General features: G+C 38.4%; 5 protein-coding genes across 5 annotated transcripts; 3 read left to right on the top strand and 2 right to left on the bottom strand.

The window, feature by feature from the left end:
- The first annotated feature begins 7,367 nt into the window (after positions 1-7,367).
- LOC121985030 (transcription factor RAX2-like) lies at positions 7,368-8,465 on the top strand. The gene is made up of 3 exons (XM_042538270.1): positions 7,368-7,579; positions 7,653-7,782; positions 7,849-8,465. Exons 1-3 carry the CDS (start codon positions 7,444-7,446, stop codon positions 8,288-8,290), a joined length of 708 nt encoding a protein of 235 aa, XP_042394204.1. The 5' UTR covers positions 7,368-7,443; the 3' UTR covers positions 8,291-8,465.
- Positions 8,466-14,651: 6,186 nt separating this feature from the next.
- Positions 14,652-28,526, top strand: LOC121985028 (clathrin interactor EPSIN 1-like). Its single transcript, XM_042538267.1, has 12 exons — positions 14,652-14,810; positions 14,898-14,976; positions 15,087-15,138; positions 15,500-15,579; positions 15,672-15,750; positions 15,825-15,908; positions 15,986-16,131; positions 16,213-16,458; positions 17,092-17,234; positions 17,953-18,146; positions 26,994-27,453; positions 28,055-28,526. Exons 2-12 carry the CDS (start codon positions 14,936-14,938, stop codon positions 28,276-28,278), a joined length of 1,749 nt encoding a protein of 582 aa, XP_042394201.1. The 5' UTR covers positions 14,652-14,810; positions 14,898-14,935; the 3' UTR covers positions 28,279-28,526.
- A 61-nt stretch (positions 28,527-28,587) lies between these two features.
- LOC121985029 lies at positions 28,588-29,288 on the bottom strand. The gene is made up of 2 exons (XM_042538268.1): positions 29,001-29,288; positions 28,588-28,925 (listed from the first exon to the last, which is right to left on the bottom strand). The coding sequence occupies exons 1-2, from the start codon at positions 29,114-29,116 to the stop codon at positions 28,733-28,735; spliced, it is 309 nt and encodes a 102-aa protein (XP_042394202.1). The 5' UTR covers positions 29,117-29,288; the 3' UTR covers positions 28,588-28,732.
- Positions 29,289-59,681: 30,393 nt separating this feature from the next.
- On the top strand, positions 59,682-60,530 carry LOC121987642 (profilin-like). The gene is made up of 3 exons (XM_042541382.1): positions 59,682-59,804; positions 59,949-60,086; positions 60,177-60,530. The coding sequence occupies exons 1-3, from the start codon at positions 59,682-59,684 to the stop codon at positions 60,309-60,311; spliced, it is 396 nt and encodes a 131-aa protein (XP_042397316.1). The 3' UTR covers positions 60,312-60,530.
- Positions 60,531-61,211: 681 nt separating this feature from the next.
- On the bottom strand, positions 61,212-63,165 carry LOC121985027 (mannan endo-1,4-beta-mannosidase 2-like). The gene is made up of 5 exons (XM_042538266.1): positions 62,620-63,165; positions 62,352-62,549; positions 62,135-62,257; positions 61,849-62,063; positions 61,212-61,762 (listed from the first exon to the last, which is right to left on the bottom strand). Exons 1-5 carry the CDS (start codon positions 62,995-62,997, stop codon positions 61,363-61,365), a joined length of 1,314 nt encoding a protein of 437 aa, XP_042394200.1. The 5' UTR covers positions 62,998-63,165; the 3' UTR covers positions 61,212-61,362.
- Between the last annotated feature and the right edge of the window lie 4,484 nt (positions 63,166-67,649).

Raw genomic sequence — 67,649 nt, 5'->3', positions numbered from 1 at the left:
ACTATCACTCTTCATTTAGCACACATTGTCGGCGTCACAGTTAATGAGAAGATACGGCCATTACTGCGCGAGCGCCAAGAAGAGATATATATGGATCAACCCGAGGGACATGTAGTTTCGGAAATGAGAACAAAGTTTAGAGGTTAGTCAAATCTCTTTATGGTTCAAGCAAGCCCTAAAGCAAAGTACGAAAATTTGATAGAGCTATGCTATCATTTGGCTTTGAAGTGAATGACTCTGATAAATGTGTGTATGCTAAAATGAAAGGTGATAATTGTATTATCTTATGTTTGTATGTAGATGATATTCTACTGTTTGATTCTAACATTTCTATTATTAATGAGACTAAGACTCTCTTAAGTGGTAAGTTTGATATGAAGGATATGGGTTGTGCTGATATGATTTTAGGGCTAAAGTTGACTCGTTCAACTGATGGAATAGCAATTTCTCAATCACTCTATATTGAGAGAGTATTAGAGAAATATGGCTATAGCCAAGTTAAATCTGTAGTCACACCCTATGATCCTTCAAAAACTCTCCACAAGAATAAGAGTGGTGTGACAGTGTCTCAATTAAGATACTCACAAATAATAGGTAGTCTAATGTATTTAGCAAATTGTTCTAGACCTGATATTTCTTTTGCTATATCGAAATTGAGCAGGTTTACCAGCTGTCCGGACAGAACGCATTGGGATGCATTAGACAGAGTACTCAGATACCTAAAAGGTACTATATCCTTGGGCTTGTGGTATGGGAGATTCCCTGCAGTCCTGGAGGGATATAGTGATGCTAGTTGGATAGCTGACACTGCTAAGTGTGCATCACATGTCTTTACACTTGAGGCTGTGCGTTGCTTGGAGGTCTAAATGCACAATTATAACTCGCTCTACATCTCGAGGTAATGTGCTTTGGATACCACAAAGAATCGCCGATTGGCTTAAGGGTCTCTTCTGAAATTCCCTTAATGATGAAGCCAATACCTTCTATTTCAGTGCACTGTGATAATCAAACAACAATAGCTCAGATTAGAAGCTCCAAGTATAACCAGAAATAGAAGAGACATGTACGAATAAGATTGAAATCTATTCGTGAGCTAGTATCTCTTGGAGTGGTGTCATTGGACTTTGTAAGTTCAAAAGACAATATTGTTGATCCACTCACTAAAGGACTTGATTCTGAGAAAATCAAGAGATCCAGTAAGGGAATGGGACTGAGGCCTGTCCTGGTTTCATCTATAGTGGCAACCTAACCTATCTGATTGGAGATCCCAAAAAGTAGGTTCAATGTGGTACAAACAAGCTATAAGGGTGAAACGTAAGTATCAAATTGATTGAGATGTAATCTCATAGTCTCTTCCCTGGATAGATGCTTGACTGCTAGTAAGGATGAGCTTAGGAGCTCTTAATGAGTTCAAGGTCTTAATGACAGGATGCTTGCAGTACATCCTTGGAGAACTCACCTATGTAAGTGTAACTGCGAGGCCGCAGTGTGGGGGGGGTCTAGGCAACTCTCCTTAGCACTTATGAAACAAGATTCGGTGGCATGGCCGTAATGCACCAATCCAGAAGGATTCAACCGTCGCCAGTGATGAGTTGTTAGCAATTAATCTTCACATATAAAAGGTTTAAGATCAAGACTCTGTTCTCTTCAAACCTATGTGAATAAGATTGGTATACTTAGGTGAAAATTCAAACCGGAAGGTATTTTCACTAAAAGCTCATTGCAACCAAGCCTCAGAACATATCTTTGTTTTTGACTAAAATGATTTGAATTTGTGGGGGATTGTTGAATTTTGTTTTAAAAATTCAAAGCATTTTTTTTGGAGTGTTTTTAGTCCCACATTGCTAAGTGGAGAAGCTTGGAAGGGCTTATATAGGAAGCCCTTCCATCCTTGCTTAGCAATGATAAGAGGACCTACACGCGCAAGCCAAGCCCAAATCGAGTGGATTTGGGGGTTCGAGCTGAAATCCATAAATGGCCACGCAAGGCGATTAACGCTGCAGGTGGGTAAATCCTGCACTGGGCCTTGCGTTCACGGGCGGCCGGTTTTGCCGATTGGTTCGATCTCAACCAAACCATTTGGTTTCGCCTGATTCAACTTCGTTTTGGTCCACGGAGGAAGCGGGCGGCGCCTTGGTTCTGTCTCGCTGCGCGTGAGCGAAACAACGCATCCGCGCGGGAGAAGAGGAGCAAAGTGTGCGTCCCTCCTCTGCACGCTTCAAGTGTATAAATACACTTCCTCACTTCCTTCTCAATTCACTCCAAAAAGAAAACTCCTTTGCTTTCTACTTCTTCTTCCTTCTTTCTGAGTTCTGAGGCTTGGTTAGCGATCTGAGGTTGAGTCCGAGTGCGGCGCTCGTTTTGGAGTGCACCTACGAGCGACGCGAGCGGTTGTCGGATCTTGGGAGGATTTTGCCGGAGAGCCTCTGCACCGTGGGCGACAATCAATTCTCTAAAGACAGTCGGCACGTCCGACGCTTCGACCGGAGATACACAATTTCTTAACCCTTACTGTTATTAACGTTTATTGCATGCTCGTCATTTATTGGTGCAATTATAGATTACTGCATTAGTGTAATTAGTTCTATTACAGTTATTACAAAGTTATCCTTTATTCATAATAAAAAAATTTATTATAGTAAAACTCATAGAATAGTGTAATCGCTATCTTGTCAGTACTAAATCTAAATCTAAATTATCTTGAATCTAAACCTAAGTCAAGTCTAGTCTCATGCCGCCCACCTAGACTCAAAACAGTTTTACATTCAAAGTTGCCCCATCATGAAATTTGGCTCATGTTCCTAGAGTATCAAGGAGATGGATCGAGTCATCGTAAAGTTTCAAAAAATCTCCTATTTCATTGTTTTATTCATTGTGAAATGTGGACCAAAGTTTTGATGTTGCCCTTTAAAGGTCTTCAGCGTACTGTCAAATGAGTCAAGAGGCTTGCCATGTAACGATACTGATTTTGATCTCAAATTCATTCTATCCATCACTTAATCATTTTACATTATTTTCGATACATTCGAGGGCAAATAATTATTCCAAGAAGTCAAAATTAAAGGCGTCGGACCTCCTCCAACAAGCGCACCTTCGTACGCAGGATATTGGCATTCAAAGTTACAACCTCCGCCTAGTTCTTCTCGCTGGTCGCCGCTTCCACTTGCTGCGCCAAACGATCACCAAATCAACTGCTTGGAATCAAACCGTAGCCAAAAGACAACGGAGGAGAACAATAAGCAGGTCTAGGGAGACACCTGAAGGGAGGCTTCTACGACGGACTCGACAGAGGCGTCCTTGCCGAAACCATTGCAGGCGTACGTTGAGCTTGTCGACGTCCTACTTCTCCTACTTCTTGCAGATGCCATCGCCCCGCGTAAATGTTGTTGAATATAATTTTAGTGATATATGTTTACTCCGTAGTGGAAAAGGAAAGGAGAAGTTTGATAGGCTTGTATTTGATTGGTGGCTTGGTGGAGGGAAAATTCCAATTTTGAACAAGTACAATGGTTAAATGTGAATGTTTATGAATAGGTGTACTTTTTGAAAATACACAACCTTTCCCAAAGGTTGTTTCCTTCATTATGGATACATCTTTAAAGCCCAATCTCTCACATCTTCTCATGTGCAATAAGTTGTGTTCTCTAAGTTGTCTTGGTGTAATTTATAAATTTGTTGTTTATAAATTATGTTTTGTTTTGAGTATTTTGGGAGGAATTTGTCATTAAACCTAACAGTATTATAGTGGGGACAACATTTTTTTAAGAAAAGTGATTCACACTCAAAAATCTTAAGGAAAATTTCCGATCCAATGGAAGCCACTGGTTTAAAGTCTATTTTCGATTCATTCAAGTGGGACTGTTTCGATGGGACAAACTTCACTCGCTGGAAGGACAAATTATTCTTTCTCCTCGTTGAATTGGGTGTCGCATATCTACTACTGCACGATTTGCTCACAATTCCTCCACCAACTGAGAAGGATATTGATGAGATCAAAGCAACTCGAAAGAAACAAGAGGAGGATAAAGTTTACTGTAGATGATACATCCTAAATGCCTTAGTAGATAGGTTGTATGATCTCTTCTGTTTGATCAAATCTCCATAAGAAATTTGGAATGCCTTGGAGAACAAATGCACATACGAAAAACAAGGTACGGACAGATTTCCAAGCATGAAGTTTTTCGAGCTTCATATGATTGATAATAAGTCTATCTTGGATCAAGTCAATGAATGAGTTGCTTGTTCTAGTTTCTAGACTAAAGAATTTAAAAATAAAAGCGTCTGATTCATTGCAAGTGGTTACCGTAATTACAAAATTATTAACCACTTAGAATGACTACAAAAAGAAATTATTATACACTTCTAAAGATTTCCCTATAAATCAACTCATAAAGCATATTCAAATTGAAAAAGAAACTCGCATTTGTGAGAATAAATCTACGTTAGAGTCTGGTTGCAAGGTTAATGATATTGAGTTAAATACTAAGAAAGTATGTTATTTAAAAAAAAAAATTTATGAAACTTCATCCGAAAATTTTGCTAATAAAAAGAAAATCAAGATACATTACTTTTATAGAAAGAAAGGTCATTTCAAGAAAAAATACATGTTTTACAAGAAACTAAAGGGGAGGAAAATGCTAGACAAAAACTGCGGATGTTTTTGAATGTCCACCAAGTTCTCCTAATATTGTTGATATAATTGTTGATTTTAAAATAAGCATGATAACTTAATGCAACATGACAACAAATGAAAATTTTGTTGATTGATGGTATGATTCCGACGTATCAATTCATGTTTGCAATGAGCAAAGTTTATTCAAAAATTATGAACTTGTTACAAAGAAAGAAAATGTCTTGATAGGAAATCATGATACTATCATAGTGCTTGGAAAAGGAACCATTAAGATACAATTTACTTCTAGAAAGAAGATGATCATGATTAATATATTGCATGTTCCTAACGTGAGGAAGAATCTAATTTCTATAAATTTGTTATACAATTGTGCAAAAAGGCGGGTCCCGCCGCCCAGCGGCCCCCTAGGCCTGGCCCCACAGGAATCCTAGGAGGAGGTAAATCAGCGGTGAATGCTGGCCCGGGTAAAGCGTGGTGTCTCCGGAATTTAACACAGCCGACCCAGATTATTCATCCAGTGCGCGTCCGTGGACCTTCGACCCTACAACTCATTGTGCAAGGATGCCACGCCTTAACCGGTTGATCCAGCCCGCGGGGGCTATAAATTTGTTATACAAGAAGGGATTGAAGGTTGTTATAGAGGCAAAGAAACTTATACTTTTTAAGTAGGGGTAAAATTTTCTTAAGGAAAGTGGTTCACGCTCGAAACGAAGTTTGATCAATAATTTACTTCTAACAAATGTATCGATCACACTCATCTTCAACAAAGGTGTTCTAGGGGTGCAACCGAATCGAGTTGATTCATATTTGATTCCAAGTACTCGCAAAATATTTGATACGTGGAATTAGAGTCATACTCAAAGAGTTAAATTTGAACTCATAATATTATTCACGAGTCTCTTATGAGCTAAATTTGAATAAACTCTAATTTTTTAATATAATTTTAATTTACATATATTCAAATTAATATTTGAATAATTCGAATCAAACGTGAATTTAAGTCATTTTGAACTATAATTTGATTATATTGAATAGGTTTAAAAAATTAAAATCAAACTCAAGCTTAAATTTTATTTGAAACCAAATTAGAACATAAATTATTTATATTTTAAATCTCGAATTGAATTCAAATATCACCAGGCGGTTAAGATTTAGGGATCCATTAACTGGTTGACGATTTAAATCACTGGTTCAACAATTTTATTTAAATTTTTTATATATATTATGTTAAAATGAAATTTGTTGGCGCTAAGATCACCTAAGTTAGTAAGCTTCAAGTTTCCTAACCAACTAGACTATAGCTATTAAAAAAGAATATTGAACTAGGTAACACCGAACTTGGACTGACTGGTCCGGCCTCAAAGAAATTTTTTAATGGTTGCTAAGGTAAATCAGAAAGTACTCGCGATGGACAATCCAAAAGCTTAGCATCCCTTGGTTGCGCACCATATTTAAAGGAAAAATACCTACAAATAATATTTATATGTGTTAGTTAATTATTTAATAATTTTATTTTGTTATATTATTGTTTTTAATAATTAAAAGAAGAATAAGAGATATGTTTATTCATTTGTTAATTAATTTATAATGCTGGTCCATAAATAATCTCATTGTTAATTAATTAGTTAATAATTAATTAATATTTTTTACTATATAATTATTCTTAATAACGGTGATCTAACCATTTACGGATAATTTTAAAATTTTTAATATAATAATTTTTAATCATAACGAATTATGACCAACCGTGAATTGACGATTTTGAATCATGAATCATAATCATTTTGAACGATTAAAATTAAGGATCGATCAATTAGGAATCTTAAACCAATAGTTTTGAATTGTCGAATTGACAAATTCAAATTGTTAAACTAACAATTCTGAATCGTCAAATAATTGATTTTGAATCGGGATCAGATCTACTTCCCGTGTTTGAGGAAGCTTTATAATGGGAAAATATATATTTTTAAATATCATTAAACTTATTTTTTTAAAAAAATATATAAACTAATTATTTCTTCCACTTTTCATCCCAAATACATTTTCTTTTTGCAAATTTGGATGGTGGAATTTATTTTGTTTTTCTTTTGTCGTCTAATTAGACGACTAATTCTTTGTCCACAAAGTCAGCATAGTCATTTTTCTCATGAACAATGACATCCCTTCATCTTATTTAAAAGTTATTTTAATAAATTTTTGAAAGCATATATTATTTAGGTAAACATCAAAGGAGTCCCTTATATTTTAACTATTTTACATTATAATATTTTTAATCAAAAATATTATACATTATAATAATTTTAATAAAAACCACTTTAATTATAACATTTTAAATTAAATTCGAATAATTTTAATTAATATTTAAATAATGTTGATAATTATCAAAATAGTTTTAGTTATAATTACAAAGTAATTTTAGCAAATTTTGGCCATAGTGAAATAAGAATATTTTAAAATATAAAATATTTTTTAAATATGATGTCTTTTAATGATAATAAAGACGATAAATATGCATGCAACTTGTGGGGCCCGTTGAGATTAAAATGCTGAAAACAAATGGTCCTTACCTTCGCCGCCTGGCCTGGTCCCAATCATCTCTCTAATCGAACGGTTTAAGATTCCTTGGAAGAAAACCGAACATTGGCACTTTGCAGCGAATCTCCAATCTCCAGGAAAAAAACACCCATTTTAAAACAAAACCCCTCTCGGCCTTCTTATTCGTCTCTTCTCTATATAACCGACGCGGAGAGAAGCTTCCTTCTTCATCTGCTCTACTTTTCCTCTTCGTCAATCTCTTTCTCCCTCGTTCGATGGGAAGATCTCCGTGCTGTGACAAGGCTAACGTCAAGCGGGGTCCGTGGTCTCCGGAGGAGGACGCCGCCCTTAAGAGTTACATCGAGAAGAACGGCGCCGGAGGCAACTGGATCACTTTGCCCCCAAAAGCAGGTCATTTGACACGAAACAGATAAAGCTCTCCGTGAATCCTTCGATCAATTCAGCTGATCAATGAGGAATGCAGGTCTCAAGCGATGCGGCAAGAGCTGCCGGCTGAGATGGCTCAACTACCTCCGCCCCGACATCAAGCACGGCGGATTCACGGAGGAGGAGGACAACGTCATTTTCGCTCTCTACGATCGAATCGGAAGCAGGTTTGTATTAATTTACTAAAATTAGGGATCCAGGTTGGTCTTGCCTAATCCGCGATCGTTGATTAGGTGGTCTGCGATTGCTTCCCACTTGGTGGGGCGAACGGACAACGATGTGAAGAACCACTGGAACACCAAGCTCAAGAAGAAGCTGCTCATGGCGAAGAACAACTCTAGCACTCTCTGTGCTCGATCACCTGCCTCATCCACTCCCATCCTCGCTTCGCCCATCAAAAACGAAGCTTTCGGCGCGGCGGACTTCAGCTTCGCCAACACTATGCCTCTTCCACCCAGCCGCCCGTTTCCATTCCCTGAGTTGAGCTTCGTCGAGCAGGTGCTGTCCCCGTCGGAGGAAGCCTCGGCGGCTTCGTCGTCCGATGAGCTTCTCCTCTCGGCGCTCGGGTTAGGAGACGCCGGCGACTTTTTCCTCGGCGGCTATGCCTATGGTTACCAGGAAAGCGTTCCGATTCCAGGGCCAGGAGCACTGCACCAGGGCCTCACTTACTCGTAATTAACAAAGCCATGAGAGCGAACACGACAGAACCCACTGACAATAGAGTAGAAAACTAGCAGTTGCTGTGATTACTAGTGCTGTGATTACTAGTGTCTTTAATTGCTGTTCTAATCCCCCTGTTCTCCATCACCAGTTACTCCAAACTTGAATCAAAAATCTGTGTTTTGTGCAATAATGTCGAGACTTGATCTTGGTCAGCAAGGCACACCTCTTTGGTTGCCTGCTGCTGACACAGTGGCCGCAGACCATGAGAATTGCATGGGTGGTGGCATGACAGCTCCTAAGCTGATGCACCAAGATTCTCTCGCCATGCTTTCTGTTTCCTTTTGTTTCTCAATGAGCCATGTTTATGCAGCCATCCATTTGCTGACTGCAGATAAGCCCACCTAAAGCTGCTGCTGTCAATTGTTATAATAAAGTACCAGCTAAAGTTTTCTGCCTTTGGAGCTTCGAGTGGGACAGACTATCAGCTCAGAGGAAGGGCTCATCTTTCTTCCATGATGGTGGACTTTGGTGGTCTGTAATTGCATTAAAGTGCCACAGCCATTTCATTTTCAAACATGACTTTAATTACAAGGAAAAGGGTGACGCTGTTGATTGTTGAATTGTCACCTTTTTTCTGATCATTGTTCAATAGTGTTCTTAGGCCAAGCTTCCTTGCTAGGAGGAAAGGGAGAAGAGTGAACAGATCGGAGGCTAAGATGAGGTATTACTTGAACCTCTTAACAGGACTTAGTATCACAACACGTTTTTGCCATGTTAATTTTGAGGTCCTTTGTATCTAAAGTCAGAATTGACTGCTTATGATCTGTATCCACATAATTCCAAGATAGACAGCAACTCGCACGAGATCAAATAATACTCTCTTTTGTACAAAATTTGTGTTGTTTAAGGCAAATCAATAGATAACTTATCAAGAGCTTGTGGCTGTCTTCTTGCATTTGTCCTTTCTCATATCCTTAGACAGATTAAGCTCTTCAACTGCTGCATTATTCTCATTGTCCAGTTCACCATAACCAATAGTAGCAGCCAATATTCTTCTGGTCTGTGCATTTTATCTAGCAACGCATCATAATAGAAACTGGACTAAGTCAACTTGGGAAGGCACCAACTACTGAAAGTAAAAGAAAAATTATCATGTGCCTTAAGGAGAAGATGTTCATCATATTAATTATAGCCCCATTCTTATCCATATCAGAGAGAAGTCTGAAGTCAATGGAGTTTATCAACTGGAGGAGTAGATCAATTGGGCACAATGTCCTATAACTATTTAATACTGACTATTTCTATTTATTGTTTTATACAGGAAAGGTTTATTTTAATGGATTGTGATCCAATAAATTATTACATGGTTTTCTTCTTTAGAGAGAAATTAATACTAATTAGATTCAATTATAAGGGCTGTTGGTGTCCTTTTTCACATTTTCTCTATAAAAAATTGAAATGCATTCTTGTCTTTTGGAGTAAAAAGTGTTGACTTGCTTCACATATTGAATAAGAAACATGAGGGTTTAATCAATTGTTTTAATTCTTCCATTTGTAGCTTTTCATGTATTTCTTTATTTTTCTGATTTGACATTTTTTGACATTTGAAATTTTCTCACATCCCTAAAGTATTAAGTCATAAGTCAACATCAATTATTGTCCAATGGAGCTTATTTCTAGTCATTTTCATTTATTTGTAATGGCCAAATGATCCACGCAATACACAAACTAAACAAATAGCTAAATGACCCTATCATGCAAGACTAATCAATGAATGAAGTTTGTGATTGTCGCTATGCTATCACTGAATACTACAATGAAAGGAGAGAATGAAGAAGCACACATATTCATCAAATGATTTGTAAAGAAATTTATGGTTCCAACTTTTCCATCAGATATTTAATTCAATGCTCCCCTTCCTTAGAAAAGGGCAAAAATCGAAGGTTGCCCTTTCTTTTTCAAATCAGCAACCTATTTTAATTTTTTATCAAAAAGACATCTTAGCTCATTATATAATTACTCAATATTCTCATTATTATTATCGGTCTAAATTATAAACTGGTCCGATATGTTATAATAGCTATAAAATTATAGTTGTTGATCCTGTCCGAAAGTCGAAGAGACGGATGTTGGAGACGCGGCGCTCTCGTTGACCTCCAGTAAACTTCGCTCCCGCTTGCAACACAAGCAACGTCAGTGTCGAGCTAGGGAAGGGGTCCCCGGCGATAGTCCTCCGATGCTCAAGTCAGTCTCTGCCAAAGCAAGAAGCAAAGGGAACTGTAGCGCAACAGTTGAAATCGCGAGAAAACATACCTCCGCCGATGCTTGGACCCCCCTTTATATAGGGTTCTTGTAGCGTGTGTGCACGTTTCTTAAAGTGGGCACACTATTCCAAGCTTTCTCTGAAGAGACATGTCAGTAAAGTGTCTCTGACACAGTATTTTAACGGACCGAGCATATCTCTGAAGTGACAGTGGAGGCTTTCACCGTACGATCCTCTGTCTAACTATGCCGCCTGTCAGCGATACTAGCTCCCAAAATGATGTCGAAGGATACCTTGTTATGCATGTTGCTTGGCCGAACGAAATAGTCGTTCGGCTAGAATTTTGATATCCTTGCGTCTGTTGCCACACCAAGTGGAATAGCCGCTCGGCTGATAGTCTGTTGTCCAGACATCGTCCGTTGCTGGGCCGAGCGGGATTGCCGCTCGATCGGAAACTCACTGTCGCGCCGAGCGGGGGAGCCGCTTGATCCGTGTCGCCCGTTGTTGGGCCGAGTGGGATGACCGCTTGGCTTCTACACGCCCCTTGATCGTCGGATATGATGGGTCGATGCTCAACCCATGGTCGGAATATGCCTCGCCCGACCGGCCAAGACCATCCGCCCATTAACCATCTATATACGAATACTAGGTTAGCAAATTGAATCCGCATTGTAACAACTTTCGCTTCATATATGCTGCAACATGAATATTAGGTGAGCAGGTCAAATTTACATTATAATAATTACAGTTTCATAACTACTACAATGTGAATGATAGGTGAATCAATTTAAATTTATATTATAGCAACTATGAATCGTAATTACTACAACATGAATATTTTTTAATATATTAAGTATCTATTGTAGTAATTATGAAATCATAACTACTATAATATATGTAGCAGTTACAAATCATATCTATTACCTAGTGTCCGACTGACATAGAATTTAGATGAAAAAATATTAATGTGATTAGTATTGAACAATACTAAAGGACAATTGAATAATTGTATATGATTGACTAGTTGAGTGAGATGTTGTTTGATAAAAAAAAATTTAAGTCGAGGGAGATGAATGATTTTGAAAGAAAAAACGCCCTTTGATTTTTGCCCCTCCTACCAGACAAGTAGGATCCAAAGGTAAAGAGATTAATGACTGAAAGTAGGTAAAGGAAGAGTTGTTTCTACCAACAACTCATTTCTTATATCACCATTTTTTTTAATTTCTTAGAAAATATATTTTTTGATGGGTAAAATTCAAAGGCATCCTAATTTAAGAGAAACACTAAATTAACATTTTTTTTCTAAAAAAATTAAATGGACGCCCTTCAATAATTTTATCTCAAAAATATCCTAGATTCAATAATGTTGTAGAAGCTACCGAGTATTTTCTATAACGTGTAAAAGCTACCGATTAATTTTTACACATTGTAAAAACTACAATATTAGTTTTTTATATGCTCATGTCATAATTAGATTATGTTTATTGGAAATATAATGAGTTTTATTCATTAAAATATTATTTTAACTAGGTTACTACTCAGAGAAGTAAAAACAAATGATATAAAGTCACTTTTGTAGAAACTATCAACTAGCTTTTATACATTATAAAAACTACATGTTAGTTTTTACATGCTTGATCATGATCAAATAATAATCATTTGAAATGTAGTGAATAACAATGAAATATTCATCATTTGTTTTGCTAGTTGAAATATTATTTTAACCAGGATATTACTTGGAGAAGCAAAATCAAAAGAAGTTAGCAACTAACTTCTACAACTTTTATAGATCATTATTAGCTTCTATAGGGCAAATGATCAAATAATGTAAAAATATTTTGGACCGTTCATGTTTAATGGAATGTTCATTTGATTTTAATTGGAAATGAGATGCTCATCTAAAGATCTTGCAAATGATAAACATCCTTTTTTTTATTATTATTTATTATTTATATTTTTTATAATTGGCATCCAATATCTAACTTACACCAATTAATCTTGAGAATTACCAACCCAACCACATGAAAACTTTCCACCTACTATTAGGTAAATAGGGAAGCACTCGCAACAAATAATCTATCAATCTAACGTTCTTAAGTCAACCATCAATTAAGAAAATTTTATTTATTAATTTATTAAAATTGAAATTTGATTTTTAGATGTTTAGGATATATATATAGAATTGTTATGCTACATACTATTTCCTACAGATTGCTACGGACCTTGCCATGCCATTTCCTTTTTAGAGGGTGTTTGGCTGAGCTTATAAGCTCTCTAAAATATCTTATAAGTTGTTTTGGAGCTTATAAGCTCTTCAAATTTGTTTGGTAAAATTTTTTTTGAACAGCTTATGAGCTGTCAAAATAAGCTGTTTTGGAGCTTATAAGCTGTTTTTAAAAAAGTATGGAAGACCCTACTTTTTTAAAAAAGATCTTATTTTAATAATTTTTTTCTCTAAAATATCCTTATATAATTTCATAAATCCTCATCTTATCCTCCATAAATTTTTATAAGCCTAATATCTTTTTATCTCCGCCGACTTTTCTTCCAACGCTGTGTCATCTTCTCGGCCAATGCCTCTTTCCAATTTTCTCCCCCCCGTTGCAAAAGTTCACCCAAAACCCTCTATTAATAAAAATCTCAAAATCCTCTATTAATAGTATTATACCCTTTTTGGTAATTTTATTAATAAAAAGATCTTATAATACCAAACACATCAATACCTTTAAGTTGATTGTAATAAGTTCACCCAAACATTTTAACAACTTATTTTTAAAATAAGATCTAACAACTTATAAGTTGTACGAGCTTATAAGCTATTTTTAATAAGCTTAGCCAAACACCCTCTTAATTTTTTAAATGCAACTTTTTCTCTTTTCCTTCATTCTCCCTGAAACCATCGTTTGTGTGCTAATCGTGCCAGGCGGCCATTGTGCCAGGCGGCCATTGTGCCAGCCTCGCTGCCGGCCACCCACCCATCGCCCACCGCCGTCCACCCGCCCACTGTCGGCCGGATCACATCCAAAATCCCAGCGACAATCCGGTTGAAATCCGATAGCGATCGCTAGCGTGGTGGCCTGATCGCGTCGGATTTCGACTGGATTTCGGTTGCAATCCATCCGTGAACCGGCGGGGGTCTGACAGTGATCGGATTCCGGCCGAGATCAAGCTAGATCACGGCTGGAATCCGACGCGATCGAGCTGGATTGCGACCGGAATCCATGCCGCGATCCCCCACCATGACAGCCCCACCGCACGCCACCTGTCGGCCGCCCCCCCACCGTGCCGCCCGCCCATCGTGCCAGCCTCGTTGCCCGCCCACCGTGCTTAACTCGCTGGAATCCATATCGCGATCCCCCTTAGGGTTCACCTTCCCCCCATGATATAGCATTGGGGTGGGTCCCGGCTGCCGGAGGCTGTCGACGGTGGGCAGACGATGGGCGACCGGGCGAGTGGTAGGTGGGCGAAGCTATGCGATGAGTTTAGGTGAGAACGAATTGTTTCAACGAGAACAAAGGAAAAGAGAAAAAGTTGTATTTAAAAAATTAAAAAGAAAGTGACATGGCAAGGTCAGTAGGAAATAGTTCGTAGCATAACAATTCTCTCTCTCTATATATAATCCCATGGCTTACGTCGCGAGGCTGAGTTGGTCGGGACATGAGTGGGGTGATATCATGGCTACTACTTGTAAGGGTAGTGTGCATGACTGTCCGCTGCGCATTGTAATTTTAAAATTTTTTTTTTTATTAGAACTATATACATAGCAATGTTAAACTGATTTTTTTTATATTTAATAATATAATTCAATCCCTAAAAGTTTACAAATAAAATTATCGGGAGACAAACAAAATAAAAATAAATAAAATTAAAAATAAAAACTACTACTGTACATGATTGTGCGCAATCACGGTGGCAAAAAAACATGAATATACTTAGTCCTAACGTCCCCGTCGATCCATCCGGGCCGATTGTGCACAACCACGCACAATACGCTGCGGCACTGCCATTCACGTGACGACCGACGCTGATTCATCCATGCTCCACGTCACCCCAGATTTTTTTCCAATTCGATCGAAGTCTGTCCCAGTGGCTCCAACTCCGCCAGCAAAATGACCGCACGATGGGAAACGCCAAAGACGACCGTCTGATCTGCACACCTCGCCTTCTCCTTCGCCACCAATAGATAAGAATTAATATTCTCTCTCTTCCCGCTGCGTCTCCGACGAACCTTCACCGCGATCGCCGGCCCTTGTTCCTTCCCTTCAGACGGTAATGCCGAAGGATTGCCTCCTTTCTCTATTAGTCTTGGAGTTTACGTTAATCCATAACTGGAACTTAGCTCTTTTCTAATCGTAGACTCCAGATCGAGATCTCTTTCTTCGACTGCTCCGGCCATGGATTTCATGAAGGTCCTTGATCAGACGGTTCGAGAGATGTGAGCATCGTTGGGATCTCCTTTGATAATCTCTTATCGTTTGAGATCTGTAGCTTGAGATCTCTTTTGTCGTTTTCCGTCTCCTAATGCTCTTGTTGATTTTGTTGCAGAAAAAGAGAGGTGAATCTAAAAGTGCTCAAGGTTCCCGAGATTGAACAGAAGGTTGTTTTCTTCTTCCAGATCTGAATTGTTTGGATCCTGCCCTGTGTCTCTTTCAGGTTCTTTTTAGGGAAGGAGAACATTTAATTCACCTGATTAAAAACGGATTTTTTTTTTTGACAAATTCGATTGGAATAAAATTAAGTTGGTTCCTATGTTCCTTCTGAACTTTGATATTCTGAAATTGTTATCGATCTTATATTACACCTTGCGTTGGAAAGATAGAGAGTGTGGCTCGACTGCCAGTCAACTAAGTTATAGTAACTTAAAAATGTTCCATTATATCATAATCTTCATACTTGTTATCCTAGTAGTCGATGTTTTATGCTAACTTGTCTTGGTTTAACAAACGGGCAATGTGTAGGTTCTTGATGCCACCAATGATGAACCTTGGGGTCCTCATGGAACTGCTTTATCAGAGATTTCTCATGCAACAAAAAAATTGTAATTTTCAATCAACTCAGTTCTTTTATTCTGAATTAGTATAATATTTTATAAGATCAACTCCACTGAACGTTCTTTTAACTTTTCTCCAGCACTGAATGTCAGATGATTATGGGTGTGCTCTGGTCAAGGTTATCTGATACAGGACCAAACTGGCGCCATGTATATAAGGTGGTTCTTCAAAATGTTTATTTAATTGAAACTCCAATTTCAAACTTATTCTAGTATTTGAAACTTGCTCATAGGCACTTACTGTGATTGAGTACTTGATAGCCAATGGATCAGAACGTGCAGTTGATGATATTCTCGAGCATACTTTTCAAATATCTGTATGTCAATTTTTAAAGTGAAAGTCAGTATTATTTTCTGCTTATACTTCTTCACAATCCATGTCATATTTATGAAGGCACTTTCAAGTTTTGAGTATGTTGAGCCTAATGGGAAGGATGTTGGAATCAATGTGAGAAAGAAAGTTGAGACTATATTAGCTCTATTAAATGACAGGGAAAAAATACAGGCAATAAGAGACAAAGCTGCATCAAATCGAGATAAGTAAGGCTTTGTTTAACTGATTACTTAATTCGATGGTGTTAAAGCTGATGTCCTTATATTTGACATAAATGCAACATTTAGGTATGTTGGCTTGTCGTCAAAAGGAATATCCTATAAATCAAGTTCAGCCTCATATAGCAGTAGCAGCTATGGAAGTGGTTATGGAAGTAATTCTAGGGATGTTGACTCCTTTAGTGATAGCTATAAAGAGGGAGAACATGGAAAAGAAAGTAAATGGAAGAATGATAAAAAATATGGCCAAAATTCAGAAAATGTTGCTGAAAATGAAGGCATCAAATCGAAGAAGCCGGTGCCACTTCATTCTAGGTACAGAAAAGATAATTTTGTGGTCTTTGCTTCTTCAATTCTCAATTTCAAGTAGCAATTTTTTTCTTTGTTTCAGATAAATTTGTCTAATTGTAGCGATGGTGTGCAAGTATCTTGGTATTTTTGGATTAACTTTTTTTTTTTTCTATTAATGAGACAATGATTTGTTGTACCTGTATTTTATCCTCTCTTGTAAATCCATTCCAGACATCTAAATTAGGATTATTGTGAATGTTAATTTAACCTTTTATAGGTGTTGCATCCTAATATCTTAATATTCCTATCCATAAGCTATGAATATGATGGTCATACCACAATATTCTCGACTTAGCTAATTAACTTAGTCTAACTTTATTATAAATAATACATATTACATCTATAAAGTTTAAATCTTGAAAGCATTTACCTCATTCTCCCCACTGAAAAACTCAATTAAAGAGGTCAGCATCTGCATTCTGTTGTTGCCATTGCTTGAGTTGATGATATTGAATTGGAAGTCGGTCATTATTTTTTCTAGTTTGGCAAAAAATGTAATTGGTTGTTTCATGAGGTTGTTTATACTATGTTTACCATAAATTTTCATTATTGTATTACTTTCTTTGATTCTTAATTATTTTCTCCCATTTTTCACAGGAACCAAGATTCTTCGCCAACGAGTTCCTTAAAGATATCAAACAAATCAGGTTCCATTCCATCTTCTAAAAGCACCACTGTCAAATCCAAAAATGAGGTTGATGATTTTGACGACTTTGATCCACGTGGATCTTCTTCAGCTGGTAAGTTCTCATGCCAGTATGTAATGCCTATAATATTTCATTGACATGCTGAAATAGCAAGCTGTATGCTGTTTGTATTACATTTTAATGAAAGTTATTAATCATTTTTTCTGGTGCTTCTCACAATGGTGGCATTCTAAAAATACATGTTCCTTTCTGCTGCAACTGATTTTATTTTTATCATAATCTTGCTCCTTAAATCTGTTGACATTTTTAAGATCCTGACAAATTTGTAGGAGTATGTGTGCAAGGTCTGCTTATGCGCTGACAGATGCAAATTCATAGTTTGTATAGACCAGAATGTCAATTAAAAGCAAAATTCAGAGACAATAGACAGAGTATTTGACATTTTGATTGTCTAATGTTTTTCTAATGTAAAGGTAGTTTTTGGTATTCTATCTTTGTAATGACTAGTGATGGCTCATTTGCTATAAAAGTACTTCTAGCCTGATGTTAATCTTTTGTCACAAAGAAATTTGAATAATAAGTTACACTTTCAATTCTATGCATACACATGTTCTGATGATTATACTTTGTCCTTTATTAAAATGTATTTTTTGGACTAGTGCAACTTAATATGTGTAAAGGTGTTGATCAAGTAAATATTACTTTTCTACCTTTGAGATAAGTTATGAGAATAATTTTAGGAGCTCTTCTTCTATGAGCATGCATTAAAACTTTTCTGAAGTGTGCTTTTCACAATGGATTTGCATTATAGGATTGGCTGCTGCACGGTCTAACCAAGTGGATTTATTTGGAGAAAACTTATTGGATGACCTCATGGATATATCAGCATCTGTCCCGCCAACAACTTCAATCAATGATACTGCAAATCATGAGGTTGACCTCTTTGCTGATGCAACTTTTCAATCAGCCCCACATGCAGAAGCAAAACCATTTTCTCATGTTCAGGTTGGCTACTTGAATCTAGTAGATTTACCTATAAGTTTCATTTGATAATACATGATTCAAGCTAAAAAATTTATTGATAGTGTGAAAGAGAAAGAGATAATATATTTCTAATAACCTAATCTGCTTACATGTGATATTTATATACATAAGGAGGGAAAGAAGATTCTATAATTATGGTATGCCTATCAATCATTAAATACAATCAATCTTAATCCCTATAATCAAGCTAATTTAAATCAATCATAATCCCTACAATTAAGGGAATCTTTGGAAGTATTCAACACTCTCCCTCAAGCTGGAGCATATATGTTAATCTTATCCAGCTTGCCACAAAGTTCTGAGAATTGTTTTCCTCCTAATGCGTTAGTGAAGACATCAACAACTTGGTTGGATAATGATGATGTGAATGGAGTGACAATTTTATGACTCATTACACATTCACGAATAAAGCGATAGTCAATCTCAATATGCTTAGCCCTCTCATGAAAAACTGAGTTACTTGCAATGTGAATAGCTGCTTAATTATCATAGTACATTGGCAATGGTTCATTGTAGGTGAATCTTAATTCTTCAAGCAAATTTTTCAGCCATAACATCTCGGTTATAGTGTGAGCCATGACTCTGTACTCGGCTTTAGTAGTCAATCTAGCAACGACAATTTGTTTCTTACTACGTCATGTTACTAGATTTTCCCCTACATAAATGCAATACCCATAAGTAGACCGACCGTCTGTCAATTTTAGATCCAACATAGTCGGCATTAGAATAAGATTCGATCTTTAGGTGTCAATTTCTCTTAAATGACAACCTTTTTCATGGAGATTTCTTAATGTACTTAAGAATCCTGATAGTAGCATCCTAGTGAACTTTCTTTGATTTATCCATAAAACGACTGACTATTCCAATTGCAAAGGAGATGATAGGTCTCATTACTGTTAAATAGATGAGTTTCCAACAAGTCGTCTATATTTTGCCTTATCCTCAAAGAACTCTCCAATATCATCCCAAACACTTGAATTGATATCCATAGGTGTATCAATCTGTTTTGTTCCAAGCAATCCAGTTTCTTTGAGTACATCTATAGCATACTTTCGTTGGCATAATGAAACTCCAGATTTGTTGTGAGCAATTTCAATTACCAAGAAATACTTAGGACGTCCCATATCTCTCATTACAAAGTGTTGCTATAAATACTTTTTAACTTCGCCTATCCCACATATATCACTGCAGGAAATTAGGATATCATTAACATAAACAATAAGAATGATAATCTCATTTGTGCTTTGTCGTATAAACGCAGAATGATCAGATTTGCACTGTTTAAAGCCAACAACACTAATTCTATTACTAAATTTATCAAACCAGGCTCTGGGGCTTTGTTTAAAATCATAAATAGCCTTTTTAAGTCTGCAAACCATAGTAGCATTCTCCCCCCCTAAGCAACATATCCTTGAGGTTGCTCCATAAACATAGTCTCGTGCAAATCGACATTATGAAAAGCATTCTTCACATCTAGCTGATACATTGGCCAAGATTGATTGACAACTAAGGAGAATATAACTCTAATAGAATTCATGTGAGCAATTGGAGAGAACGTCTCAAAGTAATCAATACCATAAGTCTAAGTAAATCAGACGAGTTTTGTATCGATCAATAGTACCATCAACTCTAAATTTCAGAGTAAATTCCCAACGACAGACAACAATATCAATAGAGGGTGGTGCAACCACCGGCTCGTAAATACCACGAGAGATAAGGCCAGACATTTCCTCATCCATTGCTGTTCGCCAAGCTGAGTGTTGATAAGCCTTAGAGTAGGAAGTTGGAACTTCTGTAGATGATAGAGAAACAACACAAGCCAGAATGCAAGACTAAGGTAATCAAACGAGATATGATTAGACAAAGGATGAGTAGTGTAAGACCGAATATCTTTATGAAGAGCAATAGACAAATTAATATCGGAGGGGCGAGGAGCATTAGGAGCTACAAGAAGAGGAGGAGAAGGACATGAATCATAGATGCTATGGCTGAAGAAATACTTAGGACGTCATTTAAGAGAAGGCTACTTGGGAGGAGGCGAAGGCCATAACATCTCGGCTCTACAAGTTCACTGGGATGCCTCTATCAGGATTCTTAAGTACATTAAGAAATCGCCAGGAAAAGAGTTATTATTTAAGAGAAATGGGCACCTAAAGATTGCAGCTTATTCTGATGCCTACTATGTTGGATCTAAGACTGACAAACAGTCTACTTCTCTAGTATTAGTTCCACGACCACGACCGTGACTACTATTACGATCGTGAACGAACCCATAACCGTGAGCCGTCATAGCCGAAGTGTCGGAAGATGAGGAAAAATTTGTGACAGGACGCCCCGTGGTCACAAGAAGAACTTGAGACAGAGTATTCGATAACGTGGGAATGCTATCACTTGCAAGCACATTATCCCGAATCGGTCATAGAGTGGAATCCAAACTGGATAGGAACTTCGCAACTAAGAATTCCTCCTACTGATTCTTGTTGGTGCAGTGAGCGCACCAGATGATCGAACCTGAGTTTTGATTATGGCAAAGGGTTCAAAGTTAAGCTGTGGTGTTATCTAACAAGGTTCATGGAGCTTGCAGGAAAGTCCTAAGTGATGCTTAGGCAAAAGTCCTAGCTGTGGTTAGGCAAGGTGAAAACATAAGGGGGGGGGGGGGGGGGAACCTTAGGTCCTAGGGGGTGGTAACCCTAGGTGAAGGAAAAATCCTAAGGGGGGGTAACCTTAGGTCCTAGGGGGTGGTAACCCTAGGTGCCGGAAAACCCTAAGGGGCGGCAACCTTAGATCCTAGGGAGTGGTAATCCTAGGTGGAGGAAAATCCTAAGGGGGGGTAACCTTAGGTCCTAGGGGGTGGTAACCCTAGGTGGAGAAAAACCCTAGGGGGTGGTAACCCTAGGTCCTAGGGGTAACCCTAGGCAGAAAGTCCAGTCGGTTTGGAGGACAGGACTATCATCAGGTAATCTCTCCTGAGGGGAGTATGTGAGGACGCGCTCCCCGCAGAGGGAACAGTAGGCGTCGGGTCGACCTAGGGTTTCCGGTCGGAAACCCGAAGTCAGACTCGGACAGTCCGATGATTGTCGTTCACTTATATTATTATGTTTTATGTGCTAATTTTGTGCTGCAGGGTATATTTGGGATTAATGTATCTTGCAGGGACCAAAGTGCAAAGAATAGCCTCGGATGAACAGTACCGAGGCGCCTCCATGGAGCTTGGAGGCGCCTCGGGTGCGAGCCGAAGCCAGCTGTCCAGAAGGGTTGAAGGCGCCTTGAACAGGTGGTTTAAGGCGCCTTGGACAGTGATGAAGGCGCCTTAAGATGGATAAAAGGCAGCGGTCAAAGCTTCATCGTAGAGTTATTTCCGGGATAAAACTTACGGATTCAAGGCGCCTTGGAGCCTGATGGAGGCGCCTTGAACACCCTTTATAAGAGGGTCTCGACCAGCAGCTCTTAAGAACTGATTCTAAGCGATCCTTCTGCTACAAGTTGCTTACGTAACGACCTCGACGTGCGGTTTCAAGATCCCGACGACCCGGAGCGCCATTACTCTAGATTCTGTCGTTCGGTATAATTTTAATTACTGTACTCATTTGTAATTCATATTCTGTATATTTCATCGAGCTTATAGTTATTGCCCACGGAAAGCGATTAAGGATCGCGGGCCTTCGAGTAGGAGTCGTCACAGGCTCCGAACGAAGTAATTCCTCGTGTCTCTGTGTTTGATTGTTCTCTTTATTCCGCTGCGTTTCTACTCGTAGTTTTAAATCGCTGAAATAGCCACGAGCGCTATTCACCCCCCTCTAGCGCTTCTCGATCCAACAATTCTTTCGAGTTTGAGCGTCACAAGAGAGCGGATGGTATAGCAGAATTTCATCGACAACCTCTTTAAGAGTAGCAAAATAGTTACTAACAGATTGACCATCCTAACGAAGAGAGAAGTGCTTTTCATATAATTCGAAAGCCTGAGAAACGTTCTTGTCATTTGAATACATGCCCCATAAGACATCCCACATCTCCTTGGCAGTTTCCACAAACATAACATTAGTGCTCACAGAGTCCTCCATATTGTTGAGAAGCCAAGCCATAACAAAACAATCGTCTGAAACCCAGTCTGAATATTTTGGATCTTTAGGGTTAGGAGGGTTGGACATAATATGTTCCTTCTTATTGTGACATCCCAAGAATAATTCAAACGAATGTGACCACGAGATAGTTGGTCACATTCAATTTAGGAGTGGTAACCAAGTTTGGTTTAGAATATGAAGACTTCATCGTAGGAGGAAATCAGAGGCAGAACTTGAGTAGTAGCAGATTAGGGCAGCGCTGGTTGATCTAGCAGCAGGCAACGATAGTTGCAGTAGAAGGCGGTAGCAAGGGACGTCGACACCGAAATAGGCAGCAAAGGACGTTGGCACCGAATGTCACACCCCGGAGGAGTCTCTGTCCGAAGAAATTTCGGCAGCATCTCCCCTGTACGGCGGACAATCTGAAACTTTTCTACAAGCACTATATACCTCAGCCACATGCGGCTGGAATAATAACAATAAAAGAAAACAAACACCACGCAGTTAATATCAAATTCAGCCTCTGGCTGACACAACCACGCAGTTAAAAATAAAGCAGCCCACTCGGCTGTACCAAAACCAAAACACAAAACTGCTAGCCGGCTAGGCTTACACAACCAATAACAAATACAAAATACCACATAACAACATCAACACTCCAAAAATAAAACCAGAGTACAGAGCTAAACAAACTGATACATAAAACAAACAAAACATACGTGAGACCGATAAGTCTTCTGATGTGACGTGGGGACCAGCAGACAGGATGCTCCAAGCGACACCATAAATAACCGTACCTGAAAAAGATAGTGTCAACGGGGTGAGTTCAACAACTCAATAATACCAATGGACGTGAGTAGTAAGATATATCTAACAAGAATAAAACATGGAATCAGCTTCCTAATCATATATAGGAATATGCAACCGAAAGGTAACTGAGGAAGTCAGACTCACCGGAACTCCTATCCGACAAAGGGTCGTCAAACCGAAAGTGTCAATAATCATGTATGCAGGTCAAAGTATGCATCCAAAGCAACCAAATGCAACAAACACAATCGTAAGAATATAAATACATCAATGCATATGATGCTAATGATGCGTCCCGATCACCCCTGCCATCGGTCATCTCACACAAATGGCGAGACCGAGTGGGTAGGGCTATGACAACTGCACTCTGTCGTCACTGCTCCCGATGAGTGGCCGGGTGGACGGGATCTTTGTCAAGTACTCGTCCCCGTGACCCCAAATCATAAATGGGGAGCTCAATGCTCTCATCTCCCTAAGACGGGGAGGACATCTCTGCCGGCTACCACGCTGAGTCACCGACCAACGGAGCTAAACAGAGTCCACCGTCTGCGGCTACCACGCTACACTAAATGCCAGAGCTAAACAGAAGGAATCGATCACGGCCACTACTGGGTCATATGACCAACGGAGCCAAACAGCAGAACCGCCACACACCTGCCTGATATACCACTAAACCATGAGTGGGGGTGTGTGCAGTACATGTAACTGGCGATAGGCTCAACCATAGTGGAGCCGACAATCGCACAGCATGCAATCATGATGCATGTCACTATGCATAACAAAAACTGATCAACATAACCATATCCATATATACAAAATGGGTACTGTAAAAGCGATGGTCACATACCAAAATCTATAGTACACAGGTCAGATAGAATATCAAAAACCTATGTCCTTAACATAATAAGTATGGAATATCCTGATCAGCATAGAAAAATCCATATATACATAATATGGGTACCACAATATCAGTAGGTTAAATCCATGGATCTAGGGTATACAAGTCCTCTAAGGTATAACAACCTAGATCCTAAACAAATCCCTCTTCCATAGCATGTGTACCAACAATATACACAGATCAAAGAATCAAGGTCTAGGCACACGAATCATATATGATATACAAATAGAGGTACACACGTCAGGTATGGTATAAAAACCTAGGTATCAGATAATCTAGATACACATGCCAGAAAAATAAAATCCAGAACCTAGTCCGAACCTCAGTAGGTATGGTATGCCACTTACTCTAGAAACCAAGGTACTCATGGCAATAATCCTGAAACATAAACATGGATACATAACAAACGGCCAACAGATCATGGTATGGGTATCAAACCGTGACATACCAAGGCAAACATGATCATTGCTTGCAGCTATAAAATACTATGCATATCCAATAGACAATATCATAAAGATAAGTCAAGAGGTACCCGCCTCAAATGTAGATCGTGTGTCCTCTAATCAGAGCTCTTGTCTCAAATCAGAACCCTGAAATAAATATACAATCAATCACTTAGGGTCATCACAGATCGGATAATGCAAGCCAAAACCTCAATAAATCCAATCTAACGATCTCATCCTTTTCTTCCAAAAATCCATCCAACACTTGATAATCATTTTCTGTTAATATAATCCACCTTAACTCTACCTCAGACCTAATTCAATATTTAGATCAATAACAACTCAACACGAAACTTACCCAAATTCTGATGCCTCAGTGCTGCTCGCAAGGACCACCGGTCCAGATGGAGACGTCAGGCAGAGATGCCCAGAGAAAGCTCCACCCTAGGGCATGCGTGGCTGCAGTGGAGTCGGAAATGCATCTGCGCAGAGAGGCAGCAGAGGAAGAAGTCGGCATCGGTAAAAGGCCCAGCGTGGAGAAGGTCGGCGCTAGGGTTCCTGTGGGATGCAGCGACGCCACCTCGGCTTGGCAGTGAAAGCTAGGGCACAACAGCAATCGAGGCGATGAGCAGAGGAAAAACCGAGAGCACCGGCAAGGGAGGAGAAGCACATCCCTCGGTCACGGCTCCGGTACCGGAGGAAGAAGCAACCGGCGCCGAGAGAGAAAGACCTAGGGCTCGGTGTGTGGCCGGTGACAAGGCTTTATCCTCGGCTCTCGTCGGCCGGCGAGGATAGATTGGCCGAGAGGAGGAGCCGGCGGTGCCCTCGCGGCGGTTAGGGCAGAAGATCGAGAGAGGAATTTCGGCGTCGGCGCATGGTTTCTGCAGGGGAGAAGAGTTCGGCTCGTGTGGGATGGGGAAAAGGAAAATGAAGAAAAGAAATAAAAACAGAAAAAGAAAAAGGAATAAGGAAAAAGAAATTAAAACTTTTCCTCATTAAAAACAGGATAGCCTAAACAGACTTTCCCGGGCCCCATTTTATCCCCGTAAACTTAGTCATATGAGCTCCGAAAAATCCCCGAAAAATTTCCAAAAATTCCGGAAAAATCCCTTATCATTATTCGCTAATTTTCAATATTTTACACCGAAATCGACAACAAAGGACGTCGGCGCCAAAATTGGTAGCAAAGGACGTCGGCACCGAAATTGGCAGCAAGAGACGTCGGCGTCGAAATTGACACCAAGGAGCGTCAGTAGTACTAGTAGCGGCAGGAAAAAAAAAGGTCTGAGAAGGAGAATTTGCTGAAATACCATGAAAAAGTGAAAGAGATAATATATTTCCAATAGCCTAATCTGCTTACATGTAGGTATTTATATACATAAGGAGGGAAAGAGGATCCTATACTTATGGTATGTTTATCAATCATTAATTACAATCAATTTTAATCCCTATAATCAAGCTAATCTAAATCAATCATAATCCCTACTGTAATTAAGGAAATCTTTGGAAGTATTCAATAGACAGATCGTATTCACCGATTGAGGTGACACTTCAATCACATTTATTACTACTTCCATGAGTGTGAATTGTATGTAAATAACATGCAACATTCCACTAAAGTTTTATGACTTGGTAGTAGCACCAGAACTGAAAGTAATTACATTTTCGTTGTCTTTGCCTGAATTTAGGTTGTGATACCATGAGCCCATCATCCGACCAGGAACACACTAAGGAGGAGGACCTCTGGCACCATTACCTTCTAGCAAAAGGTCCTGGTTCAGATAGTTGCCTTCAAACCATCTTTTCTAAATGTTCAGAATGGATGTTTAGTAACTGCACCAGACTAGTGCCATATCAGAAGCCCTACAGTAACCTATGTTTTAAACATTTATACTACTTGGCATGGTGAGTCCTGAGAACATCACATGAGGATGAGTACTCATCTTCAACAAATTGTCTTCCATATCTTGTGGCGTTGAGTGACTAGCAGGCCCCCCATTTAGGTGTTTTCAAAATCCTGATTGACTTGTATACTGGAGTCTAGCTGTTAACGAATGCAAAAATAGATAGACATTACCCATGAATCCTGATTGACTTGTATACCGGAGTCTAGCTGTTAACGAATGCAAAAATAGATACACATTACCTATGAATCCTCATGGTTCATCAATTAGTTTTACTCTAACTTATGTTCTGCTGTAGAAATATTATTCTGTTGGGTGGACAAGCATGCAAGTCTCATAGCCAATAGACTATAGAATATCATGGGCATAGATTGTGAACCTGGTTTGTTGATCTGCGGTCTTGAACATTACCTTTTGACCCATACCTTGTGATACCTCCTCAGGTATCACAAGGTCTTGGCACCTTGAAGAACCTAGAATCCCCATTAACACTGAAAAATAATTGATAATATTGTGATTAAAGAAAATGCCCCATGATAGTAGTTGTTATCTTCATTAGTTGTGTGCACTAGAGATATATATCTTCTTTTCTAAGATTAGCGACATATCCTTTGTTTCTTTCCATAGTAAGAGTTTACTTACTAAAGTAAGTTTCTGATTCACAATTTTAATTTCCAAATCCATTGGAAATGCAGGGAAGTGATCTTTTTGACAGCCAGCAAGAAGCCCCTGTTGCATTTGATCCTACTGCAGACCCTTTTGCCGCACCTGGCCCAGCTATACCTTCAGAAACCAAGTCTCCTGAGCAACCCGATACTAAAAGCTTTGATCCCTTTGCTGCAATTCCAATTAATAATTTCAATGATTCTGATCCCTTTGGGACTTTTGCTTCTCATGGTGAACCCGTAACTATGCAAAGTTCACAGAGCTCTCCAAACAGTGGGAAGAGCAATCTAGATGAGGACTCTATCTTTGGTGAATTTACTTCACACAACGAACAAACAACTAGAGAATCTTCAAGAAGCAACATAAGCAACCTAAAAACTCCTCTAACATCATTGGCATCCACTGCTATGAAGGACAATTTTCAGGTTAAATCTGGTGTGTGGTCTGACTGCTTAAGCCGTGGACTGATTGATCTGAACATATCTGCTCGTAAGTGCCTCTTCCTTGTTTAGTTGCTACTCTTGTTGGGAGAAGCATGGTAACGATCTTTGATTCTGATTTCTTTATTACTCTTCTTGTGAGGATTTCATAATTTATTCTCAAGGCTCCACCTGCTTTACTTCTCTGAACACACGCATGTCACAGGAGTTCATTTCTGCCAAAAGATCTTTCATTAGGATACCAGAACATGCTTAAAATCTTTATTAAAAAAAATTCTGGAATTGCTAGATAATATAACTTTACTATTCATCAATAATTTTGTCTCTCTGGCTAGATGCACATAGAAGAACCACCATACATGAGGCTTTTTTAATCCTTGCTTTGGCCAATGCTTTGTTAGCTATTGATCTCAATGATAAAAAATAGCCAGCCTATACAGATTAATTTATTCACCTTCATATGATTTTCATGTTGTGCGATTTCTATGCCCCCATTCCTCGCATCGTGCACGCGAGGTTCATCAACAACAGAGAGTGACCAACCATGTTTTGAAGAAGTGAACAAATTGAATACATAATAATCGACTATCATTTTGGTAGCGTCATTGCCCCAGTTTTTAACTCTTGATCTGGCTTTTCAATATCTACAGCCAAGAAAGTAAACTTAGCAGACATTGGCATTGTGGGAGGGCTCGATGATGCATCCATGGAAAAAGAAAAGACTCTACCAACAGCAGCATTTATGGGAAGGGCTATGAATTCAAGTTCAGGTTCAGGGCTCGACCGGTCAGTCTGGTCCGGATTTTCTACGGCAACAGGCGTAGGTGGTAGCATGTCAACGTTTGGGCAACACGAATTTGGAGGTTTCAAATGATTTTTTTTCTTCTTTCTTTCTCGAGTAAATGTTGTTTGTGCTTGGATTGTTGCCACGTTAGAATCAGGATTGTTGCACTGAACTTCCATCTAATACCCATTGAGCCTCACTCTACTATTGGGTCGCAAGCTTGACGATCAGGTATGTTCTTACCCCAAACTCACAATGTCACAGTTGTAGCGCTGTGGATGTGGAACATACATCATGTCAATGCAAGTTTGATCATCAGATAGTGATACTTTTTTTCACGTTTATTTCTTTTATTAATTTATCAAGATAATTGAAAGAGAATATCAGGAAGATCATAAATTTGAGGATGAAGGGGAAGACATTGTCTTAAAAGCTATGAAGAATACATTTCTGAACGCTCGTTACAATCTTCCTAGATCTCAAGGCACATTCACGATTAACATCTACACAAACACTGATCTCTTCCTCTCTTTTCAGATTCAGATCAAAGAATAGGTGGCCCGGCGTTAGTAGCACTAGCCAAGAACGACGCACAGGAAGGAGCCCTTGAGGGAGACCTCCTCTGGCAGTGACCTCTGACCTCCTTCTTGGGCAGGTCCTCTACGCTCCTCACGTCTGAGAGACAGGTGTACGACTGTGATTTCCCAGGGTAGTACTTGGACAGCCCTGATGATCTCCTGCATCCATAAAATTATGAATGGTCGAGGCGTTAGGAGAACGGAGGTGGTGTTGTGCTCGATCGGTAGTCTCACCTGGTGAGTTTCTGCTGCTGCTGAAGAAGAAGATGGGCGCAGTCTTCGTCGCAGTCAGATTCGAAGAGGTCTTCTTCCTCACGGCGCTGTCTCCGCTCGATGCCTTCTCCGCCCATGGCCCTTAATTCTGCGCGCTGCGCTCGATCAGCTTAATTGTCTGCCATGGCGTTGGGATGGAACTGGATTTATAGGGAGAGCTGTGATTTTAATGGAGATGGAGATGGAGATGGAGATGGAGATGGAGATGGAGACGGGCCATGTTAGCGTGGATGGGATCGATGGTCAACTTAGAGATGATAATTATCGGCATTTTATTTTATTTTTTTTTTAAAATATTATTAACAATAATAATAATAATATTAATATTAAGAAATCTAGTATGGATCACGCCGACACAATGAGAATCTTTTGCCGACGGTTTCGTTCGGATCGATCCGCGCATGGTTTCAGGCTGCCGCGTTACGGCGTTAGATTATCATCACCTGAAGAAATCAACTGACTGAGAAAAGATAAAGATTTAATCTTTTTCGAAAGTCAAACCGAAGATTTTTTTTTTTAACTTTTTTTCTTTGCGATTGCTTGATGAGCAAATAAATATTCTTTTTGACTAGATATTTCTTCAACAGAATCCTACCGAACAACGCAAGCAAGTTTTGGTATTACTCAAATATTCATTAGATCATGTACTTCATTTTCATAATATTTTTTGAAGTACTTCCCTTTCTCTCTAAGCTATTCTTGAAAATCCTATTGATGTATCTATATTCTGAAAATTTGATACCATAAATTAAAAATAGTAAACTTTTAAATTTATAAAAGCTTGATAAAATTTATTGTAAGCTCGTTATAAGACTTAAAATAATAATACTCACAACCAACACTATTAAAATGGATTTTTAAGACTCCGGTCTCCTCTTATTCAAATAAAAATACCAAACTTTTTAATTTTCAAATAATATAGGTCAGTCAAGAAATTGTGGAAGAAAAATTTAAAAATTTCTGAACCACTTCAAATCAAAATGTACTTTTAAAAATCTCTTGAATATATCTATGCTCTCAGATTCAATAACGTAAATCGAGAAAAATAAAATTTGAATTGATAGAGTAAAAATATGGAGATACACTTGCAATTTAATTTATTGTTATCAATTTACACTATCAAATTTAAATACGAGGGCATAAATATATTAAGATGTTCCTAGAAGTATATTGATTTTAGTTCGAACTAATTTAGAGTTGTTTAGAGCATATATTTTCAACGAAATTGACTGATGAACCTATACAGAAAGAGGAGAGATATTTCGAAAAATAACTAATGGATCTAAAGAGAAAAAAGAGGGGTAATTTAAAATATGATATGTTAGAATTGGGATACATTAATAATGAACTAAATGATACATTTATACTAGGATCTAGCTATCATCAATCTCTAAAGCAATATTGAAATTGAAATAATAGCTGACGAAGAGCTGACCTGAATCCATAGCAAGACTATTGATTCTTACTTGTCATCGGAGATCCTGCAAGCACAACGGGAGTCTTCTACAAGATTAAGCTGGTAAGCCAAAGGTCCTTCTCAATGGGGAAGAAGAAGCAAGAGGAAGAGAGCAAGACTCAACATGCCATAATTGAACTAATCTCTTCCTTTATATACCTGACACAACCTATGAGGGCTATTTACCATAAAGTCCATCCCTCATTAACAGCCCATCAATGTTAATGAACCGGGTTATTAAATCTACATATTGAATCCACATTCATTTAATCCAAACTCCCTTTATATGTAATTAAAGTATTAGATCATTTAATTGGGATTTAGTTTCCTTAATGATAATCAATTATGTGTGTGTTAATCAAATGTAAACACATCTTATGGAGATTAAGCCTATCCATGTGGACTTAATTAGATTTAGTCCTCCCATATAAACTTAATTTTACGATCTCTCACTTGGGCTATACTTGATTCCTTATACACCACACAACTTCTTAGTTGAGTTCAACATGCCAAATTTTATGGGTTAAATACTCCTTTAAACAATCTGGTCCATTAAATCAATTAGTACAGGACTAAATAAGTCATAGCTACTATATCTATAATAAGACCTAATAGTAATTACAGTACTAATATCATTAATGACATAGATCAACTGTGGATGTGTAGTACAAGAATGATATGAAATATGATTTATAAGTATTCATTCTCAATAAGTCCTCTTTATGACCTAAACCGAGTCCAAATCATATTTACCAAAATCTTATGCTAAATCGTAATGGTAAATCATGATTCAACTTTATGACTTCAAATGGAGTCCACATCATATTTACAACAACTAAATACAAAATCGCAACAGTAAATATGATATCCATATATCATAAAAAGTCAGTCATGCACACATATAAAAAATATGCAGTATATACAATGAGCCAAAATATGTGTTCATGAATATAGAGCATCATACAAAATATAGATTCCCATATAATGGGTACTTCATCAAAAGGAAGAACCCCCATGTTTAGCACATGCTGATGAAACATCTTAGGTGACAAGCCCTTGGTGAGTGGATTCGTTAACATGGAATCTGTCCTTATATGCTCTATCATTATTTGACTATTCTAAACTCTTTCTTTAACCGTCATAAACTTTATGTTGATGTGTTTAGACTTCGACGAACTACTGTTATTCTTAGAATACAATTCTGTAACTTTATTATCACAGTTGATCCTCAATGGTCTGTCAATGTCCCCAATGATCTGTAAACATGTGATAAGGTTCTGCATTCATATCCCGTGGTTGGAAGCTTCATAGCAGACTATAAACTATGCCTCCTAGTGGAAGCGACGATAAACATTTGTTTGACGCTTTTCCATGATACATCCCCTCTTGCCATTATGAAGACATAACCTAAGGTGGACCTCCTGCTATCTAAGCATCCAATAAAATCAGAGTCTGAATATCCAATAATCTCCAACTGACTTGATCTCTAATATGTGAGCATGTAATCCTTCGTTCTTTGCAAATATCACACAACCCTCTGTATAGCTTTTCAATTCTCCGATCAAGGATTACTCAAATATCTGTCCAACATCCCCACAATGTAAGCAAGATTTGGATGTGTACATACTTGAGCATTCATCAAGCTTCCTACTGTAGATGCATGAGGGAATTGTTGTGTTTCCTTAATCTCAAGTTCATGATGTGAACATTGTTGCAAGTTAAGTCTAGCACCCTTTGCCACCAAAGTGTCGCCAGAAGCATAATTCTGTATGTCATACCCAATAAACACCTTTTCTATATAGATCTTTTGTGATAGTCCAAGTGTGTATCTTGAACAATCACGTATAATCTGTATACCTAAAATAAAATATACCTCACCAAGATCATTTATTTCAAATTCATCGGATAGAAATTATTTGGTTTCTAGCAGTAGACTCATATCATTACTTGCAAAGAATATATCATCCACATAGAGAACAAGTAGGATAAACTTTGTCCCACTGAACTTGATATATAAATATTGATCAACTGGATTCTCCTTGAAACCGTATGAAGAAACCACTTAATCAAACTTCAGTACGATTGACGAGATACCTATTTTAAACCATATATAAACTCCCTTAGTTTACATACTAGGTGCTTTGAATCTCTTGACTCAAAGTTCTCCAGTTACACTATGTATATAGTTTCCTCAATGTTTTCATTGAGAAAAGTGATTTTAACGTCCATTTAGTGTAGCTCTAGGTCATAATTGTTGGTGCAACCTTAGGTCAAGGTTGACCTGGTTGACCCGACTCGAGTTGACTTAACTCGAGTTGTATTTTGATGTTTGACTTGGGAAGATTGTTGATGCAACCTTAGGTCAAGATTGACCTAGTTGAGTTGTATGTTGATGTTTGTCGAGAAGAGAGTTCTATTCTTGATGTTTGACAAGAATAGATGTTTGGGAAATTGTTGGTACAACCGTAGGTCAAGGTTGACCTGGTTGACCTGATTCGGGAAAAGTCCAAGCAGGGAGCTTGGCAAGAGAGCACGGAGAAGTTCAAGCAGGAAGCTTGGCATGAGAAAGTCCTAACTGGGATGTTAGGCAGTTGGAAAGTCCTGGTGAGTGAAGCCAGGCAGTGGGAAAGTCCTAACTGGGATGTTAGGCAGTTGGAAAGTCCTGGTGAGTGAAGCCAGGCAGTGAGAAAGTCCTAACTGGGATGTTAGGCAGTGTGAAAACCCTAGTGAGTGAAGCTAGGTGAAAGTCCTGGTGAGTGAACCCAGGCAAGGGAAAATCCAGATGGATCAGGGATGATCGGACTTCTGGTGTTGGAAAGTCCAAGTAGGTCAAGGGAGTGATCGGATACTTGGCACGAAGAGGAAAATCCAGATGGATCAGGGATGATCGGACATCTGGTGTGGAAAAGTCTAAGTGGGTCAAAGGGATTGACCGGACACTTAGCGGGGAGTGCTAGCAGGTCAAGGGAGTGACCGGATGCTAGGCATGATGTACCAACAGGTCAAGGTTGACCCATAGTTGGTGTGTAAACTTTTCCCATGGTTTATGAAGGTATGATTCCTATGAATCAATGATACATAGCTCATCCGAATGCATCCCATCAAACATTTTAAACTTAGATCATCATTCTAAAATCTACTTGTTTTATATATGCAAACTAGTAAACCTTAGGTTGTGTTGGTAAAATTAAGCCCAATTTAGTCTCGAAAGACCAAAGTTTGTATTTTCAATTTAAAAAATATGTTTATTTTTTAGATCGATCATCAAGTAGGTTAATATTAACCAGATAATTAATAGTCGATGAAGTCCAAATAGATTGTGACTGACTAGATATTTGACATATTGAAGTTTCTTCAGTGTTGGCAATAGAGAAGAACACTCTTTTTCCAGATGAAACTTTACTAGCTTTGACATTGGAAAGCTTTGTTGAGCTCACTTCCGAAGCCCCGCGTGAGCTTCTTTCGACTGAGTTGCTTGTTGGCATTCGTCCGTGAAGTTGTTGCTTCCAGGACTTCAGTCGACGACAAGAAGGCAAGCTTGTATTGTTACATTCATTGTATTTACTTCTTGTATTCCTTGTATTCTATCTTGCTGTTGCGAGTTATTGTGGCGAGGTTTCTCCACCCACAAGGAGTATCTATTAGCCGGGTTTCCGGGGACTCATCCACCGACGGATTGGTAGGCTTCATCCACCTTACGGACACGCCGAGGAGTAGGAGTTCATCTCCGAACCTCGTTATATGGTTTGTCTTTCTTCTCCTGTTTTCTTTCTACGTTGTATTTCCGCTGCACTAACCTAATCGTAGGAAGAAAAGCGAAAGATTGGGGTCGGCTATTCACACCCCCCTCTCTAGCCGCGTACGAAGAGATCCTAACAAGTGGTATCAGAGCGAGGCCGCTCTTCGACGGATCAACACCCGGGGGAGCACGGGCTAGAGATGGATCTCTATGGAGAAGATGTCACGATTCAACCCTTCTACGAGTCTCACGACAACTTCACATATTGGAAGGTAAGGATGATGTATTTTCTTAGGACTAATATGTTAAATTGGTTTTGTGTACAAGAAGGGTTTTCCCCTCCGATGGATGAGGAAGGAAAACCTATCAAGAAGAAGGAGTGGACGAAAGAGCAAATCCGACAATCCGAAATCAATGACGAGGTAACAAAAATTATTGAATTCTCTTTACCTAATGATGTGTTGTGTAGGATAGGTGGATACAATAATGCCAAGGAGTTGTGGAACAACTTGGCCAAACTCCATGAGGAGAGCCCCACTTCAAGCCATGAAGAGGAGCCTAGTGAGCCAAGTAGCTCACATCGTGGAGGTGAGGAATTAGAAGTTGAGGGCTACTCAACATCTAAAGAAGAAGAGGAGGTGAGTTCTTCTTCAAGATCGGATCACGAAGAAGAAGCTTCTACCTCCGGGAGGGATGAAGAAGAGAGCATCCATCCATCCTCGACCCTAGGTAACTCAAACACTTTAAGTTCAAGTAAATTGCATATAATGTGTTTTGAGTGTAGGGAATTTGGACATTACAAGAGTAAATGTCCAAAGAAGACTAAGAAGACTCCACCGGCGCCAAAGATCAAGGAAGTCGGAGTCCCAAAACGCAAGGGCAAGGAGCACGTGGTGTGCTTCCAATGCAAGCAACGGGGACACTATAGGAGTAAATGTCCAAGGGGGAGGCAATCTCACAAGGACAAAAGACCAAGCACGTGTAAAGGGGGAGCGAAGGCAAACCCTAAGGTATCCTCTAAGGTTCATTCTTGCACTTCTAATAAGATACATGCTAGTAGTCTTATTGCAATTGTCAAGAATGATAAGCATGTTAACCTTAGAAATCAATACATGTGTTTAGGTGCTAAACATGTTAACTTAGATAAGGATAATACTAGGAAGGCCAACTCAAGGATTAACTCATCTAAGGCTAAGGAGAACCTAGGTAGAAACCCCAAGACAACTAGACATATGCCTAGGAACACCTCAAGAAAGAATGATAAATTAAAACTTGAGTTTTTAGAGAAAGAAAATCAAGTCTTGAGGTCAAGACTTGACACTCTAGAAAAGGTCCTAAAGAATTTAGAGAAGTCAACTCTAGGGTCTAAGGGTCAAAAACCCAAGTCCAAGGACAAGAAAGGTTTGGGTCACAAACCTAAGTCCCAATTGGTCAAGCCCACTTATCATAATGTTTCATTCGATTATGGAACAAAACCTAGGGCTAAGAAGACCATTACCAAGGTCACAAGGGGAGTCACTCCTATAGTTGACCTTGATGAGACCCAAATGACCAAGGCTTTAAAGCCTAAGAGGGTCATTAGGAGGGTTGCTAGGGAAGTTATCCCTAGTGAATATTTAGTGAACCCAATGAGCTCTAATAGGTATTGGGTTCCTAGGAGCATCTTCTCTACCCCATAGATGGGTTAGAGAGTGTCAACTCCGATTAGAAGGGTAGTTAACCCAACTTTGAGGAAATTGACACTCAAGGAGCATTTTCAAGGTTTTGAGAACTTTTGAAAATGAAATGGAATTATCTAGAGAACTCTCGAGGAAAAATGAAACATGCCAAGTTTTGAGGATAAATTTGATCTTTAAGTGGCATGAATTAATCTAGAGTTCAAGAAGTGTCAAAATTAGGATTTTGGTATTTTGGGGCAATCTAGGATTAAATTTGAAGTTAGCCAAGTGGTTAAGGATACTTAGATAGGTAATCTAGGTATATTTACTTATGCTAAATCTTGCCATGATTGTTTGCCCTCACATGTCATGACATCATGTTTAGTTTTATTATCATTTGAAATGTCATGATAATGCTTAGGCTAGTTTTTATGTCATGATTATTTAAGTTTCAAACTTTATGCCATGACATCATGACATTGGCACATGTTTTCATTTATGTTACCATTTTATGCCATGTCATCATCTCTTGCATTAATAATCAATTGAATTGACTTAAGGATGAAAAACACATTTTGATATTGAGATCAAATTTGTGTTTAGAAAATGCATGAGACCTTAGTCTAAGATACCTAAACCCATATCTCACATCAAAATTGCCATGGATGTGTTTGATACACTTTAGATGTGTGTGAGATATTAGGATCATGAATTAGGATCAAGGTGCATAGTTCTTGTACCTAGATGAGCCTAATTCAAGAAATGGAGGATCATAGGGAAAGCTTGTGTACAAGTCATGTACATTTAGCCCTAAGATTATGGTCCTAAATTAAAAGGTTTAAAATAATTTTGAAATTGATTTGGAAAACCTTGATGAAGCCATCTTAGTGATTGCATTCATCATTGTACATTGTGATACAAAGTTGAGTTAAACTTGAACTATTTCAAAGTTTTTGAACTTTGTATCAAGATTGAAAAATGGAAGTTATTTTCATAGAAAACTATTTTTCCATGATAGTATATGTTATGAGGAATGTATCCTCAAAATTTCACAATTTTTCGAATTTTCTGAAATTTTCTAGGAGTTTCTGAATTTCGGAAGAAATTTCGATCATGAAGCTGGATCGGTCGGGGACCGATCCGAGAAGTCCTGATCGGTGCGGACCGATCGATGGCATGGATCGCGCCGACCGATCCAAGAAGATCGAGAGCTTAGTGCGATGCGGTGAAGGCTGATCGGCGGTGACCGATCGGTGACGATCGGCGATCAGCGAAGCATGGATCGGTCGGGACCGATCTAGGGGCTTTGATCGGTCCGAGGACCGATCGGTGCGTGCGATTTCGATTTTCAGCGGTGTCTGAAATTTCAGTTTTGGGAGTGAGTTTGGGTTTCTAAAGGTTTGAAACTCTCCAAGACATTGTTGGTGCAATGGTCAAGGGGGAGTTGACCTTTAGGGGGAGTTTTACCTAATTGTCAAGGGGGAGTTGACTTTTAGGGGGAGTTTTTACTCCTTAAGACTTTTTGAGGATTAGTGATATGGGATTATCACTAAGTTGATTGTTGAGTTTAGTATCAAGGGGGAAATTAAGAGTTTCATTGAAAGATATGGGACTTTCATTAGGAGGAAACTCTTGACCTTGATTCACTCTTTTTGATGTGTGTCAAAAAGGGGGAGAACTATTGAAGACCCAAGTTAGGTTATCGGATTAACCTAAGTTAGGGGGAGAGATGTCCCAAGGGGGAGAGTGTTGGAAAATGGGAAAATGTTCTAGGGAGAACATTGGAAAACCTAAGTTAGGTTATCGGGTTAACCTAACTTGATTATGGTTTTGTCAAACATCAAAAAGGGGGAGATTGTTGGTGCAACCTTAGGTCAAGGTTGACCTGGTTGACCCGACTCGAGTTGACTTAACTCGAGTTGTATTTTGATGTTTGACTTGGGAAGATTGTTGATGCAACCTTAGGTCAAGATTGACCTAGTTGAGTTGTATGTTGATGTTTGTCGAGAAGAGAGTTCTATTCTTGATGTTTGACAAGAATAGATGTTTGGGAAATTGTTGGTACAACCGTAGGTCAAGGTTGACCTGGTTGACCTGATTCGGGAAAAGTCCAAGCAGGGAGCTTGGCAAGAGAGCACGGAGAAGTTCAAGCAGGAAGCTTGGCATGAGAAAGTCCTAACTGGGATGTTAGGCAGTTGGAAAGTCCTGGTGAGTGAAGCCAGGCAGTGGGAAAGTCCTAACTGGGATGTTAGGCAGTTGGAAAGTCCTAGTGAGTGAAGCCAGGCAGTGAGAAAGTCCTAACTGGGATGTTAGGCAGTGTGAAAACCCTAGTGAGTGAAGCTAGGTGAAAGTCCTGGTGAGTGAACCCAGGCAAGGGAAAATCCAGATGGATCAGGGATGATCGGACTTCTGGTGTTGGAAAGTCCAAGTAGGTCAAGGGAGTGATCGGATACTTGGCACGAAGAGGAAAATCCAGATAGATCAGGGATGATCGGACATCTGGTGTGGAAAAGTCTAAGTGGGTCAAAGGGATTGACCGGACACTTAGCGGGGAGTACTAGCAAGTCAAGGGAGTGACCGGACGCTAGGCATGATGTACCAACAGGTCAAGGTTGACCGGATGTTGGTGTGGAAGCCTTAGGTTTAGGGCTGAGAAGTTTGGATCGGGCTGCAGACCGATCCAATGATACATGGGTCATCTGATCGGTCTGGTGACCCATCAGTGACCGATCAGTAGCATATGGTGATGTGATCTGGAGACCGATCAGGAGGCGCAAACAAGCGGGAGAAGAAGCCTGATCGGTCTACGGACCGATCGGAAGGTTCCCCGATCGGTGCGTGGACCGATCGGGGACCAATGCGAAGCTTCTTCCTCGATCGCGGACCGATCGAGATGTTGATCGGTCCACGACCGATCAGGTTCTAGCCGTTAGACGCAACGGCTAGTTTCTTCGTTGTTTCTTCTTCGCGGTATAAGGAGGCGAGGCATCTTCTGTGAAAAACTCTTTTCTTTTCCTCCTTAGAACTTACGTTCTGCTGCTGAATTCGACTGAGCTTTGTTGAGCTCACTTCCGAAGCCCCGTGAGCTTCTTTGAGTTGCTTGTTGGCATTCGTCCGTGAAGTTGTTGCTTCCAGGACTTAGTCGACAAGAAGGCAAGCTTGTATTGTTACATTCATTGTATTTACTTCTTGTATTCCTTGTATTCTATCTTGCTGTTGCGAGTTATTGTGGCGAGGTTTCTCCACCCACAAGGAGTATCTATTAGCCGGGTTTCCGGGGACTCATCCACCGACGGATTGGTAGGCTTCGTCCACCTTACGGACACGCCGAGGAGTAGGAGTTCATCTCCGAACCTCGTTATATGGTTTGTCTTTCTTCTCCTGTTTTCTTTCTACGTTGTATTTCCGCTGCACTAACCTAATCGTAGGAAGAAACGCGAAAGATTGGGGTCGGCTATTCACACCCCCCTCTCTAGCCTCGTTACGAAGGATCCTAACAATAATGAGTTACAAATGCCATGATTATTCTAAGGGAGTCTTGCATCGAAACCAGTGAAAACGTTTCTTTATAATCAATGTCCTCCTTTTGAGTGAATCCTTTGGTGACTAAGCATGCCTTATACTTTTTGACATTGCCATGTGAATCCTGTTTGATTTTAAATATATATTTACAACCAACAGGTTTCACATCTTCAAGTAATTCGACAAGTTTCCAAACATCGTTGTCCATCATAGACTTCATCTCTTCCTTCATCGCTACAATCCTTCTTTCTAGATAAGACCATTATTTGACTTCTTAGAAGGATATGAGATGACCTTCCAACCCAATGTCAAACTCATATTCTTGGAGATATACATAATCACGAGACATTATGAATCTCATTATGAATCTCCTTTCTCTAATGGATCTCCTTAGTGACATTTGATCTTGAGGTGATTGAGAGTCATTTCAATCATAGGAGGGAATGCCTTAATTTGAGATGACGTACATTCCAATTAAATTATAAGTGACATAGAAATATCGTGGTCAACTACCTTTTTTAGTTGAACAACTTCAACTATATGTGGAATGATAATCATTTCACTATTAGCTGCATCAATAGTTACCATATTAGGATAATCATTGTTATCCTTAAATTATATTTTTCTAACTTTATCACTCCTACCATCCTCAATAAATTTGATATTTTTTGTCTCAAAAAAGATTTGCTCAAGGAGTTGAAAAACTTGAAACCTCTTGAGTTTTCAGAGTATCCTAAAAATTGACAGCTAATAGTTCTTGCGTCCAATTTCCTTTTATTAGGCTTATGAGACCTAGCTTCAACTGGATAACCCTAGACATGTAGATGCCTAAGACTAGGCGCTTTACTTGTCCACAACTCATATGAGGTTTTGTTATCTCTTTACTAGGAACTCTATTGAGTAGGTAAATCATAGTCTTGAGTGCCTCACCCCACATGGACTCCGGTAGAGAAGAAAATATAATCATACTTCTCACCATGTCCTCAAGGTTTTGGTTTTGTCGCTTTACTACACCATTCATGTGAGGTGGTCCAGACATGGTGTATTGCACCACGATACCGTACTCAACAAGGTAATCCGCAAATAGCCTAGGATATTGTTCACCTAATCCATCAGATTTACCATAATATATTCATCATCACGGTCTGATCTTACGGTCTTAATCTTCTTACCAAGTTGATTTTCAACTTTGGTTTTGAAGGTTTTGAACATGTCCAAGGATTACGACTTCTTATGAATAAGGTACAAGTATTTGTATCGGGAATAGTCATCTATAAAGCTTATAAAGTATATTTAACTGTTCCAAGAAGCATTAGAGAACGATCTTCATATATTTGTATGTATATGCTTTAATATATCATTACTCCGTCTTGAACTCTTATTACTTTTGTTAGTCATTTTTTCCTTTGATACACTCAATGCAAATTCCAAAATCTGACATATTAAGGGAATTGAGAATTCCTAGTGACATTAACCTTTCTAGGCGTTGTTTAGATATGTGTCCTAAACATCTATGCCACAACATGGATAAATTCTCATTTGTCACACCACACTTCACACCTATACTATGCATCATAATATTATTTGTATAGGTTATAGTGTCTAATCTATATAGTTTGTCAACCAAGGAACTCATACCACACAAGATAGAATTTAAAAAAAATACTAAGCTTTCCATTTTCAAATGAACAAGTGTATCCGGATTTGTCCAAACATGAAATAGAAATTAAGTTCTGCCTAAAAGACGACACTATAAATGTATTTTTTTAAATTTAAAAATATATTGTTCCGTAAATAAATTCTAAAGACACATATTATCTCTACTTTTGCCTTCTTGCTAGTTCGGTATAGATGAATTTTTTAGCATCAATTGACATTTGGCTCCTTAGGTAACGTTGCATAGTTATACTTATGTGAGTAGTTACACAAATATCTATCCACCAAGTGTTGTTTGGTATAGTTGTTAGGTTAACTTCTGAACTAATAAAGTTGAGAAGTATACCTTTTTTGACATGCCAATTGACGTATCTGGGGCAATCCTTCTTCAGATGTCATTTCTTTTTACAAAAGAAACAAGTTGGGTCCAAATCTTGTTGTTTTTACACTTTATGCCCTGTATCTCTAGTCACTGTAAGTTATTTACTCTTACTCTTACTCTTACCATTATCCTTTTTCTTCTTCTTGTTTGAATACTGAGATGAGGATGCATAGTGAGCACTATGAGATGTGCCACCCCTCAATCTCTCTTCTTCCTATACACATTGAGCTATGAGTTCATTTAGTGTCCATTTCTCATTTTTGAGTATTATAGCTAATTTTAAAAGGAGTAAACTGCGTAGATAGAGAGATTAGGATAAGATTTACAAGGACACTTTCATATATGTTTAGCTTTAGTGTCTTAAGCCTTGTAACCAAGTTAGACATCTCCATGATGTACTTCCTAATGTTACCCTTCCTGTTGTACCACATTGACACTAACTTCGTGAGAAGTGTAGTAGTCTCGACCATTTCGTTTGAGGAGAATTGGTTCACTAATTCCTTAAGGAAGATTTTGTCATCCTCATTCTCAATTATTGAACCCCTAAGTGATTCCAAAATAGATATCCTCCTCATCATCATACTCATATGATTTGATCACTCCCACTTGTTAAAATTCACCTTTTGATCCATAGTGGAATCATCAGTTAAAGGTGCAGAGCGATCATACCTAAATACAAAGTCTAGATCCATACAACCGAATAAAACTATAATATGCTCTTTCCATTGTTCAAAGTTTGTACCAGTAAACATGGTGATGTTATTTAGATTAGCAAACATTGAGAGTACTATATAAACAAAAGCAAAGAATATAGTTCAATTTAACAAACATGACATGTATCTTTACAGTTGTGCCATAACAAAATATAACGAACAAAACTTGCAACTATATGGGCCTTAATAGAGATACCTAATGCAATTTTATATTAAGTCTTTGGAATAAATTGTAACTTACTATTGGTACTATCCAAATAACTCATAATTACTTTCATTTGCCACATAACTCATCTTTCTTTGGGCTGACGCATTATGCACATGATACTTTATTTGTGAATCTCCTTAGTTAGCTTATGTTTTCAACTAACACTCACAATACTTCTAATCGGCTACATAGTGCCCCTTTCTTTGGGCTGACACACTATGTACATGATTTAGATGTTTAACTTAATTTGTGAGCTTCCTTAAACATATATCCGATATAAGAATGATTTTCTTTTGGGCTAATCATCCTTAGCATGGATATACTGTTGGATCGATCACATGTGAGAGGGGGGAGGTGAATCATGTGGTTTTTAAAAACTCATTTTTTCGATTTTAAAATCAGAAGTATGCGCAGTGGAAAGTACTTATGAAATCGAAATTAAAAAGACATGAGAAAGACACAAGAGGTTTACTTTGCTCGGAGCCTTCGACGACTCCTAGTCCAAGACTCAGGTCCCGCAGACCTATCGATGGGCAATTCACTAAAGGCCTCTTCCAGTACATTCAGAAGAGAAAATCAAGTACAAAGAAAGTTTGAACAAGTGCAACAAACTGCACTTGTCCTTTTGCAGTAATCAAGTACACAAGCAAAATGTTATCGACACTTTTAGAAATAGAAGTAGGAGCACTTGTATATCGGTGTCGGTCTACTGATCATGATCAAAATTTCTTGGAGCAGTTATCGGGCGCAACAACTTCGTAGTAGAGTCGTAGCAGAAGCCTGGGGCAGTCGGAAGCTCAAAAGTGTTAGGATCGATGATCGCGGCTAGAGAGGGGGGTGTGAATAGCCGACCCCAAATCTTCGCGTTTCTTTCTACAAGTCGAGTTAGCGCAGCGGAAAATAAAACAAAGAAACAAAGACAAGAAGATCAAACCTCAACACGCAGCGATGTAACGAGGTTCGGAGATAAACTCCTACTCCTCGGCGTGTCCGTAAGGTGGACGAAGCCTATCAATCCGTCGGTGGATGAGTCCCCGGAAAACCGGCTAATAACAACTCCTTCTGGGTGGAGAAACCTCGCCACAATAACTTGCAACAACAAGATAGAAATACAGCAAGAACTACAAACAATATGAATGTAAAACACCTTGCTTGTCTTAGACTAGTTTCCGTTGTCGAAGCAGCAACTTCACGGAAGAACAGCAACAGCTGACCAGCCGGGGAAGCTCACACGAAGCTTCACGAATCAGAGAGCTCAGCAAAGCTCAAGTGCAGCAAGAATCAGGGGCAAGAAGGAAGAAGTAACTGCTTACAACAGTAGCTCCTCAACCCCTTTTATAACCTGCGAAGAAGACACAGAAGAAACTAGCCGTTGCTACGCAACGGCTAGGACGTGGACCGATCAGGCTTCATCCTGATCGGTCCACAAGGGTCCTGATCGGTCCACAAGGGTCCTGATCGGTCTTGGGGACCGATCAGGGTAAGCCTGGACCGATCAGGCTATGTCCTGATCGGTCCAGGAGGAGTCTGATCGGTCCCTGGACCGATCAGCCTTTCTCCTTCTTCTTCTTCTGTTTGCTTTCTGATCGGTCTCCAGACCGATCAGATAATCCACAGAAGCATTCTGTTTGGTTACTGATCGGTCACCAGACCGATCAGCCGAGCTACCGAGCTACCGAGCTCTCTCTGACCTAGTCCGGAGAACGAGCTGCCGAGCCCTCTTCGACTTCGTCCGGTCCAGAGAATGAGCTACCGAGCTACCGAGCTACCGAACTACGAGCTACCGAGCCACCGAGCTACCGAGCTACCGAGCTACCGGGCTACCGAGCTACCGAGCTACCGAGCCCTCTCCGACTCCATCCGGTCCAGAGAACGAGCTACTAAGCCCTCTCTGACCTAGTCCGGGCTACCGAGCTACCGAGCTACCGAGCTGCCGAGCTGCCGAGCTACCGAGCTACCGGGCTACCGGGCTACCGAGCTACCGAGCTACAGAGCTGCCGAGCTGCCGAGCTACCGAGCTACCGAGCCCTCTCTGACTTCCCATGCCAAGCTTCCATACTTGGACTTCTCCCGTGCCAAGCTCCATACTTGGACTTTTCTCGTGCCAAGCTCCCTGCTTGGACTTTTCACCAGATGTTTGGTCAACCTTGACCTATCTGGATTTCCCTTGCCTGGTTTCACTCACCAGAACTTTCCAACTGCCTGGCTTCACTCACCAGGACTTCCAAACTGCCTAGCTTCACTCACTAGGTCTTTCCAACTGCCTAACATCCCAGTTAGGACTTCCCAGTCAAGTATCCGGTCAACCTTGACCTATTTGACTCTTCTTCATCCAACCTGATCAGACCCTGATCAGTATCTCTCCGCATGGACAACTGCACCTGCATTGTCCATGTCTACATGTCTTTCTGTATTGTCAAACATCGAAACCATGACCAAGGTTTACGCTTGGTCAACTAGGTCAACCTTGACCTACTGGAAATTGCACCAACAAAAAGGATGCGCGGTAGCTCGTATCTCAGTGTTCTTTGAATGTATGACTACCTTATATAAGGCATGGAAGGTGTCTTCCATAGCCATTGAAGGTGCCTCCAATGGGTTAAACTTGACCCCGAACAACCCGACACTTATCTGCGGCGAGGTCAAAATTTCACCATGCGAAAGGCGGCTTCCATAGCCATGGAATGCGCCTTCTATGAACAGTACGAAGGTACCTTCGCTTGCTTGAAGACGCCTTCGAACGCTGTTCATCCGAAGGTAAATATGCTCCTTTTGTCCTGTAAAACAACGTTAGTCCAAATAACCTGTAAAAATAAATATTAGGACAATAATAATTAATAATAAAGAGTAGTAATTAGTTCCCGTCCTCCCAGGACCAGGAACTAGTCAAAGTCTCAGTTTAGGGATCCTAAATGGACCTAAATTGGACTGACACCTACTGCCCCTCAATCAGGATGCGTCCTCATAAGGTCACTCTCCTCTAGTGACTTACCTTAACTTACTAACTTGTCAGACATCCAGTCAGCCCGTCGACCTGTTTAGACTTCATACCAGCTATCCGGTTGGCCCGTTGACTTAGCTGGATTTCTTGCCAGATATTCAGTCAGGCCGTCGACCTATCTGGACTTCGTACCAGCTATCCGGTCGGTCCGTTGACCTAGCTAGAGTTCTTGCCAGATATCCAGTCAACCCGTCGACCTATCTGGACTTCTCCTGCACACTTAATCAAGTGGTTAGATCACAACAAAACCTAACTTAACTTACTTGTCATTCATCAAAACATGAGTTAAACCGTTAGTGCAAACTACATCAACAATTTCTCCTTTTTTGATGTAATGACAACCTGAGTTAAGTTAGAAAAAAAAAATGTAAACATAAATAGACAAATGATATTTAAGTTATTATATTGACAAATGATATTTAAGTTATTCGAATTTCCATGTTTGCTAACTTTATCCCCCCCCTAACCCCCAACCGCCAATCAAAAGCATGAATAGACAAGTAAGGAAAAAAATGCTAAGTGAACAAAATTTGACGACAAGATAAGTTCTTAGGATTACTTATAACTATAAAGGCTTTAAAGTGTTTTAAAAAAGTATTGGTCAGCCTATCGTAGAATACTTTCAAAATAGTTTCGAAAACTATTATCTTTACAAACTGTTTTAGAAAAGAACTTAAGTATAGAATCGATTTTTTAGAAGTTTTGAAAATAATAAGGTTTTTACAAGACATCTTTCAAAGCAATTTTCAAACATGGAAATGGGTTTCAAATTGATTTTTAAAGATATCTGTCAAAAATTGTTACAACACTTATATCAAGGTTTTCACAAGGCTAATAATAATTTTGAAAATCTATTGTAAAAAAAACTTTGAAGATGCTTAAAAGAACTGTGAGGAAAAATATAAGGTTTTGCAACAAAACTCAAGAATAAAATTTAAAATAATAAGTGCGGTAAAGCTTTTCAAAAATATTTTTCAAAGAGATGGTTTAAAGTAGTTTACAAAAAATTGAAATAGTTGTCAAAATTATTTTTCAAAACTTATGAATTGAGAAATAACAGAGTTTTCCAAAACATAGTTTCAAAGGTGGATTTATAAAAAGTATAAGTTTGATTTGAAAATAATTTTTAGAAAAATTTGAAAATCAATTCTTCCCTTGAACCTAAGGTTATTTCAAAATAATCTAATCAACTATAAATTGTCCTCAACTGTCTAACCGCTAGTTACTGACTAACTATCAGAAGATAGCATCGTTCACTTAGTTAGTCAGGTTAAGTCTTTTTATCCAGTTAGTATTTGACTAAACTTGATTACTTAACTTGATTACTATAATTTTGGTATTTAATGCCCAGACTTATATTGATGCACTGATATAAGTATCTTAAGTCCAGGCAATCTGCCTATGCATCTCATCCATTTCTAAGTTTGGCAATACACAAACAAGGTAGCCCTAATGTGTTGGTGAGATGCTCAAATCCTAAATCTATAAGAACATCCTTTCTATGGATTTTATCTAGGCTAAGGCTAAAATTGATTTTGAAAATTCTAAGAATAAGGGAATTTTGAGAAAAATGTAAGAAAAATTTTACCCTAGAATTTGTAAATTATTTGAAAATAATTTTAAAAATAATGGTCCTAGTCTATGAAATACATTCCTAATTGTCGATGTAAGTTGCTAAATTCACTTTCAGGGAGGGGTTTGGTGAATATGTTAGCTAAGTTTGACTTGGACTCAATGTACTTGAATTCAATGTCACATTTAGTGACATGATCCCTGATAAAATGGTGTCTAATTTCGATGTGTTTAGTTCTTGAATGATACACATGATTTTTTGTTAAATTAATTGAGCTAACATTGTCAATTAGTACTTTTGTATTTGTAAAGTTTAAATTAAAATCTTTTAGATTATGCATCATCCATAACAATTGTGCAACACATTCTCCTATTGCTATATATTCTACCTCAGTAGTAGATAAGACAACACAATGTTACTTTCTACTAAACCAATTGACAAGTGATGGTCCTTGTAACTGACATCCACCACTTGTACTCTTATGGTCTAGTTTATAGCCATCATAGTCTGAGTAAGAGTAACCTATGAGTTTAAAATTGAGTGTTCTAGGAATCTAGGATACCAAATTTCTACATTTGATGTTCCTTTTAGATATTTGAAAATTCTTTTTACGTTAGTTAACTGAGATTCTTTAGCACAGATTTGGTATCTATCATACATAATAACTACAAATAAAATATCAGGTCGACTTGCGGTTAAGTATAGAGGACTACATATCACACTTCTATAGTACTTTAGGTCTACGAGTTTTCCATTTGGGTCATTATCTAAGGTTGTGTTGGTTGCCATTGGTGTTTTTATTTCCTTAGTGTTTTCCATTCTAATTTTTTTAAAGTAATTCCTTGATATACTTTTGTTGGTAAACATAATTTTCTTCATTAGTTTGTTTAATTTGTAAACCTAAAAAGTAAGTTAGTTTACCTACTAAGTTCATTTCAAATTCTTGTTTTATTAAGGTTATAAACTCTTGTAAAAATTCTGAATTGGTTGAACCAAAGATTATGTCGTCTACATATACTTGAGCTATAAAGATATCTTAGTTGATTGATGTTACACATAAAGTTGGATCAATTTATCCTTGGTTGGATCCTTTGGAAATTAGGTAGGAGATCAACCTTTCATACCAGGCTCTAGGTGCTTGTTTAAGACCATACAAGGCTTTCTTAAGTTTAAAGACATGGTCAGGATGATCTAGACTTTCAAACCTAGGTGGTTGACCTACATAAACTTCTTCTTTTATTAACCCATTTAATAAGACAGATTTAATATCCATTTGATAAAACTTAAATCCTTTATGGGCTGCATAGCTAAATAGCATTCTAATAGACTCAAGTCTAGCTACTGGGGCATATGTTTCATCATAATCAAGTCCTTCTACTTGACTAAACCCTTTAGCCACTAATCTAGCCTTGTTTCTAATAATTTTTCCATTTTCACTTAGTTTATTTCTGAATACCCATTTTGTTTCTATTACCTTTTTATTATTAGGTGGTGGTATTAAGTCCCAGACTTCGTTTCTTTCAAACTAGGCTAGTTCTTCCTGCATGACTATAATCCAGTCTGGGTCAAGTAAGGATTCTTCTATCATTTTGGGTTTTATTTTTTAGATCAAATATATTTGACTTAAATTTTTAAAGAATGATCTAATATGAACTCTTAGGTCTGAGTCACCAATTATTTGGTCAATTGGATGGTTTGGATTAGCACTTACTGTTGGTGCAATCATGCCCTGGAAGTTTCAATGTGTTGACAATTATTTAAGTTTAGGTTAATACGGTGGAACTAACATGCATTGTGAGTTTGCAGGAGGAGTTTCTTGCAGGTCAGAAGACCAGATGCAAGAGAAGTCCAAGAAGGTCGAGGACTGGATTCTTGGCAAAAAGAGTTCTTGCGGGTCAGAAGACCAGATGCAAGGTAAGAGAAGTCTAAGAAGGTCGGGGACCGGATTCTTGGCAAGAGAAGCTCCTGCAAGTCACAAGATTATGTGTGTGTTAGGCTCACTGTCAGAGATCGACTGGTAAATCGATTCAGACATGGTTGTGCGGCAGATTGCCTCTGAATCGATCAGCCGATCGATTGAAGGTAAGTCAATCGATTGGCTGATCGATTGGTAAGGTTCTGCGTAGCACAGAATGCGTTTGGATCGATCAGCCGATCGATTCAAGGTACTGAATCGATCGGCCGATCGATTCAATCGATCGACCGATCGATCCATGAACATTCTGTGTCTGGATCGATTCAAAATCTGTTCCAATCGATCCAAGTTCAATGAAAGAATCTGCGCCGTTGATCTTGACGCGATAACTTCCAACGGATACTTGTGAATCGATTGAGATATAATCTCAATCGATCCACGGCGACGGCGGCGTGAGAAACGGCTAGTTTTTCTCAACGTTTAAAACACGGGAAGAAACTGGAAAGAAAGTAACAACGAAAAACATACGGTTCCATTACTTTTCAAGTCTTTCGAAAGCTCTCAAGTGATCAAGATTCAAGAAAAGGGTTCAAGCTCCTCCCCACTACTTACTGAAGTCTCACCTATAAAGAAGAAGCCGGTAAAATCTTGTAATCCTTCTCTTCTTCTTTGTAGTGACTGTGATATTTACTTTGAAGAGAAGGGAGAGTTGTATTTTTGTTAAGGTTTCTCCACCTTCGGTGTGATTCCGAGAAGGAGGGTTTTTGATAGTGAAAGAGTGTGAGTGGTGTGGATCCTTGGACTAGTCACCTCCTTGAGGAGGTGGATACCAAGTAAATACCGGTGTTAGCATTGCCTTCAGATTTCCGCTGTGCAAAACAAAGTTGGTCAGAAAAGAAGTGAGCCATTCACCCCCCCCACTCTAGCTCAACCGATCCTAACACTTACCGTTCTAGTAGGTTCATTTACTTGAGGTTGTTCTTCTTCTTCGTATTCGTGACTTAGGTTTTCACTGGCTCCCCCTTGACCTCAAACAAAATCAATTGTTTGCATCTGGGTTTGTTCTAAGTTTTGGTTGGTCTCTTCAAATTTTACATTTAAGGTTTCTTCAATTCTTAGTGTGACTTTGTTATATACTCTGTAACCTCTACTGTTTAATGAGTAGCCTACAAAGATTCCATTTTCTACTTGTAAGGTAAACTTTCCTAAGTGTTCTCTTGTGTTTAGTATGTAAGCTGGACATCCAAATACTTTGAAGTATTTAATATTAGGTTGTTTATTATAATAGAGTTCAAATGAGGTTTTATTTATTATTGTTTTGTTTTGTACATAGCAGGCTGTGCTAACAGCTTCTACCCAAAAATATTTTGGTAGTTTATACTCATTTAGCATTGTCCTAGAGGCTTTCAGTAGAGTTTTATTCTTTCTTTCTACTATTCCATTTTGTTGGGGTGTTTTAGGGCATGAAAATTCATGAATATATCCGTTTTCAAGGTAGAATTGATTAAAGTTGTGATTTCTAAATTCACCTCCGTTATCACTTCTGATTCTTTTAATTTTTCTATCTTTTTCATTTTTAATTTATTTGCAAAAATTACTAAAGACTTCAAATGCTTCATTTTTATTTTTTAAAGAATTTTACCCAGGTGAATATAGAGTAATCATCTATTTTACCAGGCAGTAAAAGCTTCCATTTATTCATTTGATTCCGTGGGAGTCAAATAGGTCTAAGTCCAATAGTTCTAGTATAGAATTTGTTTGAAGTTGATTAGTTGATTTGTGAGCTGACTTTGTTTATTTTTCTTGTTGACAGGTATTACAAATTGTTGAGTCTAAGTTGGGTAACTTTAGTAAGCCTCTAACTAATCTATTTAATTTACTTAGATTTCTAAAGTTTGTGTGTGACATTCATCTATGTCATAACCAGGTTTCTTCTTTTTTGTGTCAAATGACACTCAGTTGAGGAAGCAGTTAGGTTGATTGCATAGATATTGCCTTTCCTAAACTCTTTTAGTTTTATGGTAGGGTTATCTATGTGTTGAATCAAGCATTCAGAGGATAGGAACCTAACCTTATATCCATAATCACACAATTTACTAATGCTAAGAAGATTGTATTTGAGATTTTCAACAAGTAATACTTTCTTAATAATAAAATCAGTTTTGAGTTCAATATTATCTATCTCAATTACCTTGAGTTTGTCATTTTTTCCAAAGGCAACTGTTTCTAAGCTTTTGTATGTTAATTGAGTGAATTTGGTATGATCCTCAGACATGTGCTTCGAACAACCATTGTCCAATATCCACTTGATTTCCTACAACAGGTAGGAGTTAAAAACTAATTTAGATTAAACTTGATTTGGAATTCGATTAGGGTGAATGAGTTAAGTTTAACTTTAAGTTTAAATTTTTAATTTTTGTTTTTAAGTTTTTTTTTTATTTTGATTTTAAGTTTAATTTTTAAGTTTATTGTTTTTTAATTTTAAGTTTAATTTTAAAATTTAAATTTGAAGTTTAATTTTTAATTTTAATTTTTAAGTTTAATTTTAATTTTTAAGATTAATTTTTAATTTTTAATTTTTAATTTCAAGTTTAATTTTTAATTTTAATTTTTAGTTTTAATTTTTAAGTTTATTTTTTTAAAATTTTAAGTTTAATTTTAAATTTTAAATTTTAATTTTAATTTTAAATTTTAAATTTTAAATTTTAAAATTTTAATTTTTAATTTTTAATTTTTAATTTTTATTTTTAAAGTCCTTAGTCATCTCACTCGATCTATGTTTCAATTAAGGAATTCTATAATTTTGTGAGATGAGTTAAGTTTAATTTCAGGGTTTGGTTTAACTTTGTGTTAGATTCAGGTTTAACTTTGGATTCAACAAACAGACATTCTTTGGATAAACTTCTGGGTAATGGTGAGTCACCTGGACATCATTAGAGTTATCATGCCTTCAAGGTGTTGGGGTTGTAAGGCTGCAAACATAGTCCCACAGTGAAAACACATGGGAAAGATCATGAGTTTATAAGAGAAAGATATCTCCATTGACAAGAGGTCTTTTGGATAGAGCCCTAGAAAAAAATCATGAGAGCTTAGGCCCAAAGTGGATAATATCATACCATTGTGGAGATATCTAAATTTTTTTCGATCGTACAATTGGTATCAGAGCCCGGACTGCCAGAAGGTTTAACCACCGACTGTGCACAAGAGCTATGGTCTGATTAAGCTATGTGGGTACAATAATGACCTCGAACAAAGAAAGTGGGGGTTCCTATGTTTGGATTAAGAGGATCAGACACCAGGCAGGAAGTCCTAGTTGCGACTAGACAAGGAAGTCCTAGTAGGTCGGGTGAACCGAAGGACAAGAAGACTTGGTGGGTCGAGGATCAGACGTGGGAAGCCTGTGGTCCTTTGTTTGAGGAGGGGGGGATTGTTGGGGTTGCAAGATTGCAAACATAGTCCCACATTGAAAACACATGGGAAAGATCATGAGTTTATAAGAGAAAGATATCTCCATTGGAATGATGTCTTTTGGTTAGAGCCCAAGAGCAAAACCATGAGTGCTTAGACCTAAAGTGGACAATATCATACCATTGTGAAGATATCTAAATTCTTTTCGATCCTACACAAGGTTTTCCAAATAGTCATATCCACTAAACTTTGGTCTAATTAGTTAGGATTCATAAGGGGTAGCTTCAGTTAGTTCCACTAAGTCAAATACACCAGGTCGAAGTCATATCTTCCTAGACATGCATAGACAGAGTTTCCCTAATCTATTATCATCTAAAACTTCACAAGTAAATTAGTCAAGTTAAACTGTTTTTCCTATTTTGGTTGGTCCTAATTACCTAGTCGGGTAAGTTATTATTTTGGAGGTACCAACTAATTTGGAGCCTCCCCTGAATTGTTGAGTTTGATTTTTAAGTTTTGGGTTTGTGTCGATTACTTTTATAATTATAGTGGACTTGATGGTAATTTGATTTGTTTGATTTTATTTCATTTTTAAGTTTAGAATTTAGTTTTGAAGATTTGTTTTGGTTTGAATTTAAGGTTTTAGTTGGATTTGATTTTATATAATGGATCTTATTTTTAGGTACATAATATTGGTTGATTCTTACTTGCGTGGTTAGACACACTTTTGAAATCCAAGCTTTAGTTTGAGTCTTATTTTGTTTAACTAATGATATAAAGGATTTGTTGGTTGAGCTGGACTTGTATCCGAGTCCGGACTTGTTGTTCATAGCTCTTTATGATCCAAGTATCATGTCGAGATACTTGGATCTAGTTGTAAATTTTTGTAGTAATTCTTTTAGTTCAATTATTTCATTTTTCAGTCTAAGATTATCCTCCTCAAGTTTTGCAAATTGAGTTGAGATTTCAACTTGAATTGGTTCAGATGTTCAATTTGATTTTAATTGTTCATTAAGTTTGTTATTTTCTTTTGTTAGTTCTATGAGTTTTTCCCATAGCTCTTTGGCATTTTCGTGAGGGCCGACGCGGTTCAGCTCTTCTTTTGTTAGCCCGCACTGGATTGTGTTGAGGGCCTTGAAGTCAATTTGTGCTTTTTTTTCTTCATTTCCATATTCCAATTTTTCGAGTCCATTGGAATTTCGGCGCTGTCCATTAGTGCTTTGTACCCTTTGGTGACGCTGAACCACTGGCCGAAGTCCGTTTTCAGATACACCTCCATCCACTTCTTCCAGTATGGGAAGTCGTCACCATTGAAGAGGGGAGGACGGATAGTGCTGTATCCATCGTTTTGGGCCATTTTATAACTGTAGATAGAAAACTAAAAGAGGTGCCAAGACTTTATCTTGGATTAGCAGAGTTTGAGATAAAGAATTATAAAAGAACTTGAGAGGTGTTGCACTAACTTCAAGTTAAAATCGAATGAAAAATTATCTGAATAGGTAAAGTTTTACCAATTCAAATAGAATACGAAAAATAAAAAAAAAATGATTCCCCCGGCTTAATTTGTAGTTGCACCAATTCAGAGTAGAACCTGCTCTATACCACTTGTTGGATCGATCGTACGTAAGAGGGGGGGTGAATCACGTGATTTTCAAAAACTCGTTTAGTCAGTTTTAAAATCACAAGTATGCGCAATGGAAAGTATGTATGAAATCGAAATTAAAAAGACACGAGAAAGACATAAGCGGTTTACTTGGGTCGGAGCCTTCGACGACTCCTACACCAAGACCTAGATCCTGCAGACCTATCGATGGGTAATCTACTAAAGGCCTCTTCCGGTACCTCCGGAAGAGAAAATCGAGTATAAAGAAAGTTTGAACAAGTGTAACAAACTGCACTTGTCCTTTTGCAGTAATTAAGTACATAAGTGAAATGTTATCGACACTTTTAGAAATAGAAGTAGGAGCACTCGTGTGTCGGTGTCGGTCTACCAGTCGCGATTGAAAGTTCTCAAAGCAGTTGTCAGGCGCAGCAGCTTTGCAGCAGAGTTGTAGCAGAAGCTTGGGGCACTCGGAAGCTCAAAAGGATGCGCGGTAGCTCGTATCTTAGTGTTCTTTGAATACCTTTTCGTGGCTGCCTTATATAAGGCATGGAAGACGCCTTCTATAACCGTTGAAGGCGCCTCCAATGAGTTAAACTTGATCCTGAACAACCTGACACTTATCCGCGGTGAGGTCAAAATTTCACCCTGCGGAAGGCGCATTCCATAGCCATAGAAGGCACCTTCTATGAACAGTACGAAGGCGCCTTCGGACACTGTTCATCCAAAGGTAAATATGCTCATTTGTCCTGCAAAACAACGTTAGTCCAAATAACATGTAAAACAAATATTAGGATAATAGTAATTAATAATAAAGAGTAGTAATTAATTTCTGTTCTCTCAGGATCAGAAACTAGTCAAGGTCTTAGTTTAGGGATCTTAAATGGACCTAAACTAGACTGACGTCTACTATCCCTCAACAGGGACGCATCCTCACAAGATCACTCTCCGCCAGTGACTTACCTTAACTTATCAACTTGCCAGACATCCGGTCAGTCCGTCGATTTGTCTGGACTTCATACTGGCTATCCAGTCGGCTCGTTGACATAACTAGATTTCGTGCCAGATATTAGGTTAGCTCATCGACCTATCTGAATTTCGTACCAGCTATCTGGTCGGCTCGTTGACCTACTTGGATTTCCTATCAGATATCTGGTCATCCCATCGGCCTATCTAGACTTCTCCTGCACACTTAATCAAGTGGTTATATCACAACAAAATCTAACTTAACTTGTTATTCATCAAAACCTAAGTTAGACTGATATAGTGCAAACTACATCAACATATACATCCCTCTACACTAATACTCCTAGTCTCCCCAATAGTTCTTGCTTTGGCGATAGTATATATTTGATTAAGTAGCAAGAGCGAAGAAGAATTCAGGAAAAATGGTTGAAAATGTAGCTAAATTCAGTTATCAATTGATTAGTATCTGATACCAATCAATTGACACCCTTCTTAATCGATTAAGAATAGATGGGAATCAATTCACACGCATGTTAATCGATTGCCCAACATAGGTAATCGATTCCTATGCAATAATTGATCCCCTGATCGATTCTGAATGCCATTGTTTGTAGTTAATCCACTCTAATCGATTAGCTTAATTGATTAGCAAACACCAATTGATTCGTTGATCGATTTATAAACCTTCTGTGAACAACCTAATGAACTATAATCAATTGTCTAATCAATTGGTAACACCAATCGATCAACTAATTGATTCAGAAACTCTTTGTGGACAACCCAAATAACCATAATCGATTGCCCAATCAATTGGTGAAAATCAATTGATCAATTCGGAAACTCTCTATGGGCATCCTCAAATTCTATAATTGATTAGTTCCTTATGGTAATCGATTGATGAACGTCAATCTATCACCCAATTGATTTGAAAACTCTCTGTTCGCAAATCAGGTTCAAGTAATCATTTGACTCAATTGATTGGTGAACACCAATCGATCAACTAAATTGAGTTGGAACCCTACTGTGATTTGGAAATCCTAATTGATTGACCCTTATGCTAATCGATTGGTAAACACCAATCGATTTGGGAACCTTCGTCGTGATTCGGTTATCCCAATCGGCTGCCCCCTCATGTTAATTGATTAGTAAGCACCAATCGATTAACCCAATCAATTTAGAAACTTTCTGTTCACGATTTTGGACATCTTAATCGATTGAACCCATATGGTAATCGATTAGTGAACACTAATCGATTAGTAACTAGAAAACCTGATTTCTTATTGTAATTTTTCAGCTCAAAGAACCCTCAAACCACACTGCCAATTGTGTTCTTTGCAAATAATGTGAAAACCTTGATTTGTCGGTTAAATCCTAACCTATCCATGCTACATTCAACGGATATACATCAATTTCACTCATCCATATGGAATCAAATGTAAAAATTGATGTACATGTGCTAAATCATTGAAAAATAATCCTTACGTCTCAAAAATTGGCAATAAGTTAATCCTAAGCTCTGAAACTAATTGTTAGAATTGAGATACATTAATAATAAACTAAAGAATGCATCTACACCGAAATAATAACTAACGAGGAGCTGACCTAAATCTATCACAAGACTATTGTGTTGGGACACTTCGGAGTTGGGGGGGGGGGTGAATATCTCGCTTCGCTTCAATGGTAATGATTTGCAGCAGATAAACTTGAAGCGAACTCCTCAATGTTAAGACAAAGGCTTTATTTGGTATTCACCTCAAAATGAGGTGACTAATTCAAGTATCCACACACGAACACACTATCCACTATCAAAAACACTTATTCTCGGAACAATTCGGAGGTGGAGAAACCTTGTACAAACTTACACAAGCATACAACTCAAAACAAGAAGAAAATACACAAGAATACAAATGAAAACCTTCTTGCTTGATCTCTTGTAGCTTGTAGATGTCTCTAGACTAGTTGGAAAGTACAGCAACACTTGTCTTTCAAAGCTCAAGGTTCAGCGAACAGTAGCGGAGAAGATCGTGTGAGTGCTATTGAGTTTGAATCTCGCCGTTGCCTTTATACTCTGTGTTTTTAAGGCTCCCAATCGGTTGGGCTTGCTTCCAATCAATTGCCACGTCAGATCCCAGCAATCACAGCCGTCCAAAACTCGCAACTTGTGTAACGATCATATCTCAATCAATTGACCAATCGATTGGAGAGACTTCAATCAATCAATTGATCGATTCCAAGCGCCTCCGTGCTCTCACAAATAACCATGGAATTGATTGACCAATCGATTCCTGCTGCCTCACAAAAATTACGAGAAAATTTTTCTTAATCGATCAACTGATAGATTGGGAAACCCTCTAAGTATTTGCGATAAACTCCCAATTAATCGACTGATCGATTGAGCTTCGGGCCAATCGATCAACTAACCGATTGCCCAACCCTATCTCGCCAAACACAAGTCTAGGTTCCAATCCTAACATCCAGTCAACCGTAACTTATTGGGGCTCCCATATGCCTAGCATCTGTTCAACTTTAACCTGCTAGGATTTCGTCACCAAGTGTCCGGTCAATCCTTTGATCTACTTGGCCTTCCATTGTCTGACTTCACTCACTAGGACTTCCCTTCTGCCTAGCTTCACTCACTAGGATTTTTTCACAACTGCCTGACTTCACTCACTAGGGCTTTCACTTGGCTTCACTCACCAGGACTTTTCAATTTCCTAGCTTCACTGACTAGGGCTTTCACCTGACTTCACTCACTAGGATTTTTCAACTGCGTAGCTTCACTTATTAGGGCTTTTACCTGACTTCACTTATCAGGATTTTTCTATTGTCTGGTTTCACTTACCAAGGTTTTTCCAGTCAAGTATCCGGTCAACTTTGACATTCTCGACTCTTCCTTTTCTGCCAACCATCTTATTGGTCTTGCCCTTGCCTAACCTCCAGTTAGGACTCTCTAGTTAAGTATCTGGTCAACCTTGACCTACTCGACTCTTCTTCTTCTGCCAACCATTCTGTTGATCTTGCCCTTGCCTAACCTCCAGTTAGGACTCTTTAGTCAAGAATCTGGTCAACCTTGACCCTGGGAAAATTACACCAATAATTTTCCCTTTTTGATATTTGATAATACGTTTATGTTAGGCTAATTTCATAGCTTCAACTCAAGCATAGTCAACTTGGTTTCCTTCATTCTCTCCCTTAACATAAGGGGTTCACAATCTCTTCATGTGAACATGAATAATTTCCTAACTTAAACCCTACATATTACTTTTTACTTGTCACCAAAGATCCTACGAGCACAGTGAGAGTCTTCCATAGGATTGAGCCGGCAAGCCAAAGGTCTTTCTCAATAGGGAAGAAGAAGCAAAAAGAAGAGAACAAGATTCAACATACCCTAATTGAACCAATCTCTTTCTTTTTATATACATGACCCAACCTACAGAAACTATCTACCATAAAATGCATCCCTCAATAATAGTTCATCAATATTAATAAAATGGATTATTAGATCTATATACTGAATCTATATCTATTTAATCTAAACTTCTTTTTATATGTAATTAAAATATTGGATCATTTAATTGGAATTTAATTTCTTTAATGTCAATGGGTGTATTAATTAAGTATATGTCCACCTTGCTCATTTATGTGACTTAATTGGATTTAGTCGCCACGTGGACTTAATCCTACGTGATAGACGATTTAAATATCATGATACAAGATTTAAATAATATCGAAACTTACTTATACTACACTAAACACCGTTTCTTCACATTGTCGGTGTAATTGATCACGTTTATTTTATTCTTGACAACCATTTCGTTCAAATCTATGCCGCATGTGATATGAGGTAGGCATGAAACTGGGCCACCCTGACAACGGCGGCTGATCAAAAGTCAACTTACAAATTTGTTGTAATTTTTAAATTATTTTGTGATTTTTCTATTTGAATTTTCTTATGAATTGATGCCCTCACAGATTATAGCTGGTAGGGGTCGACAGTCTATTTCAAGATTAATCGGATAGTAAAATATAGTATTAAAAAAACATAATTTTTTTTAAAAATAATAGTAGGAATAAAAAATGAAAAGGTTCTTTTTATTATTGGTTCATTCTTAATTTTACCTTTTTAAATAGCTTTGATTATATTTAAAGAAGGTCATAAAATAATTAGTCGGAGAAAAAGATGCCCTAATAGCTTAATGTGTTAGCAATACAACTTTTAAATAAAGTGCGATTGTGTAAGTTAGTTATGCTAATTAATGCGGCTTTGGAGCTCGAGGGTAAATAGTTCAAATCGAGTCGTGATAAATTCAAGAGAAAGAGGTTCCGATCCTACCGAGAACTTACATAAATACATGAAGAACTTGATGGACATATAATCGTAGGAGTCATTCACATTTGAGTGATTCGGTCATCTAAAGACGTCTAAATTAGCTTGGTTAGTGAAGATTAGAGAAATTTTGAGCACCAAGGACTTAAAAATACTCAATTCCCTCTAATTTTAATTAGTAATTTACTTTTTCCTTTTTCATCCATAATCGAAACAACCTTGCAACTTTATGCATAATTGACATTACACATCTAGTCTTGTATATTTTACTTTGAATTATCTTTTGTTTTAATTTATTTATTTTATTGCTAATTAGCATGTAATTATTTGTGTGTAATAAAAATTAACTCTAAAAAAGAAACAATAAAAAGATAAATATTCAATTTTGAGTGGTGAGTGAAGCCTTAAGATCCGCCCTCTCCTCCCTACCTCTCATGCCTCCTCTTCCTTTGCTCCCCAAGGAGTTTAAATGGCAAACAACAAACAAGAATGGCGATAACCAAGAGTAAAGAGAGACAATGTCGTGGCAAACTTACGTCGATGAGCACTTGATGTGCGAGACCGAGGGTCACCATCTTACCGCGGCGGCAATCATGGGACTAGATGGTAGCATTTGGGCTAAGAGTGCATCTTTTCCTGAGGTTTAATGTCTATTTTTTTTTTTTTTTGTTAAATTTAGTTTCCTTGCCAAATTTATAACTTAGTTTTGGATCATTTTATCATCCAAAGTTTATTTGAAAATTATAAACTATTTTAATGCAATATTTTTTTACTATAAATTCTAGGTAAAATCGGAAGAGATTAACAACATAGTGAAAGACTTCGATGAGCCGGGAACACTAGCCCCCACTGGCCTATTCATAGATGCAGCAAAGTACATGGTCATTCAAGGAGAGCCCGGGGTCGTCATTCGCGGGAAGAAGGTATATCTATCAAGCATAGTGTTTTTTATGTTACCATATTAATTCTTGTTATTAAGGTTCTAAATCAATCCTCTTTCTAATTTGCGATAGGGAACGGGAGGTATCACCATTAAGAAGACCAATCAAGCACTGATTTTCGGCCTCTACGATGAGCCAATGACTCCGGGGCAATGCAACTTGGTCGTCGAAAGGCTCGGTGATTACCTTTCCGATCAAGGCCTATAGCTTATCAACTCGCACTAGCAACCTATGCTTTGCATTCCCCACCCTACTACAAATCATGAGATTTCCTTTGCTAACTTCATTCCGAAAGAGATTGTAGAATAATAATTCGACCGAGTAGACGAGAGCATTGTGATTGTGTTCGTGTTCTAGTCGTCGACCTATTGTTTTCAAGTCATCCCCTTGTATCCTTCTTTGTTCTTGCGCACATTTCTTATGAGGAATGAGATGAATTCTTGATGCCTAGCTATCTATTTCGATGCTAATTACTTACGATAAACATTGTTGATCGACGAAAGGTATTATCGATCGATCGAAAATAATTCGAAGAACTTAAATAATGTTCTTATATATATATATATATATATATATAAAATTATTATACCCCTAAGGACTTGTAAACTACTAGAGCCATCAGACGTTGATCAGTGTCCTGGGCTTAAGCCATCAATCAAGGAAAGATGTTGACAAATTCACCAGCATTGACCGCAGACTCTGGCTTCGCATGGTTAGTGCCTGACAATGAGCCACCAATTAAGGAGAGACGTTGGCTCAAGTCCACAATCATTTATCAAGTCAAATCACCACTAGGGCACAAAGGTAGTAAATGAGTCAAATTTTGTGATGTTTAAATTTATTTGATATGATAATTAAGTCGAAATAATTGCTTAAATTTGACTTGGTTCCTTTTTTATAAGTTTGAGTTTAATTTAAATTTGAGTTGAATTTGGTTGATTTAGATGTTATCAAACTCTCAATTCAATCTTATTCATTTAATTGATTTTGTGTTTATTGAACGAACATGATTAAACTATTATCCAACTAAATATTAAAATTATTCACGAACGTTCAATCCATTTACAGTCCTAATCAGCACAACTATATATATCAAGTTCTATGATGTTGCAAAAGTCGATCCAAATAGGATGTGATCAAACAAATAGAAACTGTATTTGAATGTATTCAACAAAACATCCACATAAAATTTTGCAGCTGATCTTTAGTTCATCTCTTTATCTTGAATTACAAGAAGAATTCGAGGAGCAATTGGTACTCATGAACACAGTTTACCCAACTTGTTCTCAAGCAAATCCTTGCCGTGACTCAGTTTCACCAGCCTGCATGACTGCTTCTTGATCAGTCTGTACATGGAAGGTCTCTCCTCGGGCACGATAGCGAAATCATCCTTGTAATCCTCCATGCCGGCGACTAAAAGCTGCCACACAATGGCTCCGGCACCGGCCCTTCCTTCCTTGGCAGATTCGTATACGATGTCGAAGATGGACTCGTAGAACACATCGCGGTGGGCGTGATCGAAGTCCTTGTTCTTATCCGATAGCCCGAATTCGGCAAACAACACAGGCTTCTTTAGTTCCTTGTCACCGTCCTCAATGTGAGAGACCAACCACTTTGAGATGTACTTCATTTTCTTTTTTAGCCCTTTGCCTACTTTCCTACAAGAAAAAACAATATAACTCCGATCGAAGCATCGACAATTGAGACATAATCAAGAACAATTGGCACTTGTTTGGTGATTTACCACTGGTCTGGATAGACATGAACCGAAGCGAAGTCGAGGTGCGATACTCTGGAGTTTCGGAGGAAGTCCGAGCCAAGTGTGCTAAACCATGGTGCAGGATTGACACCCAACTTCTCCAGAGGACTCACGGGGCCGTAAAATCCCTCGAGTCCTACGGTCAAGAGATGGTTTTTGTCGATCGATTTCACATATTCTGCCATTTCTTCAATCCATTCCTGAACATTTCGAATTCGATATCGATTAGTCCAGCCTCAAATTGTCTGCCATCGGTTGAGAACTGACTCACCTGAAGTGTATCACCGGATGCATCAGTCATGCATCTCGGTTCATTGATCAGCTCCCAAGCAAAAATTGTGGGATCATCTTTATACCGAATGCCATTTAAGTGGTTCCTCCTTGTCAATATAACCTGAAGAGAAGATCGATCGATAGACCGATAGGCACATTGAGAACTACAATCTTCATTTCAAGTTAGAACTAGAGAAATTAAAGTAAAATGTAACCTTTATGTAAGCCTTGAAGTATCTTCGAATGGATGCATCGAAGAAGAAGGAATCATTTGAAGGACTCAAGCCAATTCCTTGATCCCATGCCCATTTGACATACTGCGTCTTTCCACCATAAGCCTCCAAGTTGTTGGCCAAGCAAAGCAGCAGCCGAATGCCATGCCTTTGCGCCTCCACGATGACTCGATCCAATGCCTGGAATTCGAATTAGTACCGATCAAACAGACCGAACCGATAGATAGTAAGCAATTAAGGGAGTGGAAACCTTGAAGACACGTTCGTTGAATCGACCAGGGGAGAGTTGGAGGGCGTTGTAGGTGCCGTCATTGAAAGCCCAAGTCCTGCAGACTGTGAGCCCCATGGCAGCACCAGTCTGGAACATGGCTCTCACCCTGTGCCTGCTGAAATCCTCCACTGCCTGATCCATAAGCCAGTAGGAGTTCCAGCCATTGATGTAGAAGGCCTTCTCGTCCACTGCGAACTGAGTCCCATTCCTCCTCACGAAGGACCTCATCGTCTCAGGCTCTTCTACCTTGCCATGGATTCCCAGGTCCCAGTCAAGGTCCCCAAAGGACAAGTAGACGAAGGCAACACAGGAAGCAAGGCCAAGAACTGGGTACAACACTCCATTGCCTGCCCTCATCTCAAGTTTCCTCCCAACCAGTGACTTGAGCTGCTCCTGAAGATCTGGGACAAAACTATAGAGAGGGGAAAGGAATCTCTGGCTCGACTCTGCAACTTGCTCCTTCCTCGACTTTTTTTAAAGGAGGGAGAAAAAGGAGAAAGTAGTGGAAGGCTCGAACACGCCCAATTCTTCTAGGTGTCCACTCAGAGAAGCTCAGGTTGATGTCCCACTGTGGTTCCTTGAATGGAGGGTGATGTTTGACTTCCAACATGGTCTACTAGTAGCAGTTCTATGTTAGATTTGTCTGATTTCTTCATGAAAATCTCAACTGTCATGTTCAGATTTGATCTTTGTTTGGTGTGGCTTCCACCTAACCAATAAAACAAAACCTGAGGACTGCTCTGAATCTGAGCACTTTCACTTGCAATCCAAGAAATGCTATAGTTACTGCATTGCTTTACCACATGAGATTTTACTAGTGCAGGCCAGTAGGTGTGTGCCAAATCAGCGTCCCTGTCTCCTAAAATATGGCAGGCAAAGGTACACTTGGACCTGGAAAATGAATAATGTATCAGTAGATTGAATGCAGGAAAGCCTTTATCACATGCTGAAGAACCTTTCTTGTTTAGATGATGGCTGAACTTTTGATGGATCCAAGGTTGCATTCCCAATAAGTTCATAACAGGAACGTAAACATATGAACTAATCAGCTGACCGACATCAATTGGAGAGACTTGTCATTTTAAAGAAAAGAAATCCTCTAGTTTCTGCCAGATTCTCTTGTTGCTGCATGAATTTTGATCATCCTTGTGGGCTTGTTGCCAGTTATGTTACTTCTGGGCCAACCCAAATTGGTGACTGTATTGATAAATTTTGTCTCTTATTTCTTTTATCTGCAAATTCTTTTCAGATGTTTCTTGATGAATTTATTAGAAAATCTTCAGATAGAGTTGATATTTTTTTCTCAGATGGCCTCACGGCTGATGCAGTTAGTGATTATTTTATCTGGGTGTCTCACCTCACCTCCCTCGTACTAGATAAATACTATTTACATTTTTTTTTTGTCCTGAAAGGACGCTAAGGTGCTTCACCGTTTTGCTTCAATATTTTATTAAGATAGATTAAAAAAAACTTTTTTTTCTCACCATTTCACTACTTTTTGTTTAGATTTTTTTATTTAACATTAAAAATTAATACTTTATAACTTTTATAACTTAAAGCGACTTCGAATTCTAAAAATAGTCTTTTATAAAAAACAAAGTTAGGTTATTAATTTTATAGAAAATCTAAGAAGATGAAACGACCAGAATAATGATGTAACTGGAATGCTAACCAAGTCGTTATGCCCTGGAGGGTGAGTTGTCCTTTATATTGATCAAGTCGTCGTAAGTTTTGTAGTCAACGCTACCTACAGATAGGCGCCCGACACCCTCGGTCCCTGATGTCTCGATGCTAGAGACAGATCCCACGAATATATAAGATGCCGAACAAATAGTAGAATAATGAGATAAATAAAGAATAAAAAAGATGACGTACCCTGGTCCAAGGGGGTGTGTGCCAAATCAGCATCTCTGTCTCCTAAAATATGGCAGGCAAAGGTACACTTGGACCTGGAAAATGAATAATGTATCAGTAGATTGAGTGCAGGAAAGCCTTCATCACATACTGAAGAACCTTTCATATATAGATTATATATGATGGCTGAACTTTTGATGGTCTCTCCGGACGGTACAATGACTAAAGTATAAAGTGTTGTCATCATAAGATCTAGAGTTTGAATCTTTATAAAGTCGAGATAAATGATTCCTTTATGTGTTAGTCATTATTCCAAAGATTAGTAATCGTCCGTGATTTACCTCTTCAGCGTTGGCCCTAGGACGGATTGGTGGGAGCGCTGGGGTGAGCGTATTCACATTTTACTGTTAGCTAGAGCCCTAGAGTCAATTATTTGATGATTGTTATATGGACTCATTGTATCATATTTCTTATGTATATAAAGGTATTTGTTTATGGTTATTATACTTACTTGTATTGGTGTCAAATAACTAAGTATAATAGCGTCCTTGAGTAGAAGGTTCTTATCTATATCAATCGATTGGTTGAATCGATAGTGAGATGATATAGGGAACACTATTCTTAATCATTCCTAGTCAAGTATTAACATTCAGGGACAATGTTAATACGATGAGACTAGCATGTAGGTCAACTCGATGACTTGATCTCACAAGTCATGGATATAGAGATATTAAATTGACACATGAGTATGCACTGGGGAATGTATACTGAATGACCCGCCATGAGAAAATATCATGGATCGTTATATGAGTGTCATATACTATCTCATGTGGCTATTAATATGACTATTAGTCCTTCGACCTAAAGTCACCATGGTTCCCTACATAAGGAGTTACGTACTTTGGCTTCGTCAAACGTCACCCATAACTGGGTAGACTATAAAGGTGATTACTGGGTATGTAACAAATTATGCGGAGGGATGTGAGTGATGTAGATGAGATCTATCCCTCCTATATGACGGGAGTGACATCATTATTCTTGATAGAGTGAGACCACTAAGTGCATAACCATGCCCAAATGAGTCAATATGAGATGTTGAGCTCATTTGATTGAGTGAGTCTACTTGGGATTCAAGATTTAGATTGATTAGAGCATGACACGGTCTATGCCTCATATTGATCAATCTAGATGTCTAGGATGGAAGGACATTGTCACATATTGTGAAGAGTCACAATTAGTAGTCACAAGGTGATGTTGGATCTCAACATTCTTGTAATTTGGGTAGTAATGATGTGTTGCTAGATACCGCTCATTACTTATGCTTCTAAAAGGGTTTATGAGCATTGCCAACGTTACAAGAACCTATAGGGTCACACACAAAGGGCAATTAGATGGAGATTAGGTTCATATGATGAACCAAGAGGATTAGGTTCATGTGATGAACAAAATTGGATTAAGAGTAATCCAAAGTAAACTAATTGAGTTAGACTCAATTTGGTTCATGTGTTAAATGAGTCTAATTTGGACTTAGACTCATTGAGCTAATTTAATTCAATGAATAGAGATTCATTAAATTAAAATTGACTTGAACCAATGGTTAGATTTGATCAACCATGGGAGAGAAGTGGTCAAGTTTGACTTGACTTGAGAGGAAGATGAAAGGTCAAGTTTGACTTGACCATTGCCACCTCATTTGTGAGTTGACATTAAGTGGGCCAATTATGATGTGCCACATCATCAAGGCTAACACATGTGTGTGCCACCTCATGAGGGAGATCAAGAGTTGTGACTCTTGATATCCCATGGAGGTTTAAAAGCCTTCTTGAAGTGGTCGGCCACTTTAACACTCCATTGTGAGTTATTTTGGTTTTGTGTAACCTCCTTCTTCTTCCTCTCTACCTTTCTTCTCTTCCTCTCCTCCACTATTACTGATCCTCTAAGGTTGCTAGCACATCTTTAGAGGTTCTCTCCATAGATTTGTTCGTGTGGATACACATAGAGGGTTGTACACTTGACAACCTTGAGATCCGGCGAACCTTGGACGAGCGGGATTTGCGAAGGACATCGCATCAAGGGTAAACTCTTTTCTTTGTAGATCTATGTTAGAGAAACTCGTACACATAGAAAATTTTGTTTTTATAACTTCGCACGGATCCAGTGGCATGGGATTCGGGGTTTCCGCAACGCAAATAGCGATTTTTGCGGTCCGAAAAATCCAACAGTGGTATCAGATGTTGGTTGCTACTCGGAAAACCCAATGGCTCCACTGTACAAAAATTTTGTACATGATCTGAACCTTTCCTAGCTACCATGTGTTTTTTTTTAAGTTAAACTTGTATCTCCTGCGGAACTTAACACGTTTGATTCCAAGTTTAATTTATATGTTCTTTTAGGTTTAGATTTGGATCTCCTACGGAACTTAACACGTTTGATCCAAATCACCTAGGTTATAAATTCAATTAAATATTAGTTTCCAAAATTGGCTTCCATTACTGCATGGCGAGGCACTTGGCCTTCTTGGATATGGGAGCAACCACCACCGACTAGACAAAGCCTTTTAAGGAAAGTTAATATTTAATTTTCTTATATAACTCTAGGTTAACCAAAAGGAACAATCAAATCATAAGGGAAAAAGAAAGAGAACACAACATCGAAATTAAATTCGAAAAACAAGAATCGAATGCCTCTTGTTTTTGGTATTTATATAAAGAAAAATTAACTAGTATGATGCGGAAATTAAATACTAGTTATACCTCTTTCTTGTATGCTAAAAACCTCGAGATCTTCTGCCGTATCCCTCACCTCCTCTTGGACATCGTGTGGGCGACGATCCTCCAAGATGAACACCACCCGGAAAGCTTCTCCTCCTTCTCTAGAATTCGGCCACCACCACCACAAAGGAGCAAAAGAGAGCAAAGGGAAGAGAGGGAGAGGGGCCGGCCACTTGATGATCTCCAACAACACAATATCAATTGTTATATTTTTCAAGGCCTCCCCTTCCCCCCTTTTTATATTAGTTTCCCAACGGAAAATTATGGAAAGAGTTTTATAAAAAATTAGACTCATTCCTATTTCCTTTTAATTTTTTCTTTTTTCTTTCCTTTTAATTAATCAATTCTAGATTGATTTATTAATTAAACAACTATTTGTTGATG

The sequence above is a fragment of the Zingiber officinale genome, chromosome 5B (assembly GCF_018446385.1).
Source record: "Zingiber officinale cultivar Zhangliang chromosome 5B, Zo_v1.1, whole genome shotgun sequence".
Lineage (NCBI taxonomy): Eukaryota > Viridiplantae > Streptophyta > Magnoliopsida > Zingiberales > Zingiberaceae > Zingiber > Zingiber officinale.
The sequence above is the reverse complement of the archived record's forward strand: the minus strand, read 5'-3'. Positions and strand labels throughout refer to the sequence as shown.

Excerpts from the sequence above, each read along its gene's own strand:
- LOC121987642 (XM_042541382.1), top strand. The coding sequence starts at position 59,682 with ATGTCGTGGCAAACTTACGTCGATGAGCACTTGATGTGCGAGACCGAG. Across the intron at positions 59,805-59,948 it reads AGAGTGCATCTTTTCCTGAG|GTAAAATCGGAAGAGATTAA; the intron begins GTTTAATGTCTA and ends TATAAATTCTAG. Across the intron at positions 60,087-60,176 it reads TCGTCATTCGCGGGAAGAAG|GGAACGGGAGGTATCACCAT; the intron begins GTATATCTATCA and ends AATTTGCGATAG.
- LOC121985029 (XM_042538268.1), bottom strand. The coding sequence starts at position 29,116 with ATGGGCGGAGAAGGCATCGAGCGGAGACAGCGCCGTGAGGAAGAAGAC. Across the intron at positions 28,926-29,000 it reads CAGCAGCAGAAACTCACCAG|GAGATCATCAGGGCTGTCCA; the intron begins GTGAGACTACCG and ends TTATGGATGCAG.
- LOC121985030 (XM_042538270.1), top strand. The coding sequence starts at position 7,444 with ATGGGAAGATCTCCGTGCTGTGACAAGGCTAACGTCAAGCGGGGTCCG. Across the intron at positions 7,580-7,652 it reads CACTTTGCCCCCAAAAGCAG|GTCTCAAGCGATGCGGCAAG; the intron begins GTCATTTGACAC and ends TGAGGAATGCAG. Across the intron at positions 7,783-7,848 it reads TACGATCGAATCGGAAGCAG|GTGGTCTGCGATTGCTTCCC; the intron begins GTTTGTATTAAT and ends ATCGTTGATTAG.
- LOC121985027 (XM_042538266.1), bottom strand. The coding sequence starts at position 62,997 with ATGAGGGCAGGCAATGGAGTGTTGTACCCAGTTCTTGGCCTTGCTTCC. Across the intron at positions 62,550-62,619 it reads TCAACGAACGTGTCTTCAAG|GCATTGGATCGAGTCATCGT; the intron begins GTTTCCACTCCC and ends TTCGAATTCCAG. Across the intron at positions 61,763-61,848 it reads CATGTCTATCCAGACCAGTG|GAAAGTAGGCAAAGGGCTAA; the intron begins GTAAATCACCAA and ends TTTTTCTTGTAG.
- LOC121985028 (XM_042538267.1), top strand. The coding sequence starts at position 14,936 with ATGGATTTCATGAAGGTCCTTGATCAGACGGTTCGAGAGAT. Across the intron at positions 15,751-15,824 it reads ACTGGCGCCATGTATATAAG|GCACTTACTGTGATTGAGTA; the intron begins GTGGTTCTTCAA and ends ACTTGCTCATAG. Across the intron at positions 17,235-17,952 it reads ACGTGGATCTTCTTCAGCTG|GATTGGCTGCTGCACGGTCT; the intron begins GTAAGTTCTCAT and ends TTTGCATTATAG.